The sequence below is a fragment of the Manduca sexta genome, chromosome 22 (assembly GCF_014839805.1).
Source record: "Manduca sexta isolate Smith_Timp_Sample1 chromosome 22, JHU_Msex_v1.0, whole genome shotgun sequence".
Lineage (NCBI taxonomy): Eukaryota > Metazoa > Arthropoda > Insecta > Lepidoptera > Sphingidae > Manduca > Manduca sexta.
Window position 1 is genome coordinate 8,721,390 of NC_051136.1, and position 72,089 is coordinate 8,793,478.

The window sequence follows — 72,089 nt, forward strand, 5'->3', positions numbered from 1 at the left end:
GATTTATAAATAAAAATCGATAGGTGCTTAAAAAATCTTTATATGTCAACACATATAGGTGATGTAAAACATAATACATATGTTTGATTATTACACATAATTGTACAGAAAATGCTATTATAAACAAAATAATCGCACTGATAAATTATGTCATAACTTGTTATCACGGCTCGGGTCACAAGAATGACATATTACCTGATACCGAAACCTATGTTTAGATCGTACTAAGGAATAACTTTGAAGAAATGTTTCTTGCGTTTAGTAGTCTAACTGGAATAGTGGTGCAGGGGTGGATAGGAATACAAATGGCTATGTTAAACTGATCGCAGTCACATACAAACTCATGTTACTCGTATTGTCTCAATTTGTGTAAAGTTTTAATAATGAATAGGTAATGATTTGGTAGATCTATCTGTATTATACAAATCAGTTATATCCTTATTCATCCGTAATTAAGTGTGACTAATGGAACACGTACTGTCAGTATGCGTAGTGCAACATTTAGGCGCAGCTAGATATAAATTTATCAACTTCTGGATAATCCAGATTACTGAATACTGCGAATGGCAGGGAAAAACATATGTGTACATTTCTCTTAGTGTATGAAAATTGTGGCAAATATTTTCAGATGTTATGTACATTTTCTTGCATGGTTCTAATGCTGTTCATAAGTTAGTCGAAGATACAATTAGACATGCGTATTACTCCACAAAAATATATACATATATCAAAATTTTTTGATTACTTAACGAAGCCAGAAAGAGAACATATTGTCATGATAGAACTTTTATAAAAAAATATTGTTGATATGATTACCTATGGTAATTGTAAAATTAAATGTGAAAAAATTATTAATATGTGCTAATTCAGTATTAATTATTAAGTGGTTTAATTGATACTTAGGTGGCAACGGGTTAGCTGAGCCCCTGGCATTGCAAGTTTATAGATGGCGGATGCTGCTTACCATCAGGCGAACCGCTTAGATACTCGTTTGGCTCCTAATGCAAAAAAAAATTAGGGTCGTATGAATCATTTACTTAATACGCAGTCTCTGAAGTGCGATATCCGCTGAGTTGCTGTCTAGTTAAAGTCGGTATCTCAAGATGTTCTACATTAAATAAACAGTACTACAGTTATCAACAACATATTTAATGACTCGCTTTCTATCTTCAAAAAGAAAATATTGAACTCGCTTGTTGAAACCTAAATCTAGTTTTATATTCAGTGTTATATTTAGAATATACTGCACCATAGTGCAGCCAATTGTTTACTGGTATGTAATAATATGTTCATGCTGTGACACCCTGTAATTTAAACTGCACTGCATCAATTACTTAGGTAATGTTACAAATAGTTATGTATGGTGTATGTTTTGTTGGTTGTCCAAATAAATAAATAAAATAAAATAAAAAATAAAACATCTTAAGTCACAATATGTGACGGATTTCGAAAGCTGGGTTTTGTTCATTGAACAGCGCCTATTCAGTTGACATCAGGCTCTTAAACGGCAGCTCTAATTTTGTTTATTAAAAAGTTAAATACCTTAAATGTCTACTTAGGTACGTACTCAAAGCTGAGATTGGTTTGTTAATACCGCTCTTAGTAATGTTTACAGATTTCAGAAAGACTAACGCTACTAATATTATAAATGCGAACGTTTGTGAGGATGTATGAATATATGTATGTATGTATGTTTGTTCCTCTTTCACGAAAAAACTACCGAACGGATTTCAATGAAACTTTACAATAATATTGGTTATCCACCAAAATAACGTATAGGTTACAATTTATAATTATTTTGTGTTATTTAGTCATAATATAACGATACTTATTATGAAGTACATAAGTCGGAAAAAATTGCTATCTTGGTGTATGCTGCCTTAACCGTTGGAGTTAGACAAAGATGATGTACCGTAGGATTGTTTGTCTTAAATAGTTCTAAATAGAAGTCTGGGACAGCATATATCTACCTTTTATGTGGAAGCCATTATGATCAAAATAGTGAGCCATAAATATAATTAAATCGGATACTTTTTTTACAATGCACATTTTACGAGAATACTAGTAGAATATTTATCATACTTTTATCAAATAAATATATTTATCGCTTTAAGTATCCCGGAAAATCTCTTTACGCGGGCGAAGCCGCGAGCAAAAGCAAGTATCTACATAAAATTTACAGTTACTTTAACACCTATACGTACAGGACTAAAGAAAAGCGATCGGTACATTAATGTAATCACGGCTAATCAGCTAATGGAGTCTGGCATGCCCCGCCATGTCTGCAAAGATCACAATCTACGAATATCCAGTCTCAGGAGCAATTTATTCTGTATTTCATACGTATTGGATTTATGCTCTGATGTGACTTTGAACGATAATATTAGGTCAGTATGATAAATTAAGATTGACGCCCGTTAATTGGAATCGAAGAGTTCAGTTTTTCGTGTGCAACAAGATAGCGAGTGTTTTGCTACCAATGGTCATGTTATAATCCACGTGAGTGATGCACTAGAAATGCACCGAAAGCGTCTAAAAATTTAAGCAACTTACTACTTATAACTACAAAGTGTGGAAGTTATGGACATCTCTATGGATATTTTCACTAATTTCCTAGTCTGCATTAACTACCTAATTATTATCCCATTATGCATTTTCATTTTGGATTGATCGGTTTAGATTGTCTAATAGTTATGAAAATAAATTATATGAGGTATATGATAGGATCATCCTCTATCATATCATGGGACCATATACGCATGGCGATAAGTGAGTTAAAACAGTTACGCCTCTGCCTACCCTTTCGGGGATAAAAGACGTAAGTGTGTGCGCGTGTGTTGACATGGGGTGTAGAATTTGGTTATAGATCCGTTGGAAATGTCAATAAAAATCAACATCTCTACATTAATTACTTAGACTAAATATTGTTTTTTATTAGAAATACATACGATAAGTAATCAGAGATTTTTTTATACGTATCATAGTTTGCTTTTAATATTCATGTAATGAAGAAGTAGGTATATTGTATGAGCATAAACCCTTGTAGACCACTTTGATAAGTTTCCTTCAAGACGGAACGAAATATAAACAAGTACTTACACATAAAAACGCGAACAATCAACCGAGCCAGATGTTCTTGCCTGGCGCATAAACGCCAACGGCGTAAATTGACAATTAACTTCGAGTTTCAATACCTTCAAAATATAAACAATAAAATTTTTACTACACTTTCAAACAATATAAGGAGAAAAGCTGAAGGATTTCTGATGCAAACTGTATGAGGATTAATTTAATTTTACTAAATTTAACTTCTGTTGAATAGAAGAATCGTCTAATCATGTGTCCAATTCTTTTTTTACCAGAATGAACCAAAAAGAATGTTCGGTTACGCAACGGAAAACACAATTTTCAGCCTATTACTTTATTTTACTGTTATTTATTTATGGGTTTCTACGTGTTATGTAATTTATTTTAATGAGTCACATTTATTTATATTGGCCGTCGGCGTTTTGTTGTCGCCATTCTAACGTTATTGTCGTTGATGTTGTAAAATTTTATTGTCGATTTATTTTTCTTCTACATGAGAGATTTTGTAATGTTTGTCTTTTTATGTGCTTGTGAACAGTTTGTGTAATCGCTCTTTGATAGCGGCTATTTATTTCGGGACCACGCCAGAGTGGCGATAAAGTGTAATGACGTTGCGAGCAAATGTAGTAAAGTGTTTTTGTTTGTCACGTACATTGTACAGTCGTCTGCAGCAATATGTGTACAATAAAAAAATGGAAAATTGTATCATCATAAATTTAAATTTTTCATATAACGATAACTTAATAGGCATAAAGAAGGATATTGGTAACTGCAACAAGAAGTTAATGATATTAGAAGTAATAAAAATGATATGGGTACTAATATGCGACAAAATTTAAAGTACATATACGGGCCAATAAGATTCTAAGGTCACCAATGTGGCAACTGCCTGCTGGATACGGCCCAACACACGTCGAAGCTTTGCCCAGCCTAAGACACGGAGCACACTCTCAAATCAGTCGTCGTAAGAGACCTCTCGCTGCCAGTCGTCGTCCTTTCCATAGTCGACAGCTGGAGTTCCTTGCTTGCGGTGACCCGCTTCTATAGAGTGATCATCACGTAAAAGGAGAGTATCGAGAGGAATCGGTAACCCCAGAGTCGTTCCTGCCGCCAGAGGACTCATCATTTGGAGTATTTCAGCTCAGTATTGCTTACCTGTCATAAGGTTCAGGGCGGGTGGCAAGAGGCTGGCTCGGTCTAGCGGTCGCTCGACATTTTTCATATTTTTAAGAATGAAGTCAGCCTCGATTGCGTGCCCAGTACCATCACGGCCTTCGGTCGGTCAGGGGTCAGGTCGGGCAAAGTGATATTGGGTTTGTCTCTTCAGCAGTGGCAAAGGGTAAAAATTACCGATAGGGAACCTGACACAACTTATAGGTACTAATAATATGCATAAATGCTGTCTGGAAATCGTTCCAAAGGTAATTGGATTTTACATCAGTTATGAAAGGTAAGCCAGCATGAATCAAGTTATATGGACCCTTTGCCACTGCTGCTCAGTATCAGCAGGGAGTCTTGTTTACTTGCCCATTGTACCGATAGGTTCGCCCCATGTCACGTCGTGGGACGGAACACGAATAGAGTCCTGGTTTACTCCTCTGCTAACTCTTTCGGCGATAAAAGTTTGTTTTCCTTTTCTTTCTTAAGATTGTAGTTACACATCAGTTGTTATTGTATTCGGCGTTGTAACATTATATTTTAATAATGGTGGGTAGATCTACAAAATAATATGAAACTTATTCAAGAGTGTAAATTTCAGTAGTTAACATAATTGCATGATATTAAATTATTGGTTGTTTTATTAAAATCGTAAGACACTTTCATTTTAGTCATGTTATGTGGGAATTAAATGTTTACAAAGAGATTCAAGAGCAAAGAATAATTGAATCGCCGCGCAATTAATGAACGCTATTATCCCTGGAAGGTAGCATCTACAAACCAATCTAACATGTGGCTACAACTATGCCCTCGAAACCACCGTACTTATATAGGGCTAAAAATCTCATTATTTTGGAAGCGAAGTCCTTTGTGGGTTCAAGAATTCGCAAAATAACACATATAAAATATTTTGGCGTCAGGGTAGAACTTTATATGACTGTTGGACGGGTTTTGATCGTACTAATGAGATGGATTTATAATTTAATTATTTTCGCTGTTTGCATCAGTGTTTGCTCCATGGAAAATGCGGTGACCACAATTCGAGCATTTTGTGCGACTCCATATTAATACCGGCGACTGTACGTCCCTAGGATGATATTAAAATCCGCTATCCAAACTTTTCGGAATACAATTGGTTTTCACATTTATTTCGTCCATGTCCCAGAATACATGCGTCGTTCGTCTGTACGTGTAATGTGCTAATGAAAATGATTCCACTCTGAGTATTACGAAATGAATACAAATGATTGTTGTCGTGATTTTCTAGATTATTTCCCCCGAACCGGAGTCGCATAATTGAAATAAAATGTTAGTTCTCCGTGATAAATGAAGTTAGCAAATATTAACAAAATGTAAACACTGACACACATGATTAAATGTATGTGTTAGAGCTGGCAAAAGAAATGTACTCGGTTAATCCTTGAAAGCCAGTAGTGAATTTTTTACAGCTCCTTTACGCGCAGGTGTTTATCCTGTTTTTAGAAAAAAAAAAAAAAAAACGAAACATTGTGCTAACGATACTCGGAGGAAGATACAAACACTGTAAGAAATATTTATGGAGGTTTTTCGGAATGGAATCCCCGAGGATAGCGGGACGACGCTTTGCCCTCTGAAAATAAGGAGAAACCGGTTTGAAATCCCTCGCCACGCATAACTCTTAATACAGGGATTAGAATGGATTTTTAAGTCTTAGGTGTTAAAAGAAAGATAACAAGCAATTAGGTTGCAATATTGGGTGTTGTTTGTATTTATTTTACGACAGGCGAACAAGATATACATCCTTATTTAAAATAAAGACTTTATCGTTTGTAGCCTCTAATATTTTTATTTTGGTTGCTATTTTTTCATATCTTATGTGCTGTTTGCAAAGTTTTTATTTCACTTATGTAATTTTAAAGTTGATAAGTTAATCTCTACCGTAGAACCCTTTACATCAGATTCATACATTTTGATAATATTTAAACAGAAGTGATTACGGCAGGCGACCCAAATTTCGACAACTTATACACAGAGGTGTATATAGATTTAAATGGTGTGCCTGTACTTTCGGAAATACGGAATCATGCTTTATTGAGGTAAATGGTGGGCACTGCAACTAATATTATTTATATCACACTTATTGTAGTTTTTAGAGTTATACCGATTAGGTAGGAGCGGTAACACAGACTCTGGATATACTGTTGCGTTTATGGAGACACCATTACTTGTAATAACACTGTTTCTACCAATTTTAAAACTCTTAAAATAGTGGATTAAACTTGTAAACTACGGTACTGCTTTCACTTCGCCTTCATTTAAATTTAACCTTTTATTACCGTTTGTCAAATATCTTCTGATCCAACTTAACAATTCCCAATACACACACAAAAACGTCAATAAAAAAAGACCCTGATATCAAATATTTTCTATAAATGCGAGCATTATTTAAATTAATATAATCTAAAATGAAATGAAAACAATGCAGAAGTCAAAAATCTTTATTATGATAATCATAAATCTCAAAATATTCTATAGTTGAAAGATGTGCCAGTTAAATCATGTAAGTGTCTAGACTGCTATTTCAGCACCAGGCTAAATATTTGACCGGTCTACAATGATTCGTACTGTTGGACTTACGTTATATTTTGACAGCGGTTTACTCGCAAATTACGGACGCCTTCCGTTTACTTCTTTCTTCGTTTATACGTAAACAGCTAGAAAAAATACATTACCGAAATTGCACTTATCCAAATGTACCACAAGCGTTTTTGTGTTTAAATAATGTAACACCACGTTACATATAAATTTATCATAAAACTAATATTAAAATCAACCCCCGATGAGGTGCTTACCTTCGTTTCTTTCGCTCACCTGGGCCTCGTAAATATTACCCGCAACCATAAAATGCATTAGTAAAGTCTGGCTTTGAATAATGCCAGCCCGGTTTTCTTTCCTGTGAGAGAAATAACAGTAACAATCGAGGTCATATGTTACACGCACAACCTAACTGAGAGCTAAGAATTTGTTACACCTGTGATTAATGTGCGTGTTTTGTAAACATTTGGGTATTGACTGATATGTTCCAAAACAGATTTTAGGAATATGGTAAATTATTATAATTGGTATTATTAGTGTTAAAACATTAATTGAGAAAAATACAAGGTTAATTTTAATTATTTAGCTTTCCCATTGGAAACATACATCTAAGTTGTTCAGCATGATGAGTGTCGCGCATCTTTGTACGAAAATAAGCAGCAAATTGTGGCGAGATTAGTGTCACGTTTACCTACGCCTTTGTGATGGAGTTCCTAAAATTGTGTTGCGGTATTACGTACTCCAATGAGCTGTAAATTCTGGATTTTTAGCCATTCTCGCCTTACCAATGGTTGACATTTTTCACCATTAGGATCATTACCGAGTCTAGTACTAGCTACAAGTATTATGATAATAGATGTTTAAGGATGCTTACATATTTTCCCATTCGCTATTTTTTGATTAACACGATATTTTTTTTATCTAGCATAGATTTCCATCAAGCATAGAAGTATACAATAAATCAGATGATTTAACACTTTTAATGTGAACAGGATCACTAATAATGAATTTTGACAATTTCAATTATAATGGATATTAAAAATAAATTAATGAAAACAAAATCAGCTGTGATGTGAGTTATACTGGGTTGTATCATATTTTTATTAAAATCCTTTTGTAAATAGTAACATTGAGCCTCACTTTTAATAATCTTTCAATGTAAGTTTACCTCTGAATTGTATTACATCCCACTGATATTATCTTATCGATTTCCTGTTTTGAAATCATGTCTCGTAACTAGCGCAATGCTAATTAAGTAATGGGTTTCCTGGGACGTATCGCGAAGGGTTCAGCTTAATTAATTAATGACCATTCATCTTCCCGATAATTTGAGTATGAAATCTGTTTGATTAGTTTAAAACCCGCTTTTGAATTCCTTAGTGTACGAATAATATTTGTGTTAAATTAAATAGTTTAAGAAAATTTTAATAAAGGGTATTTTCAGTGAAACTGTTCGTGTCGATTTAATAAAGTAAAAAATATGAGTCGATACTGACAAAGATATCAGAAATGAATGAAATTTCACTGCGAATCTTTCGAACGGCGTATAACAGAAGATATTGACAAAGTGACGACATTGTTATTACCGCCTCAATCCTGGCCGGATCTGAAACAATCTTTGGCATTCACACTTCAATCCAACATCGGATAGGTAGTAAAATCTTAGTTATGATTCTTGTCTCCGACTTTTATTTTCGGATATTGCTCACTTAATTCCACTTATTTTATATAATGCCATTGCAGTATGTATTTGATATACTTAATATATACGTATGTTAGAGTATGCTATGGAACCACTCAAGGCAGAGGATGATATTTTTATTTTTTTATACTCTAAAAACCTTTTATTGATGTAAATATTAAACAACGTATCTAATTGAAGATACAAGCGTAGTCAGAGAAGAAAGAATACAAAATACCATGATATTGAGTAGATCTCAACTTATAATATTTTTTTTTTATAACATGCAGGCAAAGGTGATAATTGCCCGTCTGATATTAAGTGATCTGTAACTCCTACATAACTTTATTACAGAAAAAATGGTGTAAGGAGTCCGGAATACGTATGTTTGGACCTCCAGACATTTCACTGATCATGCGAAACATAAATATGCCGTCATTTTGTGTTGGAGTTTCGACAGACAGTAGTGCTTATTATCCGGCAGAGCCGTCTGTTGCGTTAACTCTACAATTTAAAATTAAGTAGATATAACAATAAACCAAAATAATAATTGCCAGTGGGCATTTCGTACAGAAAATATTTTTTCAAGACAAAGCAATTAGCTTAAACACTGCTTGCTTAAAGTCAAGAGAAGTCGGCTTTCCACATTGAATTTTTTGTATACTTATTCCTAAAACAAAGCGTAATGACCCGCGCGGCACGCATTTGTTCGCTAACAATCCGAATGGGCAATTTTTCATCTGGAACAATTGAGGGCGGTGCTCCCACACAATTGGCAGAGTATTTTGTCAAGCGGTTGTCGTACGAGACTCGAGAGCACAACATAATAAGTGCACTCTGAACGCCCACTACATAACTAACTATTGGCAAGAACATTTCAGTTTGCGTTGGTATGCCTCTTCCACCTCTGGTACACAATTACTCCTATATTGTAAAGTTTCGACGTCTAGGTACATATTGAGGGCGAAATAGGCTGATCATTGTCAATTTTAATACCATTGATAACATTAAAAAGTGCTGTCAACAGCTCACGAATTTACAAAGGTATAAATGCCGAAAATTTTTGTGTGGTGTTTATGTTATTAATCACATGGCGAGGAGTGGTTCCCTCACCGATAGGCTATAAAATCTCGCCTCTTATGATTTTCATAGCGGCTGGAGGCAGTGTGGTGGAATTTTTCGTTTTATTTTATGATGGCGCGCACTGTCGCGGAGAAATATTGGCTCAGCGGAATAGCTCGTAAAGAAAGCCGTTTTCTTTCCACAGGGTTACGCACCGCAACTACATTGCCGACGCCTTCTGCTTACATTTTATTATTAGGCCTTACACAAATTTTATGTTACGTAACATGGGATTTAAGTTCTAATTCGTCATGTATAATAATTCTAAGTGTATGACGTGTAAAATTAATGTATGTTAAAAAAAATACCCTGGTTATATTTATCTTTTAATAGCTTTAAATAAAATAAAGTGTATGAGATTAAAAGGAAAGTTAGACATTAATTTCAGGATGGAAAGGTCCATTCGGCGGGCAGATTGTGCGGACCTCTGGTATTTTGCCAGTTCACCTCTACGATCCTTTTACCTCGCACATCATTATTCACGTTAAGTGGACAGGACTGGTCAGGATAGTGGATGAGAAACAAAAAATAAACGGGTTGGATGTTTAAAAATTCAATTATTATTTATGAAGTTTCGCTTAGGTAGATTTTACAAGGGCGTTGATTGTTTTTAATGCAATATTCTTTCCACGTTATCTAGATTTATTGATTTCATTCTAGATGTATTGCATGTTAATATTAATTGTATAAATACGATGACCATAGTAAAATTTTGATACGTATTTATAAAAAGCTAAATTTATATAATCAATATCAATCATATTTATATAATAATAATAATATCAGCCCTGTATTATATACTTGCCCACTGCTAAGCACGGGCCTCGTCTACTACTGAGAGGGATTAGAGAGGGATTTAAAATTTATATATTAACTACGAATTAAGTAATGACCACTGAATACGTCTTATTTTTTGTAAAGACATATAGCTCGTAAATAAATTTATGAATTATAATAAATTTCGTAACTTTTAAATAATGTCAAAAAGATTCGCCACTTTTCGGGATATACCTTTTTATTACAAAATATACCTTATGTTAATGATAGATAATGTCCAAAATGATGGCGATCAAGCAAATATTACTGTTACAGCAGTTGTCAGCGATAATAATCTCGCCGTACACAATTAGCTTGGTAATGTTCAGCACTTACATGAATGATGCCCGTTTATTCATTACAGAAAGCTATAATAGTTTTGCCTCAATAAATATATCTTACGTAAGCGATTATCAGTAGCTTAGCAGGAGTTTAAAGGATGATGGGGTTCCTAAATCGTATCCCACAGTATACATTTTAGTTTTCGAAACTATGAGAGTTTTGCATTGTTAGCATTTTAAGAAAATCTGCATAAATAAAAGTTTTACACAATCCGAAGGTATGTGGAGATCATCAGATTTTTAGACTGGGCATTGTGAAACTAAAAATTGTAGTTTACTAATTACGACTTCAAAAAAGTATAGGAAATGATAACTAACTTTCGTTAGTAATTTCATAACTAAGGTAATTGTTAACTTACCTTAGCAATAATGGAAACGATGATATATTTCTAAAGTTACAAGGATATTATACAATTATCGTAACCACTTGGAATGGGATTTTTGCCCAGATTTAGGACAACATCACGACCTGGATGGTTAGTTGTGAGGTAGAGAGCTATTACAATATTGATGAATGGTTTACAGTTGGCGCTGGCTTGTAAGAGAATTCTGTTGATACCAGAAACAACTGCTTAGTAGTAGCTATAGTCATGGTTTAGTGATCTAAATGGGATTTTTTTATGTTGGTTTCATAGGATAAAAGCGGCGATAGCCTAGTTGGGTGTGGAACGGACTGCCGAGATGAATGTCCGCAGGTTCAAATCCCAAGGGCACACACTTCTGACTTTTCTAAAATCATGTGTGTATTCTTAGTGAATTTATCGTTCGCTTTAACGGTGAAGGAAAACATCATGAGGAAACCTGCACATCTGAGAAGTTCTCTATAGGAATTTCGAAGGTGTGTGAAGTCTACCAATCCGCACTAGGCCAGTGTGGTGGACTAAGGCCTAATTCCTCCCTCTCAGTAGTAGAGGAGGCCCGTGCTCAGCAATGGGCAAGTATATAATACAAGGCTGATATTATTATTATTATTATTATTCATAGGATAATAAAAAAAGTCCCATGGTACACTTTTTCAACATAAAAGTAGATTATATGCCTATCCAGATATGCTATTTTGTAAGATCTCACTATTGATCTCACCTCTGAATTCGCAGTGAAATCTGCAGTGAAGTGAACTACAACGAAGTACTTATAAGATTTTACGGATTGTATATCACTTTACGGTATGGTATTTTGTATGCAAAAGTCACCTCATTTCATACAGATTTGTAGTACGGAAGTAAGATCTGTCATTTAAATTTATTTAGAAGTTAAAACGCTTCGCCACTTCTAACAAACATACATACATCTTCACATTTTTTACACTTAAAATAACATTATAGTAGGACAGGATCTGTCATTCGAGTAAGAAATATGGTATAATAAAAGAGCTCATTATCGTTTGAGAGGGACAGATCGTCTGTAGTAGTTGGCGGCAGTTATTGCTGGGCACAGAAATTATGTCAATTATCGATCCGAAGTTTTCTGTCGAAATAAGAATTGTACACGAAAGTAGCCTTGGGTGAGCTATTAGCATATTTTTTTATTGTAACATAAGAAGTATGTGAAAACGTCTTTGTTATTAAAACTGCTTTGAAAACAGATACTTTAAATTTTTCTCCTTTTCTTAGAAATTATTTGAACGTCATTGCCGCTGATCGACAAATACTACAGGGTAGAGAAAATTCTAACGTATACAACAATGTCGCCTTAAATTTATTACTGTACAGGAAAAACGTTGCAAAGCTAATAGGCAAGTAATTATAGATAGGTATAGTTTGAATTGATACCGATAAATTCAGTTTCACCGGGAAGGTTTATTCGTTTACGTAAACTTTGAGATTGGCTCTAACAAGGCTGGGAGAGGCGGAGAGCGCGCCGGTGATTTCTACTCTTAAAATCCAATTTAAATGCATTCCTCTGTGCCACAGGGGCCCCGCCGATACGCTCTAGGGGCCAATTAACTTATTCATCCTTAACATTTCATTGCTCAACTTGGATACTACTTTTACGCTTTATATCCAACATTTGAACCTTACGTGACTTGTAATAAGGATTAGTGTAATTTATTGTGAAAGACTTATATTTTTCACGGTTATCGTCTGTTCAGAATAATAAATAAAGCTAACATGCAGTAAGGTTTGTCAACGTTTAATGAACAGAAAACAAATAAGTTCTGCAAAATAACTTCACCGCCATACTCTGTGTTTGTCGTTACACAAACGGGTATTAGCAACAAATCTGTGATGGCCAATTGTATTTATTTTATTTAACTTTAAGTTTACTTTTGTATAGTAATGTCCCAAAAAGTAATTCGAAATGCAATTTGAACAGCCTAATAGAAACATTCTCACTAAGAATTGTTGCAAAGTGTAATGGGTTCAGGTGAAATTAACGCAGAAAAATAGGAAAAGTTAGAATGAGTTTCCCTAGCAAGGTTTTTTGCCTTCGCCAAGTAGCGCTGTGATTGTAAACTGCTGAATTTATAATGCTATTTTCGAACTCCACTTCATCGAGAAGTTTTAAACCGGTTCATAATTTTGCTTGCAAGTACGTAACGTTTAGCATTTGCTTGCCGGAGGTAAATTTAATAACTTACCAGTATAAAACGTTTTCAATATTGAAGTAAAAACTTTCCTCCTTGGTGCAGATACGAGTTGTATATAATTATAATACTTACGGTAAGTGGAAACTTGTGCCAACTGCTTATACGTATAATTAATCCGTTACATACATATAAGAAGACTTCTATGACTCGCAGATGGCTAAAATGGTTTTGAAAAGATAATCTGCTACTTTTCTCGACAGGTGCAGGGTTAGGACCTTGCTTGCAAATTCTGATTAGCTTGCTCAGATTCTGATTTATCAGAATCTATGATGTTGATTGGTAATAGTGTTCTAGCCGCTGGATTTTAGAGGAGTAGTATTTTTTATACCGGAATCGTGAAGAAAATATAAGAGATTTGAGCATAGAATCCTTCAATAAATTATATATTATAGATTATATATAATTATAAATAATACGTAATCACTAGCCCGTTGCAGTCCACTGCTAAATATAGGCCTCTCCCAAAGTATACATCTTTCGATGTATAGTATGATACAATAATCAGCCGTGTGTTTTAGAGTTAAAGCTGTTGTTAGTTTAAGGTGCGTGCCAAATCACAGACCTTAATGGTTCATATCTAAACACAAATGGCACACCGGAAAAACAATTTGTGCAAATGGCTACCTGAATATTTATGTTCTATAATAAATTCAACACGCATTTTTTTTTATAAGTACCAAAACATTTTGTATACCAATCATTAGTTTCGTAAGGGAAAGTGAAAACCGGCTTAGTAATCAAATCGTAGAAAATAAGCGGCGATTTTCCCAACATCTACAGGACCCTATTTATTCGAAAAGGATGCGATGACTCAAGCAGATTTGCAAGATGTCTATACTCTTTCAGTGGATTACTTCGCAAGTCTTTTATATAAAAGGAGGCCAGTATCATCACTACTTAAGGATATTAAAATCCCTTCTATCTGTGTAAGACGGTTGTTTTCTTTCTGAGTGTGATCCATTTATTATTTGTATAACCCACACAAGATACAATGAATTAAGACATTGGTAAGGTCTGTTTATTTTAATACAAGTATACTTTTATATTTCGGGTTAAACTTCTGTTTAAATATTTTAAATTTACGTGCTTGTGAGGTAATTATGTTGCCTATATTTTTTTTCGTTAATTGTAGTACAATAACATAGCATACGTGCTAACTTAGATAATTTCCAACTCTAACAAGGATACAAAAATACTAATAATCAAATACAAAAGAATACAAAGAAATATATAAACGAACTCGTAATCGCAATATGTACTGACGATCAATAAAAAAACGTAAACAATTTGATATAATTAAACAATAACAATCAAACACTAAGTATCACCAACAATCAAACATAAACACTAACAATTAAGTACATATTAAAACCCATGATTAATCAAACACTAACTACCAGAAAAACACAACCAACGACAAAAAATCCCTGAATATTAATTTACCATTTATTACAAATGTTTGTTTATATTAAACGGCTTTGACACTATTCTGTCTTTGATAGAATTTCTTATCTGCTTGACCTGATGTTAATTTACGCCACAACAATCTATAATGTCCTAATTTATATTGAGATTCAGTCGGTGTAAGTCATTGGGTCGGTGAACATCCGTGCAATAAAATATTGCGTGTACTTGTAAGTAAATAGTTTCAACTTCCAACAATATCGGATTTTCTATTTATATATATAACTTGTATGTACCTACATACCGTATTATGCAGTTTTGATTGGCGGATATGTGATTAAAATCTCAAATCCTTAGGGGTTGGACTCAGATAGGCTTTCTTTAAAAACACCAAACCTCGGTCTTATATTAATAGACCTTGTAAAATGTACGAGCACATTACCAATTGAATATTTAAGTACTTATATTTAATCATACACAAGTTTATTTACCTACTTAGATTTTTTTATTTAAAAGGTACGATTTTACAGTACAGTTCAAAATAAAGGCAATAAAAATTCAAGTTCTTTACAAAAATTTAAAGTAGTGCTATGATTTTGCCGTAGGTATTTATCTATAGCATCAAAGAGCCTTCTTAACTGACAGTACTATTGCTACGTGAGGTATTACGTCATGAAAAACAAACTCATGAAATGGTTTTAGTCCATTGAAAAGTTACATTTGGGGTTGCGTTTTTTAGAGGACGCAATTTTATTTTTTTGAAGTGTAGGGGGGGTCAGCGTAAAGCTAAAACCAAGTTTGTGGGGTCGCCACCCTTGTCCCACGGCCGCCATCTTGAAAATAGGGGTTGAAATGGTTTTTACGATGTATCTCTTAAACTATTTTTCTGACAAAAAAAAATTATAAACATTTTTTGTTGCAAATTAAATTCTCTACAATTTTGGTCCAGTAATTTTTTGTCGTAGAACTATAAATAAAAAAGTTATAAGCGAAAATGTTAAGAAATTCAATGCTAAGCAATGTCCATTGCAACGTCATTAGAACGTGTGTTTATAAGGTTCATAATACTTTTTTTTGTACTCTCATTACGTACAACACAAACCCGCGGTTGTCGGCTTGTACGCGAATTACTTGGATCCTAAATCGCTTTGGCACAGATGAAGCAATTGTTCACAAAATCAAAGTCTGGCTCTGGAGCTTCTGAAACTGACGATAAACTACTGGAGCTGCTGCTGCGACGACGAACAACATTATCGGTTCGATTGTCCACGTAATAACAATAACACGCAATATGTACAGTAACTTCCGACACAGTTCGTAAAAAATTGTTTTTGTGAATAATTGCTTCATCTGTGCCAAAGCGATTCAGGATCCAAGTAATTCGGGTACAAGCCGACAACCGCGGGTTTGTGTTGTACGTAATGAGAGTACAAAAAAAAGTATTATGAACCTTATAAACACACGTTCTGATGACGTTGCAATGGACATTGCTTAACATTGAATTTCTTAACATTTTTGCTTATAACTTTTTTATTTATAGTTCTACGACAAAAAGTTACTGGACCAAAGTTGTAGAGAATTTAATTTGCAACAAAAAATGTTTATAATTTTTTTTGTCAGATAAATAGTTTAAGAGATACATCGTAAAAACCATTTCAACCCCTATTTTCAAGATGGCGGCCGTGGGACAAGGGTGGCGACCCCACAAACTTGGTTTTAGCTTTAGGCTGACCCCCCCTACACTTAAAAACAATAAAATTGCGTCCTCTAAAAAACGCAAGGTAAGGCCTAAAAAATGTAACATTTCAATGGACTATTTGCTACTACGACGACTTAAGCATTACGATTGAGAGTGCAACAACGCGCACCGTTTTCCATAACTTAACGTCCGACAGTGCATCTGTGATCATTCTAATATTCATGGGCTATAGAGACCACATAAGATCAAGTGACTGATCTGGGAAGTGTGCTCGTGGTTCGGCTTATGATTTTAAAAGCATTCTGGACATGATTGTAATTTCTATTAAAATTTGCAGAATTAAATTTACCACTGGGACTTAAAACTAACATTAACTATATGTTTTGCAAAATTATTTTTTTTAAGTCGAAACGTGAGCTCCAAATCCTATACGTATGAGTTTAAGTCTTATTTATTGAGTGATTTTAGTCCATAATTTCATCCTAGACGTTGTCACGTAAATCGGACATGGTCACGTAAAAGTCAAGCCATATTTTTTGCACATATTACAAATTTTCATTTGTTTACAATGTTGATATGAATGTATTCTTTTAGGTACAAAACAATACAATTAAATATGAGAAGCATAATTCTAATAGTCCTTCTTGTAATAACATTCGTCGCAATGGTGGAAGCAAGGTCATGCTCAAAGTAAGTTTCTGAAAGTAAATATCAGGATTACAGGAAAGACCATAATAATATTATATATTTAGCCCTTATAATGTTATTTGCTACTGCAGTGATGCAACTTGCAGCTCACTTTCTTTTTTTTTGTCTTGCCATGTTCATAATAATAAGGTTTGTAAACTTTCTCACCATTTATAATTATGATCGTGAGTTCAATCCACGTTTATGCCTCGTGTTTATAACTAATCTACCTTTGAAAACTAAGACGGCCTTGCATATTTGCTGTACTTATAAAGCATATGTTAATTTGTATGATTGGTAATTCAACTTGAATACCTAATATATCTTAAATGGCAATGTTCTTACAGGGGCAGCGATCATCATTCAAAGTGTGATGATGACAGCGATGAGGTTGGTAATCAAACAGATTTCTAGTTAACGTTACCTTTTTTACGTACCCGGATAAAATTAAGCTCTAGCATAAAAGAATAATAATACGTATGTATGTATGTATGTGGGTATATTTATATGACGTATCTTTTATATTTTTAATTGATTTCAGTCTTGTTTGTTAATGTTCTGTCCACTACCTTCTCTCGTTGTGTACACCTACCTCTTTAGTCTCTGCACCACCTAAAGGTTGACTGGTAGAGAATGACTTCGGCATTAAGTCCGCCTTTATCATCTTTGTATATAAAGTGTAATAAATAAATAAATAAATAATGTAGCTTCTAAAAAAAATCAGATCTGTTGTTCTAAAGATTAGCACGATCCTACCAAATGAACAAAAAAATCAACTTTAAAATGGTTTATGGATATATGTAACGTAGTTATACACATTACTTTAGCAATGTTAATGTATTATTTATTGATTTAATTTTTTCTTGAGCTATAGAGTACTACCGTTGATCAAAGACCTCTATTTATATAAAGTATTTCTTTGTCTTTTTAGAAACAATTGTTTTTGATAAATTTTTAGAGCCGTTTTTTTTAATTTATATTTATATGTTTTTTGTCAGCCATATTTTTATAAAAATTATCACCATTGTCTATTTTAAATATTAATTATATTACGGACTTGAGAGGGATTGCTTTGAACAAACCAAGAATAATTTTAACCTATCATCCTATTTTGCCGCTTATACGGGTGGTATTAATTAGAATGTAGATTCCCAAGTTGACATTTATCGTTTAACTTTACTGAAATGAAGTATTTTTGATTATTTATATAAACAATTTTTTTAAGGTGTAATAAAATAGGTAGGTATACCGTATACGTATTTTTTCGCGAACGATGTGCATTATCTCTATAACGTGCAAAATGTTTATATAACATTCCTAAGTCATTTGATAAACATGTTTGTAAATATACGATACGGTATTTAGGACAGATCAAGGCAAAGCATGTATATTATTTTAGTACGTAAGTGCCTTTATAATTATTTTGCTACACGATTAAATATAATATAGTTTAGATATATGGAATCTATATATTTATATCGTTACTTAACATATAGTTAAAAGGGTCCTTTAAGGATCGCTGAATATTTTTTGTTACAGTGACTTTTTGTCAAGAAGTCAGAGTATTATACAAGACTGGCGTTCTCTGTAGTGACATGGTGACAAATAGTTTGCTGCGAAAAATCTGCATGTTCACTAATTGTCGCTGGTCATGAAATCAAAGTAACTGATGAGCATAGCGTTTTAAATTTTTACAGGGGATTGAAATTTAATCTAAATTCTGTTTTAGAGTTAATAAATATAATATTTTTAAGGGCTTTCTGGCTATGTGTTTTTAAAAATTAAGGGTTTGTCGTCCGTAGTCTCCATTTGTATGTTCATTATTTGAAGGGCTCGTTTCTTTGTATCCCAATACGTTAACTGAAGATTAATGTTATGACTGTTAAACAATTAATAATAAAGAAAAAAGAATTGGATATATTAAACTCCGGGAATAAGTCTAAAATGCTTTTGGGCCGGTTCTCGTTCTTCAGTTCCCAGAAACAACTCGGCGTCAGTTCAGCTGGTTGGAGTTGCAAAACATCCTTAAGTGTCTTAAGTTGCTTTATTCTGGGAATTGTGCCTTGAGTCATCTCGTTAGGGATTTTTTCAAAGTTTTAACTATAAATTTTATTATTTTTGTCTGGCAATGGTACACCCGAATACTTACTGTAAGATGTCATTATACCAATTGAGAATTAAAGAGGTGTAATGTCTAAGCATTCTTTATAAATTAGTTTTTTAACCTCTATAGTTTTTTTCATACAAATAATATTACAATATTGTCTCATATATTTTAATGAGTAAAAACATTTTTCCAGAAAAGGAAGAGTAATTGTGATAGTTCTTCGTCCTCTTCATCTTCATCCTCATCGTCATCATCATCATCGTCATCAGAAGAAGATGATGACTGCAAAAACGTGAGTTGTATTATTCCAAACTCCAATATTCTAGTAGACAAAATTCTTAGAAACAGTGTTATTTCGATTCAAACATACAAACAACACTAACTTGCACGCCTCCACAATTTTGGCATTTTAACCCAAAGATAGAAATTTAAATCCCTAACCTCGACGGGTACGATATTAATTATTTAACCTATAGTTTAGTTGTAACTTTTGGCATTGGAAGAAAAAGCAGTAATTCCACCTTGCGTTAAGAGTTAACTGGGAGTTACATAAATTAACTCCAGAACATGCAAGCCGCCTTTCAAGTTTGACGTCAACGTACTACAAAAGTAAGAATAATAGAGTTAGAACCATTAAATCATGCATCTACATAGTTATGAAATGCAATGAAACACTCCAATTTGTTTGGAGAATGTTCGCGTTACGGCGAGTTTCTTCAAGCGAGCCTCAATTGCGGCTCTAATGAGCAATAATGATGAAACTGTTTCCCCAACTTCAGCCATGTTTTATTATTTTATTTCCACTTTAACAGATATTATGGACTCGGAGCATTTTTACAGAAATATTAGAGTGATTTTATCAATAATGTTTGATTCAATGATGTTTATTTTTCAAAATTGTTCAATAAAGAATATTTTTGTAGCAACCTCGTGTGTGATTAATTATCGAGATTTGTACTCAAATAAAAGTTAACTTCTTTCAGGATCATGGTAAAAGCAACGATGATTCTTCATCATCATCATCATCTTCCTCTTCTTCTTCATCATCGGAAGAAGATGAAAATAATTGTATAGACGACGACGATAACAATAAACATCACGTAAGTTTACAAGTCTCTACATTTCTTTACAAAACTCATCTTTCTTCACGCAAATCCAGTAAAATTCGCCTGTGGTAACTGTAAAAAATTGCTAGTTTAATATTTATATAATTATCTATATTTAGGATTTTCATGAATATTTTGTTTGTATTTGAAAATATGTTGTCCCGTCACAATTTTTTATATTATATTCATTAAGTACGTTTACTTTAAATACAATGAATACTTAAGCAAAGTATGTTTATTTTCAATGAATCTATTTTAAAATAATTATTACGGTCAATGACTTTAGTTATGTCCTTCTCAGATATTGTTTTGCGTAGTTTTAGATTATTAACTGAATGCGTTACTGCGTGCTTTTTGCGTATACGTAGCGCGAAAAATAAGTAGTACTTAATTGATACAGATTATCTTTTTGCAGCACAAAAAAGGCAAACATCTACAAAAGAAACATTGTTAATGAAACGTATGATTGAAAATTGCTTATTGAAAAATCTACTGGAGAAGAAGATAAGGACCCATACAAATTTCCCTGTGTGTGACTGCGTAAATAAGAAAATGTAATTAAAATATAACAGTAGTATCAACATGGTATAATAATATTAATTACTGAAGGAATGTCAACAAGAAAAAAATGAATTTTTAACACGACCATAATGTAAATCGAATCGACTTTAGCAGTAAACCAGATATTTAAGAATAAACGCATAATTCCTCTACCAGTACATGTTTTATGTTTTTAAATTGTAAGTGTAACATTTAATCTATTTTGTCTTTATATGATTTAGATGGAATAATTTTATTAACCTTCTGTATGTATGTAACATATTACGATTCGGTTGGAAAAACTTTGTAGCCAATTCTATACTGGGCATTATAAGACTCAATGTTCAATGTGTCATGATGAAATGAGTTCAGGACCAGTTCCGAACTCATCTGTGCCTGGGCACAGATTTGAAATTCAAAATTATGGATGATGTTGTTACTGTTTATAGCCACCCTTAGCGATTACTTTGTCATTAGGTTTTATGAAAGTACAATGTTTTTGATCCGTGTAATATATAAGTCATTCAACCCTGGCAGCACGCATTGAATATATATTTTTTTTAAATTATAGTGAATATGTAAGTTTTATACCTTTTAGATTATGTTCAGAGATGAAGATCGATGCAAATTATAATGAGTAGGTGTACTATTTTGTTTCATCAAGTATTTGTAATAAAAAATAAAAACGTGTCATTTACTTCTTATTTATTTTGTATTTCAGTCTAATTATTAAACAGACTATAAATATTTTCGGTCGCGAACCAAAATCATATTTTTGAAGGTAGGCTGTAAAATATTTTAAATGGAATCTTTTTGATGGAATATTGTAAATAACTGTTGACACACACAGTGTAATTAAAACGTTGTCCTGAGATAGGTATTTTAATCACGAAATGCCATTCGCGCTCACGCACCATACATGAGCTCTTTTTGTTGAATCACATCAAAGAATATTTGGTGGGGCCTACGTATTTTAGATTTGGAAAACATTGAATTTATATCATAACTTAGCACAATATGACTAGAGTTATGTACTTAGCACTTGTGTATTCCTCTCTGAAGTAAATTTTTATGGTTAAGTACGAGCATATTTGTGTAAAGAAATAACCATCTGATTTAGGTGTAATTGGACAGTTTTATTGTTGTTATAAAATTAGCTATCTATCCACTGTCCAAACAAGAGCAGAGGAATGAAATCACTGAAGCGTGCTTGTATTGCGGGCTACTAACGAGAGTTTTGCGATGAACTATAAGTGCTCTTTATCGTTCATAATAGAAAAATAAATATGTTTGTATTATGTAAAGTAAAATTTAAATCTAATTTTAGTTTTACTTGTTTTATGGAATACTGCATTTGTATAAAATAATATAATAATGTCCGGCTTGTATTATATATTATACTGTTCCAATACTGGGTACGGGCCTCTTTTCTACAGAGAGGGATAAGGCTTTAGTCCACCCCGCTGGCCTAATGCGGATTGGTAGACTTCATACACTCTCAAAAGTCCTATAAAGAATTTCTCAGGTATGCAGTTTTCCTAATGATGTTTTCTTGCATCGTTAAAAAAAGCTAACTCACAAAGAAAACACACAATTTTTTTTTAAAAGTCGGGTTGTGTGCCCTTGGGTTTGAACCAATAGCATTTGTATACTTGTCTTTATTTTAGAAATATGAAAATTTGTAATATTATTTGGATGTTTGGCAAGCAGAAGTCGGAGCTTAACGTGTAGCCTACTAGGAAGTTTTCTTGGAATAGTTTATAGTGGAGATTTTATTCAGGGAGAAGGCATTAAAGCGGATGGAGCCAAAGCTAGTTTTAAATAATTATAATTGATGGATATCGGTAATGCCTCATAACATCATAATAAATTATCAAATATACTATTATATCAATATAGGGCTTATAATTAATTAGAGGTAATCCAAATTTTATCTACAATCGTAGTTGCTACTAATTTGTGTCTTAAATAATACTACAGCTAAGCTGTCTAGTAGATTACAAAATTAATTAAAGATATTACAGAAATTAAAACTCTTATCAAATTTGCATTGCCTAATGAGTTAATGGCTAGGTATACAATAAACTTATGTAATTAAAAAACGCTATGTGCCCAGCATATTTACTTACAGTGCACTAGTATAAATATATTTATCTTCTATGGTCTATGCTATGGCGCCCATTTAGATTATTAAAAATTCCTTCGTTTATCATATTGCAGAAACAACGAAGTTGTATTTAAAATTGCGACACAATTAAAAAAACTACATTAGTGACAAAATAAAAGTTAAAATTTGAATTTGAAATTCACAATACTATCTATTTTTTCGTACTAATAAGTATTATTATTGTAACGTAACTCTATCTGTAACGCTTTTATGGCAAAATCATTAAACCGATTTTGATGTAATTTTTTACTTACAAAGCATGAATAGGAACAAAAGGACATAGGATACTTTTAAACTTTTGTCACTAGCCTAATCAATAAACAAAAGCTGGTTTACATAATGATTTGTTTTAAATTTTTATTTCTTGAATTGTTGAAGAAGCAAACTATTCATATTGAATTAATAAAAAGCTATACTCGTTTTTATAGATTAGATAACGATGTATATTGCCGGGCGTAATAAAAAATCGCAGTCGTTAGGGGTGGACAATGTTAGAAGACAATATTGTAGGTCAATCAAAGGAACAGGAAAGTAGAATAAAAAGAGATAAGAACATTATTTGGGAATAATTCTTTGACCATTTTAATAATTTCCGATTTACATTTTCACTTATTTTGGATCTGTTTAATTGTGGTCATAGAACGCTTTACAGTTAATAGAAACAAGTTTATTATTTTAAGACTGTTTAATTTATAAAATCGTATTTACATTCGATTTTATAAATTTAACAATCATTTATATACTTAATTTCCTACCTCAAGTTTCAAATCTGATATATTGTTATGGTTTAATTTAATATTTTTACTTATACATTTTTGACGCACTAGTAAATATTTCTGAATTCGATAAGAGCACTTGGTTTAGAGTGCAGTCTATTTTAAGTATTTTTTTAGAACTGACATATGTATTAATATTAAATAAAAAATGGTATTTCGTGATTTCTACATTTACAAATGACTAACTCATGATATAAATCTAGATGGGTTATCTATACTGTAGATATGAACGTATCAAAGATAAATGGTCATAAAACCATTTGTGAAATGACATCATCTTGTACAGTCAATTCATACGAAGAGGTGAGCGACTCGATATATACAAGACTCACTGTTAAGAAGACGTGTAGTATTTCCTGTTTTCATATACCATTAATATAATAACTATAGTTAACTGGCATTGTCTCTTTTTATATCATATCTGCAGATTTGTGACAAGGTAACATCTATTTTTAATCGTCATATGGACAAAGTGCGGACTATCAATATAAATATTGAATCACTAATATACCCGTTATCATATTTGTGCCGCTTGAGTGGCAATTGTTCGTTAATAATCGTATAGCTAGTTGATTTTCATTTGTAGTCTTGTAAAATGACATCTGTGCTCGTGCCTATACTCGTGTTTAGTATTGTGTTCAATTTAGTTGTATACACTTCAGCTGCGCCGACCTTAATTCAAGACATTCTAGACGTATTTGGAAATCCATTTAAAGATTTTAAAAAATCGATTTTGCAAGAAACACAAGTTAACGCAACTTATGTCGAAGATAATCTTACCACGAAACCACCCGATAACAGTGCAGGTAAAATGATCGATGTGCCACTAAACCACAGTGCGTGTAGCCAAGGTACCTATCTGGATAGCAGCGGCGTCTGCAGGCAGCCTTGGCAGTAATGTGTAAGTGAATCACACTGCGGCGTAGTACACACAATTGATTACGTCAAAATGGACGCGAAATTTGTGCTATTCATAACTGTCATAATATTAGGTACATGTTTACAAGTAGAAACGGGTGTGGTTTTTAATTTTCACGATAAACTTAAAATGGCAACTTCTACAACTACCGAGAATGTTCAAGCTGGACAAATAATTAGAGTACCAGAATTGGAATGCCCGCTTGGCCAAAGACGCGACTCGTTGGGGAACTGCAGACAAAGGTTTTAATGCTAAATATTTATATAAGTGAGTGTTATTATATAAGTACCTACTTGTCAGATCAATTATTATTCTATTTAAATTTTTAAATGAATAAAAATATGTTATTAACTTGTTGTTAACATAATCACTGAAAATGATTTATAATATTGTTCCGTTTCGTATAACCGATATTGTATAACTATTCGGGTCTCTCATTTCAATCACTTATTTATTTCTAGGTAAAACAACATACAACTATATGCAGACTATAAAGATACCAGGAAAATGAACGAATAACAAACTAAGATCTTAGTGTCTGGAATTATTTTTTCTGTGCGATAAATGACGTTTTATCGTTTCTCTGAATTCGACAAGTAACTGACTACTGATAAACTTTAAAAGGTCTCGGAGTTATCATTGTGCTGAGATACCTCGTGGAAGTCAGTTAAGAGAAAATTATTTATTAGGGTAAGCGCATAGAATACGCCGTCAAAATGAAGTTATTTTTTATAGTTTCGTGCGTTGCAATATTAGCAATTAGCTGTTCTAGTCCGGTTAATGGAGATTTGAATGGATTTTTTGGTGATATTCACAAGAAGGTGCATCATGCCGGGCGTGGTGTGGGAAAGTTATTTAAATTGGAAAATTCGGATACGCGCAATGAAGCGAGGATAGTTTTTCCAGATGACGATCAAGATGTTGCGCCAAGGCGTGAGCAACCTAAAATAACCACAAAGGCACCTACGACAGAGGCACCGACCACGACAACCACTGCTGCAAACACTGCTGAGACAACGACCACAAAAGAAGGAAGAGAAAACTTTGCAGGGGGTTGTGCCACGGGCTTCTTGCGTACTGCGGATGGTAGATGCAAACCTACATTTTGACTAAATAATTAAAAACAAAACATGATTAATAAATTCAACATAACTATTTTTTATTTGATTTTTAGTAAAATATTAAAATATTATTATGTGTATTATTTAATTCATATAACACAATAAAGATAAAGTTTGATTTGTTCAAATAATAATTATATTCGCTAACTTTAATTCAAATTTTATACATTCACACGTAGAATTATAATTTAGAAAGTTATTAATATTTTTCTTGTATACAAAATACATAATATAAATATTAACACACATTTTCAATCGAGACGAGCAAATTAATCCTGTGATGGTAAGAGCTACAATTTCTTATAAACAAACAACATGATATTTTATAATTATTGTTAAACTTTTAGTGTAAAGACTTCCAATAGATATTAAATATATTGAATTTATTCAAAGATATTATCAATTACCTTATCTATTAAATATCAAAATCATTTAGCTACCTGTTCAGCTTTTAGGAGTTACTGGAACGACTTGAAAAAAATTTGGGAGTAATGAATAAACAGGTGGTTGCTGAGAGACTTCTTTAGATTTTACGCTTGTGATATTATGATTAAGGATCTTATAATTTATATCATTACTAAACCCTACGTCAATTATGCTTTGAACATCATCTTCTTCAATACCGTGATTCGCTTTTGTATTACTGTCAAATTTATTAAAATTCTGCTTACTCTGATTATCTTCATGTTTTTTTGCAATTAATCCAGGTGATTGTTCCATGCTACGAGTAATATTCAGATCAATAACTGGTCGTAATTTATTTTCTGGGTTGTTCTTTAAAGGAGGTTGAGTTTTTGACAGATCATCATTACTTTTTGAATATTGCTGAGATTGAGTATCACGACGTGGTGATGATGAAATTGATGGCGGAGTTTCAAAGTCAAAGACTCTGTCAGCATAACTTTTTGATAGAGTTTCTTCGCCTGAAAAGGGTGGCCGAGGGCCTTTGTGCCATTGTGGTAGCAAAGGTGGACTTCCATCATATATTGGACCACCTCGATCAGAGGTTGGAGGTGGCCACCTTCTTTGATAGGATGGTGGGGGTCTTCTGTAGGATGGTGGGTGAGGCATTCTATATTGTAATTTGTTGTAACCAGGTAACACCATCGTTTGCCGTTCATCATAGAATGATATTTCTCGATATTGAGGTGGTGGATGTCGGTATTGCGGCGGCGGGGGAGGTGGACGACGATAAGGGTGGCTTTCCCAACTCGGTGGTGGGTATCTGTGAATTCCATGGTTTTTATATGGCATTACATGATGTATTCGATCATTATTATGTGTTGGCGGTAATGTATAAAAATCATTTGTTCTAGTAAAACCATGATATGGTCTTCTATTTTCATATAAAGGGATTTGTCGTTTATCGCTGTCTTCAGACTTAATTGGAGTTAGTCTTTCATAATCATAAGAATATTTTTCACTTATATAATATTCTGTCTTGTTAGTAGCATTGTGTTGACCATCTTCCTTATTATATGAATATACGTTAGATGGGTCAGTTCTAGACGGGGCTCTTCTAGTAACGTCAACAATCATATCATATCCTGGTTCTTTTAAATCTGGTGATGTCATGTTTCCAATCAGCACATCTAAAGACAAAAAAAGAATCGGCTTGCAAAACATTTCGTGCGAAAAAATTACTTTATCATTCTAAGAAAAAACAACAATGTTTTGAATCATACGACTACCTTATTTTGTGTAGGTATATAACATATAAATAATTATAAACTTATTTAGGTATGACCTACGATCGTTTTTTTTATATCATAAGCTGGAAAAACATAAGAAATTACAACGATAATTATTAATTTTTCCTTTCCTGGGTTTCTTCGCTATGATTTTTTTTTCTACCTATAACTGTAAAACTAAACAAATAAAATGCACAAGTACAAATATTAAAGTGTCTATCAAAAAAATTGCGTTTATTTGGAATATTAGAGATTATGCAAAATAGATATTTTGATTTTGATTATTTCTATCACATATGTTTTCGAAAAAAAAAATTTTTTTTCTTATTTGATAACTGTAATTAAATATGCAGAGTAATAAATGTTAATAGAACTTGATGAACATTCTGGAATTGATAACTAGAATAGGTCAAATGTCTCGTAAACGAAAGATATAATTCTACGTAAATACACTCACAAACGACTTTTCTTTATCAATCATTAATGTACAAAGATGGTTTAATTAGCGTGTTTTAAAGAGATTTACATTTTAGAAGTCTTAAATAACTACTCCAAGTTGTTTTAAATTTAGTGCAGGGTTGTTATTTAGTTAGAAATAATGACTAGGTGATAATATGTTGTTGCAAATGCAAAGGGTTCTTTTGATTGGTATCAAAAAAAAATCTATATCTGCTCCCAAACGGCAGTTTTATAATCAAGCATTATGAGACTTAATATCTAATGAATTAGTACGACGTGCAGGGTAGTGCTTTGTAATCTCAATATTCTAGATGATGTTATTGTTTCTGATTGAACTACCATCAGGCGAGCAGTTTGCTTTGTCGAGTCATTCGGTTGAACAAAATAAACACAAAATATTTTAACAACACAGTTTCACTCACCTTCAATGTTTTCGTATCACAAGAAACGTAAATAAAAAAAATATAAAAAATATTTTTTTGGTACATATTTAAAAATTATAGCACTAAAGCTAATGAAGAAATTGTTTAAAGAGGCGAGAGACTTGATCTCGCCTTGCTATACCCAATGACTGACCCCTGTGAAAAGATTTGGAAATGTATATTCGGTTTGTAAACCGGTTTTTACTTTATGTACTTTGGTAATGTACTTTGTGAGTATCCAAAACACAGTAATACCTGATTAGTGGACAATATGTATTCAATTAAACATAGCATTGGTATGCCGGCCAAAATGATTGATTCTCAGAAATACCATATTGTCCTGTTTTTTTTATGATTGATAAATATTTATATTGTGTGCAATAAAATAAACTGACATACTATGAAAATCAAAATAAGGTTGGCAGAAATTTTCAGACTGGTCCCAAAATTAAAGAATTATATACATTTTTTACACTTAGCGACTGTAGGGCCTTGGAGGAAAATTGGGAGTAGAAAATAGGAAGGAAAACTTGACAGGAGAAGGGACTATCTTAGGATGGGCCGAGCGGAAAAGGAAGGGAAATTTCGCGAGTCCGTCATAGGCCTCAATGTGTACTTACAACCATGAGGTATACACATTAGATTATGTGCCTAGGTGTAGTAAAAATAATGAAATACTATACGTGAAATGAAAAATACGGATAAATTCAGAGAATGTTTTTTATCATTGAGCACTTGTTTTACACGAGTTGACATAAGACATTTATGTTTTTAATTTTTAAATTATATTAGAACAAGAGGTTCTACAACATATCCTCCCTTAATAAATTAAAAACATAAAATAACAACATAGTAAAATACAGTTTCTTATAAAACTAATATATAACTATATATTAACTCATACCCATGCCTTTCATGCATTTTACATGCTTTATTGGACCCAATGGCTTTGTCAACAAATCTGCAGGTAGCTCATCTGTAGGCATATACATTAATTCTACAACCTTGTCATTAACTTTTTCCCTAACAAAATGAAACTTTACATCAATGTGCTTAGTCCTATTGTGATGGACTGGATTCAATGCAAGTTTTGCGCACTTTGACTATCAGAGAAAATAACAACATTTGGTGATCTACCAGTTACTTCAGTGACAAAACGTTTTATAAAACAAGCTTCTTTAGTGGCTGAAGTTAAAGCCATGTATTCGGCTTCTGCCGAAGATAAAGCAATAGTAGGCTGCTTCCGTGATTCCCAAGATATTGGACCACATGCGAACTCGAAATAAAATCCAGTGTATGAACGTCGATCAACTGGACAATTTGCCCAATCTGCATCTGCATAAGCTTGTAGTTTAAAATCTTCCACTTTCCTTTAAGTTATACCAACATCTTTAGTGGCACTCAAATAGCGAAGACACCGCTTAGCAGCACGCCAGTGACTCTGATCGTTGTTTGTATTAAATTGGCTCAAATAACTTACTGTGTAAGCTATATCTGGTCTCGTGTTAACAGCCAAAAACATGAGAGATCCAATTAGAGCTTGATATGAATCATTAGACTCAGAACTTTGTATTCCAGGCTCTTGGTGCCTGTTTCAGACCATACAAAGATTTTCTTAATAAACAGACTTTATTCTCATCACCTCTACGAACAAAACCTTCAGGTTGTGTCATATATACTTCCTCTTCCAAGTCACCATTTAAGAAAGCTGTGTCGACATCCATATGCCGAACTTTGTACCCTTCCTGCACTGCTAAAGCTAGTAGGGTTCGCAGTGATGAGTTGCGTATAACCGGTGAAAAGGTTTCATGGTAATCTACACCTTCTATTTGTGTGAATCCCTTGGCAACTAATCTAGCCTTGTACTTCACTACGTTACCATCAGCATCTCGTTTTAGCTTATAAACCCATTTACATGGAATGCAGGATTTATGACTTGGTTTATTTACCAAAATCCAAGTTTCCTTTTTTAATAAGGAATTATATTCTTCTTTCATTGAAGAGATCCAATTATCTTTGTTATCTCTAGATATTGCATCATTAAACGTTTTCGGATCATCATTCAGAATATCATCGACAAGAGCACTATATGAAAAATAATCTGGAGGCTTACGTTCTCGTTGAGGATATCTTGACTCAGACCCACCATAAGGTTCATCATTAGTACCACTTGATGGCAATGAAGATGAATGATCTAAATCACCTGAGTTGTCATCAATATCATCAACAGCATCCACAAAGTCATTTTGCTCTTCCGGCAACAAAGATGGATTTGCATCAGATGATGAAATCTGCGATAACAAATTAATAACATTGGGATTAAAACTAAGGTTTAAATTATTTTCAGGCATCTCTTTCAGTCCTGTAAAATTATTTTCGAAAAATGTAACATCCCTTGACTTAATTAAACTTCGTGGCGTTTCCACGTTACGGAAATAATAACTTCTTGGATCATCTGAATATCCAACAAAGATGTGTTCCGTTGCTTTCATGTCTAACTTAGTTCTATGACATGACGGTACATGAACTAAACATCTACATCCAAAAACCTTTAAATGAGACAGGTCAGGTTTGCTCCCATACCACATTTCGAATGGTGTTTTACCTTCAATTGCGCGATGAGGAGACCGGTTTTTAAATAAACACTAGTTTCTACTGCATCCTGCCAATATGCCTTAGAAAGCGAACCATGTGACAGCAAAGCGCGAGCCTTTTCTATAATACTGCGATTACAACGTTCACTAACACCATTTTGTTGAGGGCTATATGGAACCGTTGTTTGGTGTTGGATTCCTTGAGAATCTAAGTAGGCCGCCATCTCTTTATTGACATACTCAGTACCATTATCCGATCTCAGTATTTTAATTTTCGCACCAGTCTGTCTCTCAACAAGTGATTGAAATGTAAGAAACTTTGACATGACTTCTGTCTTAGAATTCATACAATAAACAAATATAAAACGCGTATAATCATCTACAAAAATAATAAAATATTTATTGCCTTTGAATGAAGTAGTTGACATCGGTCCACAAACATCTGTGTGAACTAATTCCAGTGCTGATGTAGCTCTCTTATACTTCAGCCTCTTGAAGGGCTTCCTAGCTTGCTTACCTTCAATACAAGGTATACATGGTTCTTTGTCAACTTCTACGTACTTCACGCCGACAGCAAGACCCTTTCTGAGTAGGTCCATACCAATACGGCAGAGATGTCCAAGACGCTTATGCCAAAGCTGAAACTTTGAAAGCTCTGAATTAACAATGTACGCATTATTTTGTGGTAAACGAACAGAACAATCTAAATGAACCAGTCCACCACTATAAGAACCATGAAAAGCAGCATTATTTAAATAAGATACATCATCAGTTTTATAAAAATTACAACCATTTTTATCAAAAATTACTAAAAAACCTTTTTCAACAACCTGCTTTACTGATAGCAAATTGCAGTTTAGGCGTGGAACATGTACGACGTCAGCTATTCTGCAGACTCCACTATTCGTATCAATAGATACATCACCAACGCCTATAGCTGCCAACTTCTCTCCATTTGCCACAGTAATTGTACCTCCATCTATAGGACGATAGTTGATAAACCAATCTGCACGGGGAGTCATATGAACTGTTGCACCTGAATCCACAATCCATCTATTAAAGTCTTTACTTTCTAGTGCAGATAAAGACATTTCAGTGATAACTTGCTTCGAATTCGTTACCCGTTCTTCCTCATTATTCACAACAAGACCCGTTTCACATTTTGCTTCCTTTTGATTATAAACAAAACTTGGTTTATCCTTTTTAAGAGGACAGTTGGGAGACTTATGCCCTGGTTTTCTGCATTTATAGCATATTATACCCTTCTTATGCAATGAGCGCAGCGCTGGTACATCACGTTCAGTCTCTCTACTCATTTCGCTCAATAGTTTAGTTTTCACCATTTCGCTAGTGACTTCTATATTACTGTGCTCTAGAGCCATTATCAGGGGCTCATATCGTGATGTAAGACCACCTAGAATGATTGCAGCAAGCGAACTATCTTCAATTTTCTTACCGATATCAGCTAGATCCTGCGCGGTCGTTGTTATAGCTATTATATAGGATTCTAAACCTGTAAAATCTGATAAAGTATACCTATATAACTTCCGCTCTAGTGCTAACTTTCGGCCTAAGCTTTTATCTTCAAACGCTGTTTGCAAAGCATCCCACGCCATTTTCGCCGTTGTAGCTGTTCTGACATGCGTGACAGCACCACCGTCAACCGTTAGGCATATTTTTTAAAGAGCCTTTTGGTCATTACGGAAACGTACCTCAGGAGGCGTTTTGTCATCGTCAGCATAGCCACTTACAGTACTCCACAACTCTTCATGGATCAACAACATTCTCATTTTAAATTTCCAAATTGCATATCCTTCACGATTTTTTAACATAGTAATTCCATTCAATATTCCTACAGGTCCTGCCATCATTATCTTCTTCTAAATAAGATAACTTCGTGCTGATAACGATTTGTAGTAAAAATAATGAAATACTATACGTGAAATGAAAAATACGGATAAATTCAGAGAATGTTTTTTATCATTGAGCACTTGTTTTACACGAGTTGACATAAGACATTTATGTTTTTAATTTTTAAATTATATTAGAACAAGAGGTTCTACAACACTAGGGCTGTGACAAATGTCCCCCGATGCATGGGCGTGCTTTCGGTGTGGAGAACGAGCGCACAAGAATTGCCTCGGGGGAATTGGATACATTAGGAATTTTTATTTCTATAGTAGCTGTGAAACAATATTATATAATGATTTCTTATGTTTACGCGAATGTTAGACATTAAAATTAAACTACTTTTCGGATTTTATCGCGGTTTTTTATATTTTAGTTTTTCCCGACGTTTGAAGGCTTTGCAACCTTTATGTACCCCCGTGACTATGAAGGCTGCAAAGTCTTCGAAACGTCAGTAGAAAACAAAAATATAAAAACCGCGATAGAATCCGAAAAGTAGTTTAATTACAATATAATATTATAAATATTGTCACGGAAATAAAATTGGACGTAAATGGGATTGGATGCAATTGATTGTAGGCATTTAGCAGAATGGCAGAAACATTTAAGCCCAAGGCCAAAGTTAGCCTAAATAGTTTGTTGAACGAACTAAATAAATTGCTGAAAACAAAGTAGATAATGCAGATGTAGTCGTACACAACATGAACGACATTTTTAAGTGTTTCTTTTTCTGGGTTTAATGGTCAGGTCGAAAACTCTTCGTGTGGGTTTTTCTAAAATGACTTGCTTGGAATTAGTTGTACCCAAAGAAGGTTGACCGGGACGCGCCCCAAAAACTTGAGCTAAATGATTTCGTCAAGAAATTTGAACAAGTGTGTGGCGACGTTATATGCTGAAATTTGGATATTAGATAAGAACAGATGGTAGAAGAATAGTTTGAAAATTGGAACATTGGAATATCATTCTATTTAGTTTGCTTATGGGGGTAGATCAACAATTCTGCAGTAATATTAATATTTTTAAACTTTTCATAGTAAGATTATTTTTTTCTTATTTTGGTGTTTTCTTAACACTGGAGAGCCAAGATGAATACTTTTTTATATGAATTAAAATATTTCTAGCAGTAGAATCTATATTAGGTATTGCATTTCTACTTAACAATTTTACTCTAGTATAAATCAAAATCGAAGGATGAAATGATATTTGTATTAAGAGATATTTTGTTTACTTTTTAGGAGAGCTTATTAAATATAAAAAATTGAAAATAGAATTACCTGTTATTGTAATGGGAGTAACTTTTAAGAATTTCATACAAAAGACCTGTATTATTGTTACAAGTTCCAGTGAAAATAATTGATGCGACAAACTGAACAAATATTAGTTGCAGGCGCTAAGGGACACATTTTCTATTGTAATATGTATTACTATAGCTTCTAGCTAATCGAAATGTATACAATTGTACAGTTTTCAATTATTCAAAACTGTAAAACGACATATTTAACCACCAAGATATTTATTGCAAATAAATAAATAAAAGTATAACGGAAACAAATTTTATTATATCTAAAAAAACTTTTCATAACATAATTACAACAATTAAGTGTTAGTTTACTGTATTTTGTACTACGTAACACTTTTTCTGCTTCTTCTCGTTAAGTTCATGAGCGTTTTTTCACACTTCTGTTTTTATACCTCCGCTTTGATGTTATGTTATAGCTAAATGTATATAAATTGGCAAAACAATACCAACTTTCGCATCTATTTGTATAGACATTGCAATGTCGCCGCATTTTTGAGGTGGTATGCTCGATGCTGACACAGGTCATTCCATTTTTAAAAGATAACCTTAGATTTTTTTATTCCGCTAAAATAAATCAAAATCGGCTCGTGTAAAGTGAAATGTGAAAGCCACTTACCTAATACTGAAAGCGGCGACAATCTCATTCGGAGCGACAAATTGAGAACACCTTCCGGCGTCGGTGCGGCATCGCGGCCACACTCTCTGGTAAATAGCTATTTATTGTGGGTACAGAGCGAGACACCTGTCCCTGCGTGCGGTGTACGGGCATAGCCTGACCTATTTCTTATATTTATTGTCAGAATATTTTTCAGTGTAGTCGAAAGATTGTATTTGTAACCATACGTGTTGATTATGAATGAAGATGGAAAGAAATGAATCGACTAACAAACATTGGTGACATTAAAAAATGGCCTGTTTAGTTTAATAATGATTTACATCATCATATTTTACAATACTTTTACATGGAGGATATTCATAGGTTGTTCTCTATAATAATCCATATTTTAAATTGTTGGTAAAAAGTTAAAAAAAGAGTGAGGACTTCTGTTTGTATAAATTTAGAGTGGAGATACAAAACATACTTGCCGAAGCAAGTTAGATGTAGTAAGCAAAATATTATTACATAATTAAAAGGAAATGGGTATGCAATTAATATTGCAAACAGAAGTCCTTTTTTCTTTTAACTTTTTAGCAATAACTTATAATAGGGATTATTAATAGAACAATCTACGTATGTCCTCCTTGCAATACACGCTCTTCGATAAGTCATGTGTTTTAAAATATCTATTTAGTTGAAAGTGTATGGTCCAATAATCCCCGTCTCCTCGACTAGTCTACGAAAACCCTGTTCAAAGCCTCGCCATCGTCTACCCTTGACACCTTAAATTGTCCCTTCACATTTCATTTTAAATATAGTCGTTGCTACTTCTATCACGAGATTAATAATAATTTTAATTATAAATACAATTATAACCGGGTATTCAGTTACTATACATTTATTGCAATATATATATAAGTGGGCACATACAATACGCATTAAAACAATATTCGGTAAGTACATAGGGTATGCGCGCGAGCCGCGGTGGCAAAGCTACACGACGTGGGCGCACTCACGAAAGTTCCCGCTCGACTGGCGCGGACCGGCACGGTGTCGTAGGAGAAACGTGGCGGAGTGCGGGGGTGATGGCGCGCTCGCGACGTACTTACTAGCGGCCGCGCCGATGCGCGTGTACCTATCTACCTGCCTCGTTATATCCTCCCCCTCATATCCATACAAACGTCCCGTGTATGGATTATGCGACGACTACCTTCCTCGGCCTACCTCTCCTTTTCTTTTCTTTCACAGGGGAACCGCATCGCCTACGAAAGGGGTCAATTGGGAGACATGGTACCTACCAACAGACTCGCAGCTACCAACTTGCTCTAGCACATACGTTGTAGGACTCGAAATTTCCTTGACCCTGTAAGGTCCGTCCCTCCTAGGAATGAATTTAGGTGTCTGACCGCGCCAGGTGTCATTCGCGCCTTGTGTCTTCAAGAGAACAAGATCACCGACGGCGTAGTCGGGGCTGGTCGACGATGTTCGTCAGCGTTTCGCTTCTGGATTGCTTGGTTCTTCTCGTGGACGTCTCGAGCGTCCAGTAAGACGGACGATAACTTCTTCAGGTATGGGGTCAGCACGGTCACCACGTTATCACTCTCGATGATGGCTCTCATATCCGTGACGGCATCGGCAGGCGCGCGGATCTCGCGACCGAAAGTCAGGTACGCCGGTGAATAACCTGTACTGCTGGTGATAACGGAGTTCATGGCGAAACGGATAGCGGCTAGGTGAGTATCCCAGACTTTGTGATCGCGCCGCACTAAAATCGACAGTTGTGGCTTGAGGTCGCGATTCTTCCTCTCCACGGGATTCGCTTGTGGGTGGTATCGCGGGGTCAACGACTGAGTTATACCAAACGTATGACAAACCTGTTGTACCACCTCACTAACAAATTGTACGCCGTTGTCACTGAGAACGCGCCTCGGCACACCATATCGTAGAAAGACTTCATTGACTAATAGTTTGGCGCATTCGGGACCGGTAGCGTTTCGCAGAGCGAATAGTTCGACCCAGCGAGTGCAAGTATCCTCAACGATAAGGATCCACTTGTTCTTATCAGCTGTTTCCGGTAAGGGCCAAAGAGATCCACGGCGATTACTTCAAAGCGCCGGGTAGTGGCCGGCGTTTGGAGCAAACCAGCGGGCTTCCTATTATCCGTCTTGTAACGTTGACAATCGACGCATCGTTTAATATAATCTGCCACAGACTGTTTCATGCCCGGCCAGTAGTATCTAGCTCTCAGGCGATGTAGCGTACGATCTACGCCGAAATGACCCGCTGTGGCGGCATCGTGGTAATCAGCAAGAACCTTGCTGCGTTCATGTTCGGGCACTACGAGACATGCCGTCTCTTCATCTTCTTCTTCTGGTCCGTAACGATACAGAATTCCGTCGGACAGAATGAAACCTCTATCAGACCAGCCTCTCCCCCTAAACGGTTCCTGGGGTTCCTCCAAATCCTTTATAATCTCCAAGAGCGCAGGATCTTTGAGTTGGTTATCTCTAACGTCACGAGGGCTCCTTGCCGGTAGATCGACTTCAGCGAAGCAAAGATCACAGCTCCTCTCGTCACCGCACGGCGGTCGCGAAAGCGTATCGGCGATAGCGTTGGATCTCCCCGGCGTGTATTCGATCTTCAGGTCGAACTCCTGGAGGGTCAGGGCCCACCTAGCAAGGCGACCGCTGGGTGACTTCACGCTCATGAGCCAGCGTAACGGTTGGTGGTCAGACTTCACGACCACTGAAGACCCTTCGATATAGCCCCTGTACTTGGTCACGGCCCACACGACCGCCAAAGCTTCGCGCTCTGTCGTCGAATAGTTCCTCTCGGCGGGGAGGAGCAAACGGCTTGCATATTCGATTGGCCTCTCGTCTTGCGCCTCTCCCTGCATTAAAACGGCCCCTAAGCAATATCCACTGCTGTCCGTTCTTAATGTATACGGTTTGGTTTCGTCTGCTTGACGTAAAATGGGTGCCGAAACGAGTAGTTCCTTGATCTCCTCGAAAGCTTCCTGCTGACTCGAAGACCAAGTCCACGTGGCACTCTTCTTGAGAAGGTCCGTTAATGGTTTAGCTGTTCGGGCGTAGTTAGGAATGTATCGCCGAAACCAACTAGATGTTTGCAAAACGTCTTCAAATGTTTTGTGTTCTGCGGAGCGGCCATACCTACTATGGCTTCTACCTTGTCTGGGTCGGCTTGTATACCTCCCGGGACGATCAAATGGCCTAAGAATTTCACCGAATCGCGGGCAAAATAGCTTTTCTCGCGGTTGACACGAAGGTTATACATCTTCAGACGGTCGAGGACGGCTTCTAGGTCTTGTAGGTGCTTCTCAAACGTATCGCTCAAGATGATAATGTCATCCAGGTAGGCTAATATTGTAACGTCCGACAAAATTCTGCCAGACTTGAACCTGTCTACTAATCGTTGAAACGTCGCTCCGGAGTTTCTTAAACCCATAGGCATTCTTTTAAACCTAAACGTACCTAAAGGCGTGACGAACGCGGTCATATCTCTATGCGAGGGTGTGACTCCTACTTGAAAATAGCCGGACCTTAGGTCGCATGTAGTCATAAAATTTGACGTCTTGGCTGCGTGGAGAATATCCTCCATTCTCGGGAGTGGATATCGGTCGGGTTCGGTGACTGCGTTCAACTGGCGATAATCGACGCAAAGTCTAACTCCTCCATCCTTCTTAGCGACCAACACTACATTCGCAGCCCAAGGGGACTCACATTCCTCGATGATGTCTTCGTCGAGTAGTTTTTCAATTCTCTTTCTAATAGCGCTTTCTTACTTTGCGACAATCGGTATGGTGGGGAGGCTATGGGTTCCTGTTTCTCGCTGACCTTGATATGGTGCTCAGCGTACTCGGTCGGTGGTCCGTCCGTGGCGAAACGGTCAGCCTTCCGTACCAACAACGCGTTCAACTGACATTTCTGTTCGGTTGTCAAATTTGTTCCTTCGTCATCACGCAGCGTGAACTTCGAGGTATCGACGCCCATCAGCTCTGTTTCCTTGCCTGAAGGTAAGTCGTATGACGTCATAAACTGGTGTGTCTCGTGCGGGGCGTCGGAATAATACCAGCTGCCCTGAGGTAAGTCTAGTACAACTTTAGCCTGCATGATGAAGTCTCTGCCGAGCAACGTCCTCGTGTCGGCGCCGGGGAACACTATAAAACTCGTAAGTACCCTCCGTCTTCCTAACGTTACAACGGTATCACACGTTAGCGCCGCGCGCACTTGTTGCGATCCGTCGGCTAACCCTACAGTGCGATGGGTCTCAATGAACTCGACTCCGGCGCGCACCAGCAGCTGATGCAGCATGGGGCCTGCGATCGAGTGCGTAGAGCCGGTGTCCAAAATAGCGGCACCATTTTGTCCTACTACTTGGATCATAACTGTCGGTCGCGCGTACTCTACGTTATCTACCTGTGCACTTTGGAAATTCATTTTGCTAGTACCCTTACATGTATCGCACTTGGAGCGTACCACTCCCAACTGACCACAGCCGTAGCAACGAATGTCGGATGTTGACGGTTTAGCCGCGGGATGTTCATCGGGCTTACTTAAATTACGCGATTTATTACGACACTCGGCGGTGTCGTGACCAAATATTTTACAGTAATTACAACGGGGTCGCGGCCGCTTTGTTTTGCTAGCAGGTACATCGCGAGGGAGGGATTGGAGTAATGGAAGGGTCGCTTACCTCCGCCAAGGCTTCTTCCACTAACCTGGCCTTTTCCAGCAATACTTCAACGCTGTCCACCGCGTCCCGTAACACTCGTTTCCTTAACTTACGATTTAAAAGTCCATAGATAATATCAACACACATATTTTCGGGCACAGAATACGGAAGCTTAGCAATTAGAGCGCGCACTTTAGATACGAACACATCCGCACGTTCACTGGGTTGTTGTTCGGTGGCGAAAATGTCCCGGAATATTTTGTGCGCGGGGCGCGGCACTCCAAACATGCCGCGAAGTCGTCGCAGGGCATCCTCCACGACGTCACCGACGCTTTGACGCCCTGCCACCAAACGGCGGCCTCGCCGGTCAGCAGCATCGGGAATCCTTTCAACGCGTGGTCGTTGTTCACGTTTGTACATTCTTTGTATACTTGTACGGCGTCGATAAACGCTTCGACAGCGTCCGCGTTCTTGGTCGTTCCATCGAAGCGCGTCGTACATTTCGCGAAATTTCCGTGCGTTAATGTCGCGCATGCATCGGGTGGTGGAGTTGGGGAATCCTGGGACTGGCCTTTGGCAAAGATCTTCTCCATAAGCAGCTGATTCGCCTCGATCTGGCTGCGCGCGATGTTAGCGACTAGCGACTGCAGCGCGTCTTCGGTCATTGTTATGACTGGTGAGCTGGTCGGCCGCTCGTCGTCCGTATCGGATGTTGGAGGGTTGTCCCGGTTGCCATGTCGTTTCGGTGGCATTATTTGTTAGGTCACTTGACCGTGCTTGCGAGTCTATAAAATGGCGGAGTTCCGTGAGGCGACCGGTGTGCCGTATTTTTGACTATTCCGTCGCACTAGGTTTTTCCGCAGCGCTGGTACAAGGGAAGCGTTTTCTAGGTCCTGGATAAGCTACTTCTACAGGACAGAATCGCCGTCACAGCGTCGTAACTCGAAAAATCGCGATCGAAATAATGGACTTGCCCGAATTACGTATAATGGTATTGCCCGCTCGTTGGGCGTCACTATAACCGGGTATTCAGTTACTATACATTTATTGCAATATATATATAAGTGGGCACATACAATACGCATTAAAACAATATTCGGTAAGTACATAGGGTATGCGCGCGAGCCGCGGTGGCAAAGCTACACGACGTGGGCGCACTCACGAAAGTTCCCGCTCGACTGGCGCGGACCGGCACGGTGTCGTAGGAGAAACGTGGCGGAGTGCGGGGGTGATGGCGCGCTCGCGACGTACTTACTAGCGGCCGCGCCGATGCGCGTGTACCTATCTACCTGCCTCGTTATACAATTTATTAAATTTCAACTTTGGTGTAGTTGTGTAATTCTGGTTTAATTCATAGCTCTGATATAAAAACACAATTGGGTTGTTCGGCACTGGAATTTGTGTCTTATACGTATGGATTTAAGTTTGATGTAGTGCACAAGTCGTGTTTCTGCCTACCTCCTCAAAGATACAGGCGTGAGCTTATACTGAAGCGTTTGAAACGGAACAACTTTTTGCTGTGATGTTTGTTAATTGTTCAAACGATGAGTTTGCATTTCGACTAACCATTTGCGTTCGTTGTGAAGGTTAGATAAAATCGTAAGAAATTATTGTCCATTTATTTATCTCAGCTTGATCACTACTATTGTGAATGGTGATAGAGTATCAATATTATTTTAAACTCAGACTCTCGTGCGTCAGTCTAATTTATTAAAACTATAATATCTGTCAAATATTACTATATGCCTGTGTTTGTTACACTTTTTGAATAATATAATCACTCATATTATAATGAATTAGTCCTGTCAATTAGTTCAGACATTTATAAACTAACAACAAAAAACAAGCATCATTTCTATTAACGCCATCAGAGACATGCACGTCGCCTACTGTTTATGGCATAGTGTAAGTATCAATAAATATTACAATGTAGTTGAACAAAACAATACTATCACAAAATTAATCATCATAGAGATAATGAGTTTAATACTTGTTTTTTAGATTATCTGAGGATATGTATACAACGCCAACATTTTCTATGTTTATGAGCCGTTATCGTTTTATCTTTCTCTTTTACCCATATTTACTTAATAGCTGGAATGGGCATCGTAAGTATCTATACCTCAATAATGTGTTCTAATAAAATAATACACGTATGTGTACTAACTGATAAAGTGTAATAGGTATTACAAAAACAGCAAGCCTTATAAATGATTTCATGCTAGCTCATTTTAACTAATCCTAAGACAGTGAAACCGGTCAACCCAAATGAGAATAATTAAAGAAAATTAAAATAAAATAAGCATCTAAATGACATTTTCTATTCTATAAAAAATATTCATGAAACAATATTATTAATTAAGCTATTATCCATGCCTTCTTAGGCCGAAAAGTAGAATAACATCAGTATTTATCATAAAGAAATCCTTTAGATCTTAAAAGGAACCTAAATCAGGCCACCGGCGTGTTCACCTTCAGGTACGAGATCTCGAACAAGGTGCACAGTGCAAGGCGTTGTCTGCGTCTAGTATGCGCCTGTACACTTAAACTGTACATTATCTGTGAATTTTAGATTCGATCAAGCATGCAATAGTTCTCTTTATTCCGTAAAGGTTTTTAAGAGTACTATTGATTCGAGAATTACAATAAGATTATACAATAACGTTTTGAGAATAATGCATGCATAAGAATTAATGGTCGATATAACGTGAACACAAAATACTTGTTTCGTGTTATATTTACCACATAACTTTTATGTAAAATGAAATATTTAAAAGTGACATCTTACAAAAAAACGTCTAAAATGCGAATGTTTGTGAAGATTGTGTGCATGTAAGTTAAAAGTAAATGCATAAAGTTTTGAACGGATTTCATAGATATTTGTCACATAGATCATGTTGAATAACATGATATTAGCTAGTTTTTATTTTGGCAAGATACACCGTGAGACTTCGTTCAGATAAAAGTATTTCACGCGGACGACCGGCGAAGCTGCTAGTAAAATATATTAAGATCTCAGTTATTCATGTTATAAATTTACAGTTACATTACCCTTATAGCTCTAAGAATATGTAATAGTATGTTCTAATTAATTATAATTTCTGAAATTGGTAATGTCAAATTCATTCATTAGAATGACTTCGACATAATTATTTGAAGCTATACCAGTGGCGAAGCGTCCATACAAGCCGATTCCCACCGGCTTCCCTTTTAGGTTTTCGGTGATACTAAACAATATATTTAATAGGCAAATATAAATTTACAACATATCAGACAATGGACAATAATTATAATAGCTTAACTTATTAATTATAATTGATAACTTAATAATGACATCTATCGGCGATTAGCCCGTTGTTTGTTAATTTAATCGATATCAATTACTTATTTTAAATGACGTTAGATGGCGCACCTTGTATTTAGTTCCCAGAAATTCCGTTACCTAAGTGAAATTGTGACGCCACAGGCAAAGGTAACCCGCTGTCAAGCGGCTTAATGTCGTAGTATGTTTTTAATATAGATGGCAGCACTTTCTATGACTTTCTATGCCAGTGTTTGTCGAAATCGCGCGCAAGATATGGGCAAAGGTAACCCGAGCTAGTTCGGCTTCACGTTAACCGACTTTGTATAGTTGTCGCTTTTACGTCCTTCAAGCGTCATAATTTATTATGCTACCAAGTTGCGGTGTTTGTAAATTGTCATATTCATTTTATTTTTTGATAGTTATGTGATAGTTAGTTACCAGCGCTTTGTTTATTTAGAAACTACAAATAAAAGTGTATTATAATGAAAATAACTACCTGTGATCTGTTTAATGTCTACCTTTACGTAGAGTACCTATTTATAAGTCAGTGATTTCACATATTAGTATTTAGATGGTAAAATATTTGAAGAAGATCTGAAAGTTTTTGATTTTAGACACAAAATGTTTGTTAGAAGAAAATAAATATGATATTATACTGAATTAAAAGTAGCACCACGATACAATCAAAAGTTAACGAATAACCTTTCTTGATTATAATTTAAATTGATAATTATATAAGTTTATCATGTAGGTAGACTTAAACTGTTGGTCTGTTTGGCGATCATGATACCTATTTCTATTACATTTATAGTTTTATTTTGAAAATAAACAGATACTTTTAATGTAGTGTGGTTATAATTTTAATACTTACTTTTGTTGCTGTTATAACTAATTAATAGGTAAGTACTTATATTTTGATTAATGGATCGAGAATTATCTTCGTTTATTGTTCGATTTTATGAATGTTTCAATTATTTAAGCATAATAAGTAATTTAGTATGTATGTCAACGTTTGTTGATTTCGAATCAAGACTAATCCGTTGTCTTAGTTTTTGTTTGCCGATAAATTGCCCCGATATCTTAACTGACGCCAATTTTTTTTACACCGGGTTACCTTTTGAAAAATTTCACCCTTCGCCACTGAGCTATACCTAATATTTAACATAACTTTCTATAAGTATGTAAGGATACCAGTAACGTACTACTACTGCACAAGGGCCAGGGGGCGAAATACGTATCGAATATCGGAACCTCGACCCCTGCCACCAATATTTTCTGCATACCAAACATTGGGAATAACAATATGTGCATTCTGAAATTATTGTTAAAAATATTTAACATAGGTTAGGAATCTTTGGTATTCATGTTTCTAATTGCAACATTCTAAATAATTCCAACTAAGCGGGCAGTTCCCAAATTGACAGCTAATTTAGTGCCTTTACCATCAGAAGCGTTTGCTTTGACTCTACGTTAAATTTGCAACAATCCGAAATCAGGCGGAAAACTATCAAAGCTGTAGTCTGTACCAAATGAACAAGAAGTTTTGGACAGCAGACGCCAAGGAGCTAAAACATCTTCCTCTGTGAGTTCAAATACTTGATACTCCATCTTAAGTTAAATATTAAGAACAACATTGAAATTCAGTTTATTTGTTCTTCGGGGTATTTGTTTGACCAGTGGCTTGGTAAGTTGGTTTAAATTTAATCTCTCATATTAAAGTTCTATTAATAATTATTTTTTACCAATAAATTGCTATAGTAGGTATGATTAAAATTTTCTTTACCGCTGTAATGCATTTAATTGGCTCATTATCAGAAACTCCTAAGGTATATGTTTCAAGTTAAGAAACCATCATATTCTATGATATGAGCATTGTAGGGGCATTGAAAATATGTTGCTGCCATTGATAAAAGCTGTATTTCTATAAATGGTACGTTAATTTAACCTATGATATTTCAATAAATCAGAAACATGCTATTTTTTCATTATAATCATCAAGGAATGAGTGAATCCAAGGAGTATGCATGTTCGAAAAGTTCTGTTCCAATTAAAACGATCAGAGACATAGGAAATTAACGTCTAAGTGCTTTCTGACTCACCATAACGCAGGTGCATTAAGGAACATCGGGATAGTATTTAATTATAATTTGAATAATTTAAAAAACATTTTTTAGTAGCAACATTAAGTATTTATTGTATTAAAAACAGAACGAGATTAAAATTATTTTTTTATTTTCGACGAGCTAAAACGTGCTATCGCTACTACCACTAGGGGTGGTTGGGTATGTTGGTTTCACCGGTCTTATAGTCCAATGTCGACAATCGGAAGTATAACATCATTCGAGCGAGCATTGGACTAGGTTCCTAGCTCTATGTAAACTTGACGCTGCCATATCAACCAAAAGTCGCGATTGCCTTTTTTGGCGTATAGGAGACGGCCTTGGGGTATCTTGTAGCACTAAGAACTTACTGTATGAAATATATTTGAGTCTCTTATTTTTTAACCCAAAAGCGTCCGCGCCACATGTTTCGGTGTTTGCTGAAATGTTTGATTTATTATTGTTGCGCTATAAGTAGAAAAGAAGATACGTTATATTTTATATTAGAATTCCTCTTACCCCTATTCCACTCTAATGTTTGATCGCCGGACATACTCTTTTAGGCTTGGTGCATAAAGGTTGGGTTGAATTATCGTCCAATATTTTGTGTCAGTTAAGACGACATTTGTCCGCGTGCCAAATATTATATTAGTGAATAATACCTCTAAGAAAATATGCTTAGTTAAGATGTCTCAGATTGTCAATGTGCGGCAACCGTTGAAAGCGAATGTATATCAAAGTTAAACAACGTCGCGATATAAAGTTACGTTGCGGCGTTGTGACGGCGGAGCGGCGGCGCGGCGGCGGACTAACACAAATAGCTCAATTAAACAGGCCGATGTGTTCGGGAAACATAGCTGCGACAACAAATGGAACAGTCATCTGTCCACGTATCGGTACAGTGTCACGTTCTAAATTGGTTGCGTACCGCCGCGTAGTTTTTTGGCTCAGTTAAAAAAAAAACGCATCGGTGCAATCAATTTGGCTTATATGCCATTGAATATGGCTAACGGACGCGCAAATGGTCGTCATGGTTAGGCTAGTTTTATTTTCAAATAGATTTATATTTATTGGACACAATCAATCTGCGTAGGCTTGTAACTTTAGCTCGCGTGTAGGAATCCCGACCGAAGTGTATATTTTGTAGAGGCAATATTTTGTCTAGTTCGCAGTTAAACTAAACATAAAAATATTATTTAGAGTTATTGAATACTTTTGTTTATGTCTAACGTTTTATAAAAGTATATTCATATTTATTATAGAATAGGCTAAATACATAAAGACGATGTACTGAAGATAGAAATATCGGTGTTCTTAGAATTATTGGACGAGAAAGATGTTAATTGCATATCTGTCGGAGTGCTAATTAAACTATCGCCAAAGACAACCCACGCGTCTGTAATGGAAAATAATGCCTTAAGCATCAAAGCCGTAAAGTGTATAGCGTAATGCGAATAATGTTGTTTGTAATGACACAAGCACGCGCCTCAGTCAAAGGTGTAAATCTCAGCGTATCAAAGTGTATCCGCCGTTTTATGTTAAATAATTTAATCTCCCGCCGGCGTCTAGCACAACATGTTTTCCCGTAATTTAATCAATAATCTTTGTTTACGCAAACGAAATTTTCACAATAAACGGGTGATAAAATGTCGGAGCCTTTTGAGCGTATAAATATAATACTTGGGAGACACTCATAGAATTTTCAGTAGCAATAAAAAAACAGTTCACCTTGAAGGGCCGCCGGAACGATGGGGTACATTCGAAAAACAATATCGCCCCCGATGTCTCAGTCTATCAGGCCGGAGTCAATGGCGATTTCTGTAAAAGTGTCACGTAATATGTAAATCGTTCAGGTCGCGATGTGGCCCGACTGTCAAAAGCATCCGGCGACTCGGATAGATCTTCCAACGATTTTTTTTCAATGATGACTTTACTTTCAAACAAACGAGGGTAAAAGTTTCTGCAACTAGCCTGATGTCTTTGTGATAGTGGATATTATTAGTTAAGGGTCGAATTGTTCTCTGCTAGTTTTAAATTATATACAAGGTGTTTAATTTTAATTAAATCTGCAACTGCAACAGACACCAGTAGAATGTAAACGAAATGGGACTTGAAATTTTCTTGCCTGCAGCCGGACGCGGGGAGACGAAGCACTTTATCTGAAGTGACGCTTAATAGCGCAACAATTTTGCTCGAATCTCGAGTCGCGACGGCTTTTGTTTAAATATGCAGCATGTCACCAGTGGTGACGTACTCAAAATATTACAACGTACGCCCGTTAGCATAATAAAACGAGCATCGCTACAGGCGACGCATTAAACTGCACTAACGAGGTGTGCGCAGGAATCAAATGTCGCTCTCGTTATTCGTTCTCCGTATGTTCGGAGTCAGTGTGTGTTCATATTATTGTTTATTTAAGACTGATTTTTGTTCAGTTCGACGCGGCACCATTGTTCTGGCGTACGACGTAGATTGACGGTTTCGGAACGGGCAAAATCCGAGACTAATGTAAACACAAAGCAAACGTTGCCGCTAACATTTATATATGCTATAATGAATGCAACTCACGAACAGACGAGAGTTACTAATATTATTTGGTTTAATAGATCTAGCATATTTGCCTGTTTTAACAAATCTAACTATAATTTTCTCTGTAAAGAAAAAGACTTAGTTCTTAAGAAAATTATTGTGTATCGGCAGCATTAAATCTGTAACTCGGTCATACCGGCCAGGATCAAGTCAAAGCAATCCCATTTGGCTGCAGGGCGTCTCTCTCGTACGACGTTAAATTTCAATGAACTTTGAATTTGAAAATAAGTTCAGCGCATATTACTTACTCCACTTTCATTATTATTGCAAATGTAGTGTATCGATTTATAATTTGTGACAACTTAGAAGTTTTCCACGGCTCGCACATACGTTGAATAACTTCGAAACTATAAAGTTATTACGTAGCCGCGACATTTTCACAGCCGCTGTACAATATACGGGGCTAACTTCTAATTATTTAATACGGTATAACAAAAGCTAGCTAAACGTACCTATTGCCACCTCGTCATTGTTAATAAATGTTTTTATTATGAGTTTTGCAATTTGGTTTTCGCTTAGGGTTTATAATTTATTAAAATATATATAGTGTATACCTCTGTGGTATACACTATATATATATACTTTATATAGTGTAACAGTAACAAAACACGGTCTAGGGAGCTAGTGGTTGCGGATTTGGTGTACGCGTACAGATACTTCATTTGATTTTTAACTGTTTTACATGTATTTTATTGTTGTGTCAGTATCTCCTGGTTGTTTTTTTTTTTTTGCGCTGACAAAACATATATACTTTAATGAGTAAATGGCACAGGTGTATATTATTATGATAATAATACTATCGTTTTACTAATTACTAAATTCTATAGACCGTTGGCGCCCACTTTGTTTTGACCTCTAGACGATGAAATGACGAAAGTATGAGTAACGTTGTAATTTGCAATTATAAGAGCAGCAATTTAACCCATAGCGAACAAAGATAATGTACCTATTATTAAATAAATTTTCAGAATCAAACTAGTAGGTTCTAAGACTAACGTCTTCAAACCAAAAATGTAAACTTTTCAGTTGTAATATAACATCCTTGTAAATATAGATTTATTCTTATGATATATTACTACATATATCTTAGACCTCAAACAAGCGTCCACGTTTGATTTGTATTCCCTAATTTATTACGGACAAACTTATAGTAATCAACGAATTTGTATTCCACGACGCATGAAGAGAATAAAAGCTAGGATTGTTTGCAATAAATAGTGGTTAGGTAGGTAAACATATAAAAATTACAAGGTTTACCGATAGAATGGACGGCCGGGGATTATTGCGAGCGTCCACGCTCCGAGATTACACCTCGGGCCGCGTTTAACTGTGAGTTATGATCGTCTTACTCCTGTTCAATCTTGTTGGCGTCTATGAGAAAATAGTGTTGCCGCGACGCTCACGGCGTGCTAACATTGTGGATATTTAGCGCCATCACTTGTATTCTAACAAATCCACGTAAACTACAGTTTCATCAGGGATTAATGTCCAGTTTATTCTGTTCATTTTAAATGTAAATGTTATTAATTGGTTGATGGGTTTTAAATTGATATGAATAGGTAAAATCAAATTATGTTTGCATTTTTGAGGAAGCGCTAATTCCTAGTAACATATACCTTTAGTTTTTACTAAATGATAATTATCTACAGTTCTATAAACAATTTCTTTAAATAAATAAGGCAACTACAATTACTACAATTGACGAAGGATTAGTTAATTTATTTGATATTCTGGTTCGTCTGCTTGGTCGAGTCTTTTAACTCATATTGGTGTTAACTCACTAATGAGTGATTAATTACATTATACTAAAGAATTCTTCAAATGCAAAACCAATAATTTGTTTTTTCCATTTAAACAGCCACCATATCTTAAGCACTTGTTTATGAGAGCTAGTTCGCACTCGGTAAACTAATATAATCAGAATTAGAAAATTTAGAAATTATTAAATAAACATCATCTATATTATATTTTCTAGAACACCGATTTTATATTTTTTTCTTGCATATCTCATTTTTCGCAACGCGCTCCAGCTTCCCTACCGTAATTAGTTTGCATACTTCGAAGTTAAGGTGAATATTTCGAAAATATTTAGGTAAATTAGCAGATTAATAGTGTTTAGTATTAGGCAAGATTTAGTATTAGTAAGTCATATCTTATACTAATCGAAATAGAGATTACTTTAGGCTATAAATAGAACTCATAGCCATTTTTATCTATTAACAATTGCTCGCGGCTTCGCCCGTGTGAGAGAGTTCCCGAGACAGAAAGAAACGTATGTCCTTTCCAGGGTTATAATCTCCATAGCAAATTTAATCGAAATCTTTCGGGTAGTTTTTGAGTTTATCGCGTTCACATAAGCAGACAGATACGGCCAGTGATTCTGTTTTATAATACATTTTTTAGATTTTTTTAAGAGGAACAATTACGTCACACCTTATTGTTGCATAACTTTAACCGCTTTAAGCGCACGCAATGAAAACTCTCAAAAATAATATTTTTCCCGTTTTTACATTGATTCTCCGTTCCTATTACTCATAGAGTGATGTTATATAGCCTTCCTTGATAAATGGGTTATCCAACACTAAAATAGTTTTTCAATTCGAACTCCTGAAAATAGCTCGTTCAAACAAATAAACTCTTCGGATTTATATAATAGTATTGATAGATAGACAATAATATAGAGTATATACTATATAGCGGCGATAGCCTAATTTGGTGTGGAAGGGACTGCCGAGACGAATGTATTCTGTATGTATGTATTCTTTGTGAACCATCCCTGGATTGAACGGTGAAGGACAACATCGTGAGGAAACTGCAAACCTGAGTAGTTTGAGGATGTATTAAGTCTACCAATCTGCAACTAGTCCAGCGTGGTGCACTAAGGCTTAATGCATCTCAGTAGTAGAAGAGGCGCGTGCCCAGCAGTAGGACAGTATATACTTCAAGGTTGATATTATATTATATTAGACTATAGATATTATGGGTAGAGAATATAAATTTCACTATCCTTATCTTCCATGCATAATGGGTTTGCACACGTAAGGAAGAAAATACCATTTTTCATAAATGCAAATATGAGTTAAATAAAATATATTTACAATACAACCTTTAGTCAATAACAAGTCTTCTGATTTTCCTTGTTGTTAATTATTTTTCCTTAGCTTTAATATCGCTCGTTCAAAACGTCTTTTTATTACATTTCGTTATTAATGACAAGGCACTGTCCGCAAACATCTGCGCTACATCAAATAGGTCAAATACAATGATATTCTTAAATATCTAATGACATAAGATATAGATAAGATAAGAATATAAGATAAGAAGAAAATGCTCTAAGACGATTTATAAGGCACTTGACCTAATGAGGGCACGACTAGTTCCTATGATTAAGAGAAAGGTATACACAAAGCGATTTTTGTCAGTACTTCTGACATACCCAAACAGTTTCCAGAAAAGGGTTGCTGGCATTAGTTACTAGAATTAGAGGTAAGTAGCATACTTTTTGTTTCAGTAACTTTTTTGCACGAGGCACGCTGTATTGCGAGTCATTTAATAGTGTAAATTCAACCAAATAGTTCAGAATAAAAGGCGTTATTATTATTTATTATTTAACATTTACTTTCTTGCAAAATTAATTGTATAGGTGTAACTATGAAGTTGCGGTTTTGTATTAGAAATTCAATGTTTTTTTTTAATCGTGTTTATATTATTAAAGGACTCGTCCTAATTGCTTGTATTTTTATACGCTTTTAAATGCATGAGTTGATTTATGTAAGAGTCCACATATAGAGAAGCTCTGCAGTCAATCGCCTGTGTCAAGAACCTGCTAAAAAGTTTCGCTCAGACACAGGAAAAGGAAATTTACATGTTATTGAATTTTTATCCCTTCGTTAAGCCTATTTGAATATAAGTAAAACAGATTATATTGATTTTGAGGAAAGTTTACTTTAATTTATATAGATATTAGGTACTTAATCAATTGATCCAAATATGTTGCAATAGATTAAATACTATTTGAAGAAATTATTTTCCGAAAATATGTTTTTTCTAATTTTCCTGCGTAGTTCTGAGTTCTATGTTCTGTGTTCTGGTAAAAATATGTTTAAATCTAGGCATAAAATGGTTATTACAGACGTAGAACCTTAGGTACAAACGTCCAACTATGTTGAGAGAATAATATTCTGTCTAGGTCTGCCTGCGCCTGAGGAAAAACCTTAGGTGTGAAAAAATAATTTCATTTACGTCACTAACATAGTCCGATGCAAAACCACCAACACACCAACATATTCTCAAAACGTACATAATGAATTAATTAGAGTATTTTTATTCACACGCAGAACGTTAAAGGTAATGCACAAAAACGCTGACGGCGGGCTAACAGTGGTCATGCGGCGTGTATGTCGGGCTTTAATCCACGCAACTAACTGCACATTCAATTTAGATTCGTGCATAATGCATGTCGGGTGGGCGGGCACCAGACCCTGAGAGCATTTGCTGTATCTAATTACGTATTATGCTTTGCCATGTAGACAGGCACGTCTGTCGACGATGAATATTAGATCACGGTCCAGCCTACAATGCTCGCCTCGATATTGCAACCGATGCGCCGCCGTTCGTAATTGCTTTGCGCCGACGATAGACTTAAGGATCGTTATGCTAAATTATTTAATGTTAAAACTTTATTTCGTAGACGCTGTTGTTTGTAATTAATACGTTAAGAGTGTAGGGAAGTTTTGTTAAGCGCGGGGGACGCACGGCGCATAATGAGCGGGGTAGTTACCGTAGAAAACTCATATCTACCGGTACGGGAACTAAGGTAACCAAAAGGCATTAGGTAAAATGGAAAGTTTATAGACCTCCGTTACCTAGCTTAACTTTAGGCAATCATAGACTCGACCCTCTACAGTGTCGGAGCTGAAACTGTCGTATTTCCTCATAAGGGTGGAGAAAATGCCGTCATAACTCACGGTTAGTCGTCTCCCTGGTGTGTTGTAAAGATGCCCTTTACACTAGTCTTCATTTTCTATTGGGAGTAATGCATTTATCTGTATTTCAGATTTGACGGTCACTATGACATTGTGGTACAGAATACAGATGAATATTTATAAATATAATTTTAGTGAACGTTTTCTATAAATGGAGTGCAGTATACCATGTCTTAATTAAATTTAAAGAACCTACTTAATATTTCATACCATATTCCCACATAATCTTCAGAAAGTGTATGGTTTTTTCGTGTAACCATAAAACAAAAGGTGAAACAGTCATCGAATCTGAAAGAAAACAACAAGTTTAATTTTTTATCGATGTAGCTATGAGCTAATAATATAATAAGGTTATTTACTTAGTTATATTGAATTATCCACTTACACAGTTTATTATGATTCGCCGTCTATAATAAAGTGTTTTTGTTTTTCTCGTATATTTAATTCTTCTTCCTAAGTTACTATTCGACTAAGTCCGCTTTTAATTACCTTTTTAGTTGAATTCTACGATCTAATGGAGCATCCGAAATGGTGCGGGCCGTTACATTCGCTCACGTGGTGTGAGCACCTAATAGCCCTCTCTATTCCTCACTATTTAGCAGGTGCTTCCCTTCCCACGTTCCCCTGCTAAAGGTTATTGGGCCTGCTTTCACGCTTTTTATTGCCTGACGCAGTTTGAACTCAATTATTTTTATGGTTGAGCAAATTGCTATTTTGTTGCTTTATCACGATTATCAAGACAAAATTAGTTCCGCAATTGATAGCTTTCTTTATGTAGCAGTTTAGGTTGTAAGTAAATAAGCTGTTTTGTGACAGTACATTTTATATCCAATAAAGTAATTTGTACCGAGATATCACACGCCTCAACATCAAAGAAAACCAGACGTGTTCTTGTATTTACTCCTTACAACATTAAATCATGCTGTAACTAAAAAGGTATTGAAAGAATGTTGGTGAAATAAAAATGGATAGAAACTCTTAGGGAATTTGGTATGGGAATTAAACTTAAAGATACGTAGTCTGGGATGGTCTTAAATACTTTTGATAAGTTAAATAAAGTACAAAAGTAATGCGCAGTTAATACTATCTGATAAAATGCGCGCATAGGTCGCGCAGCGGGCGATGGAGCGAGCTATGCTAGGTGTCTCTCTCGCGGATAAAATTAGAAACGAGGTTATCCGTGAGAGAACCAAAGTAACGGACATAGCTCGGAAAATAAGCAAGCTGAAGTGGGCTGGCCATATCTGTCGTAGGACCGATGGCCGCTGGAGCAGACGAGTCCTAGAGTGGAGACCGCGTCTCGGTAAGCGTAGCGTAGGACGACCTCCGACCCGCTGGTCCGACGATATTCGTAGGATCGCCGGTGGACGCTGGATGAGGAGAGCGGAGGACCGAACAGCGTGGCGCGCTTTAGGGGAGGCCTATGTTCAGCAGTGGACAGCTGTAGGCTGATGATGATGATGATGATGATGATGATAAAATGCAGATACTTAGAATCTAGAAAGAAGCCTTAGCTAGAATGAATTACTTATCTAATCATCAGTAAGGAATCCGTAGATCTTGGTAATGACACTAAAAGTCTTTTACGTCTTTTGTTTTCGTTTACGTCCCAACTCTCTCCGATTAATCAATAAATAAATATAGACCCAAATTGGACCAAACGTAGTAAGTATAGAATAAATTTAAACGAGTTTTAATATAAGGATGAAGGTAAATATAAAATCACTAGGCGTTGTTCGTGGCTTCGTCTACGTCAAAAGCCTTTTCCGTTACAAAAGTCGCTAGAACACTATAGCCGTTCATAGCGCAACCTGGACGATGCCAGCGCCAACTATTTTAAAAATATAACTAACAAAAATGACATTATTCCTGTGGAAGAAAATTATAGGGATAAAGAGTAGCTTATATGTTAATTCAGGATACGGTCTATCTGCGTGTAAAATTGTATTCAAATCACCATTTTAATTCTAACAAACATTCAAACATTTTCACCAACTTTCGTATTTATAATATTAGTGAGAGTAAGATAGTAAGAAGTACATTTAAAAAGGCAGTCAAAGAACGTCATGCAGTTAGTAAATATGAATAGCTGCTTTTCTCGTTCATGTTAAAAGGAGTAAAGAGCCGGTATTTTTAAAAATTGTTTGTAACGCAACGCTTTGATATCAAGCTCTTTCGGTGTCACGGGCCCGACACAACGCAATCACATGCACGCTGCAAAATTCTTTGTGTACTACCTACGTTAATTTTTGTGATCCCAAGGTAGTTTTAAAATTTGTAGTAAAATGTTCCTTAAATTCATTTACAAACATTCGATCCTAAAAATCAATCATATTTCCCACAGAGGTTTTTATTGGCAAATTGGCAATTTGCAATAATTATAGAAATAAAATGAATTAAGAGCCAAATTATTTTCAGATTATTATAAGTATAGATAAAGCAATTCAAAATTAGAAAAAAATATTTCATTCGTAAAGCGACAAAAGTATATGCAGTTTTAGCGTAGGTTAGATAGAATAATGCTAAAAGTGTAAAATCCTGCTAATAGTGCAGGCTATCGGATAACTGTACACCGTATGATACCAATAATAGCATTTCGATTTTATACAATTTGCTCAAAGTCGAAAATAACATTCAAACTATAGCGTGATAATACGCCGACATTTGTAAAAGGCACTTTCCATGCCATTTTCAACAGTGATTGGATTTTGTTAAGTTGATTTTTTGTTACTTGTAGAAAATTCTCAAGCTTTTTATTATTGCACTTTTCCACCTAGTCTCGGAGGACCGCTGAGAGGTAAATACTCTTTAATTAAGCTTCAAGTATGGCATAGATTGTAAACAACACCTTAGGCAGGTGACCATAGCTGTAATTATTTTGGCAAAGATTCAATTTTATATTGATGTATCTATTGATAGTTTAGTTTAAATAAATGTTTGTTTTTCGTCGTATTTATTTCCACGCGGATGCTTAACTTAATGTATTCATTGCTGTGTATTATTTTGCACATTTTTTGCGGAACAAAATAATATTTACAGCCGTCTCTTCGTTCGGCATAAGTAAATCCCGTTACCGAGAGTTTGCAAATGAATCCTTAATAATCCCAAACCATCTTTCTTGGATTACAACGGATCAACAGATTTTTTTCACCAAATTGTGAATAACGGGAAGTCGGCTTTAATTTTTTGCAGAAAAAAGTAAACATATGTTTTTTTAGGCTGTATTTTGCACATAATCCGCAGCGTCTTTTATAGCAGAAGACAAACGAGCGAGTGGGTCGCTGTTTAGTATATGGTCACAACTGAGATACCTATAGACGCAGGAGTCAGGAAATGTTTTGGGTTTAGTTTAAGGCGTTTGAAAAATCTTATAGCGCAGGAACAAAGCGCTCACTTTACCGCGGTTTTCTGTTAAAAAATATTAATTATATTCAAATATTATAATACCTTGATAGAGATTTCTTCAGCAAAGCTGTTGAAAAAATTACCTACGGCGTTAATTTATCATTAAAAATTTAAAGAAAATAGAATCCAATATCACTTATATTTAATGTCTTTAAAAAAATAGAATTGACAGCTTTAAATTGCTTACGATATTCAATAAAAAATTTCATACACGAAAGAAAATAATAAAATTAGTTTTGGAGCAGACGTCGGTCGTATGAAATTCTTGCATTTGTTTGATCGAATATACATTTTTGTTCAAACTTATATTTATTTTAGTTTAGACGGCTAAATGTATCACATCCTCTAAATCAAACTAGTTAGATACACAGATTTAATTTATTATATATAAAGTCACTTATATTATAATTACCGTTAAAAATTTAGTATAATAACAGGTATTTATATCTACAGTGACAAAACTACTCTGATTAGCTAATGGTTTCATATCTCTCAATACGCTATATCAATGCTACATTATAAACACATTTACGTGCAGAATTCCACATTCTGAATTCAATGTTTTGTATTTATTCACTGCTGCGTCAATCACTTTTGAGAATATTTAAATTTAATTACATGTTATTGCATAGATTACATTCAAACCTGAATCAAAACATAGAACTTGAAACTCGAGACTCTAGATCGTCAGCTGTTTGATTCGCGTTTTAACATTGAATACTCAAGTTTAACCTTGCATTATCATAAACTTTAAACCTATCTGCGGTATTGTTAATAGATATTACTAAGTTCATGTTATAATTAAGAAAATGTGTTTTATCGAAGTGGAAACCATCAGGTTTTAAAAATCTCGCACAATGAGCAAAGTAAACGTTACTAAACGTGTTTCCAGGAGCAGAGAAAATTGAATTTCCAGATACAGAAGGAAAAAAACGAAACAGTTTTATTTAAACGACTGATTTGAGAGCAAACACCTACCGTAGACCGTGGGAAGCAGCCCGCATCTCAATACGGATGGAGCATGTAAGAAAGAATGTCTTTAAACGCTGTTGTATCTTTAATTTGAGTATTTATTTGTACTCGTGTATTTCAGGTAAAATTGTGGGGTTAAATTTATTTAATGTTTTTTTAGCTTATTATTATTATGTAAGGATTACATTTAATGCTCATTGGTTATCGTTAATACCTACTGACAAAATGTTAAATTGGAACATTTTTTTTTTATTTTATTGTTACTAATAAAATCCGACACATTCTTATTTTTTTGTTGTAAATATACTAGGATAATAAAATAAATTATAATTGCCAAAATGCAATTAAAGCAAATATAGTTAAAAGCCGTCAAACAAAATAAGTAGTTTCTAATGTACCCGTCGTTCGTTACCTAACCTAAATCGTCTTTAATTTAGAATCAAAGTGGAAATCGGTCCGTGCCAGCGAATGAGTTCACACGAAAGAGCAACTTCTGCCGAATATATTTTACAATGATTAAGTGAAATATAAAAGGTAATTCGCAAATCTTTTAATCATGGAAGTTAAATTGTGTAGTAAAAAAAGCTACAAAAACGCTTGGGAGTCATGAGATATATTTCAGGGGCGCAAAACTTAATTAGCGTGTTTTCTTTGATTACCGCCATCAGTGCACCGGGTGGCCGGAACGGCGACACTCAGGTGACTTGGGCCTTATGCTTAACTAAATTACTACATTGGCTTTCGACCGAGAATATGGCCGGGCTTGCGTTCATAAACTACGTTTTTAATTTCATTTTTATTTTCTTACGTTAGTGTACTTGTAGTAGAATTACTAAATTCGGATTTTTTATATCGACGGTATTAAGTTTATTTCCCTGTAGTGGCGCTGCGTTCTACGAAATCTATCTATGAGTTTTATCTTATGAAAATGCATATAGTGTAATAAGGATAAAAATTGGCCAATTTTACTTCTTAAAGAATATGGATATTTTCTCAATATTTGTTCATTACCGAGTACAAGAAGTATTAACTTTGTGATTGAATACAAATTTCAATCAATGTTTATTGGATATCAGTCACATTGGGCATAGTTTTCAAAGTCGCAGCCCTCTGAGATCGCGTGCTAGTCAAAGAGCTAAAGTGTGGAAGCATAAGTGGTGAGTCTGATAGACTAAATCCACATTACCTCGCCTATAATAATAAAATGCTTTTAAATATATATTTTTTATTTACATATAAATAAATGACGAGATGGGCAAGCCGATAACGTGTAAATGACATAAGTACGTATAAACTGCAGCAATTGTAGTTAGCAAATATATTAACAAATTTTCGCTCCTAAATCTAATGAGACTAAAGTTGTCAGCCTGAGCTCTTTGTTATGAAATACAGCCTCGTTTCCTGCTACTATTGTTGATGCCGATGTCACTTAATAAACGTTAAGTTAAATAATGTTTTTCATCTCCTCATTCCTATAAAACAAATTGCTTCATTTTTGGCACGGGAATATTAACAACGAAATTTATCACCTGTGTATGGAGTTTCTGTTGTCATTTCAAATTCCTTTTCCTCGAGTTAAAGGATTAAAGAAGATGGATACGCTTTCATACAATTATGGACGTAAATAGATGTAATCGTCAACAAGTCATTATTTTGTTAAACCGATGGTGAAAATTCTGCTGATTTTGGCAATCTGAGAGGCGAGATATAAGGTTTTTAGTTAAGATTAGGTAACAATCCATACCCTCGTGTCTTTAATGTCAGATTTTTCAAAATGTAATCGATATTTTCTATACAAGTATGTGTGGATAATTATAGTTACATATAATATATTTTTCAAATAACTCAAAAAGATTTCAATAAAAAAACAATAGTTTCCTTAATTTAGGAGTTACGATGCTACAGATAGATATATAGACACACAGATGCGCATATACACGAACCTTAAGCTTATAACACCCGTCTTTTCCGTCGGGGATTTAAATTTTAAAATTGTAGTTTTATTCATATTCATAAAAAATATAATTTAATTATCTTTTACTAATATTAAGGATTAGTTGGTTTGTAGATTTGTAGGGGTTAATCTTTGGAACTACTGAACTGATTTAAGAAAATATTTGATAGGATTCTACATTACTCTCGAGTACTATAGACTACCCTTATCCCGGGAAAATATTTATCACGGAAAAACATTTTTTTAAAACATAAAAATTTGTATTGACGATAGAAACTGATAACTGAAATAAATATTTAACGCCTTTTTAGTTATAACACCTAGTGCTTATAAATTAAGAAAAAAATATCTGCTATATGTTTTAACAAACAGAAAATTGTACAGTTTTTTCCGTGTTTACCGATTCTGTGATTTATCCCTATTCCCTTAATAGTAAGAGCACCGTATGCGGAATCCAATACCTGTATCCTCAGAGGGTTCGCCTCCGCCACGTGACAGATGGCAGGAACCGGACTCAGATAATTAACACGTTTCTTTTCCAACGGGCGGCTTCACAACAAAACTTTATTAATACCGGTGGGGACTTACACTTTGAGGGTAACAAACTTTTCTAATGAAGTCGCTTCGCGGAATATTACTACTGCGTAGGTGCTTTTAATTTGTTGTTCATTTATAGGAGAATAACATTTGTTTATATTTGGGGTAGTAACATAATACTTGTATTATTATTTTATAAAGTTCTTGGAAAATAAATTTATTATATGGTAAATAATCTCAATTATTTTATAAATAATGTAAGTTAGATAAATTATTTCATTTACTTGTTAATAATATATTTAAATGTTATATAATGTGTTCTATAATGTACCCAATTTTTTTTTCTGTATTACACTTGTAACCCCTCATTACGGACTGAAACAAGAAATTGTTTTAATGATTATAAAATTTCGTAAAAGTTAGCTCAAATTGAATAAGTCGTAATTTAAGACGAAATATTATTATCTCTTAACATTCATTACCGTTTGCTACGAATCATTCTTGTTGAACGTGTACCCTCTTTAATATCTCATATGTAATAATATCGCCTATAATTTTATAAGACATTTTAAACTGTAATGCCTGGATAAAGTAAGTCTAATTCTCTTTTTTTCTAAGTAATAACGTGAACATCACGCATACATAGTCTAAAATTCTGAAACGTTTAACATGAATGATTTAATAAGAACAAGACAGTCGCTACGTACGTGTCAAGATATGATGGTAGTCATAAGGAATTCCGAGCAATATTCATGACTAAGATTTCAAATGTCAAGTATAGAGGGTGCCAAAATGGTTGGAAATGTGTTTATGCAAATTATCATCTCCATTAACATTGCCTTCCCTTGAGAGTATAGTCGTTACATGTAGTGATGCGCATGTAGATAATACATTTTATTATCTTATTAATTATATTTAATCACTTAAAAATTCTTTATCTATTACGAATACTAAATCTCACGAATTATCGGGAGTTTATTCAATTATTCTTTAAGGATATCGTATGATAAAACCAATTTATCTAGCTCAGTGACAGCGTTATAACTGGATGTTATATTGGCGCAGTTGGTGTATGAAAGTACTAAATCCTAATACTTAATAATTAGTTATTACATATTAAAATTCTAATTCTAAGTTATAATATAGCAGATGCTCTTTTTTATAGAATACATTTGCTGTAACATATTTGTTCATTGCAATATATGTTTTTTTGCTCCATATTGAAATTTAAAAAACACCTACGCATTTTATCCTTGAAGGGGAGGCAGATGCGCAACTACTTTTTGCCGTGTGTATTCCGTCCCATGATCTTATAGACGCCTGTTGCCACAACGAAAACCCCAATATCGTCGAAGTCCTATTACGAACCTTATTTAAGTACGTCACCGAGGCACTCAATGTAACTTATAAAAATTATTGTAAAAAAATTATAGTAAAAAATCATTATTAAAAACAAGCTTTTATATAAATGTTATAAAAAAGTCAATTTTTGTTTTATACTTTGAAGAGATAAACGCTTGTCGCGAGATTTACTTTAGTCAAGATCAACTTACATAATTATTGTATTATCTTATCTACATACGTAAATCCCGCGACAAGCTTCTATCTCTACAACGTATAAAACAAAGTTTGATTCAATTTCAAGTTATTTTTGTTCTTTTTAGAGCATTTAAATAAAAGCTTGTTTTTAAATTGTTTCTTTACTGAAAAATATTAATATATTTTTTTATTTTTAATTTATTAAAATTCAGTTGCAAGGGTCGATCCGAACAAATCGACTCCAAAATTATAATCCGCGATTAAAAACTCCAGAATAACAAAATTTCCAATCGATTGGATCAACTAAATTTTTGTTGTACACTATCTTGATTTTTTTAGCGGCAAAAATTAAGTCTTGTAGGTCCCTATAATACTTATTCGTTCGAGGACCAGCAACCAATTACTAATCAATACCGAGTCATGACTATAAAACCGGTATGGCGGCCATCTTATTTTTATATAAAATAATGAAATGTATTATGATAAGTAAAATACCGTTCACGCAAATTACCCAGTCTTTTACAACATGAAATAAATGGTTTAAAAGTGTTATAGTAAATATGCCAACATGGAACATAATATTAAAATGGCTTTGACTGTATTTTTCAATTATTCTATCCAAAACTGTTAAATGTCATACAAATTGTGCCAAAATATAACACTAAGTTGTTGTGGCTTGGCACAAATTCCAAAAATCTGGCGCTGTATTTATTTATTCATCGAACAAATGATCTTAATACTTGCATTATTTTAACCTTTTTGTATATCAGAGACATTCATAAGGATAAGATAATTGTACATAATACAACTTTACAAGTAAGTTTAGTAAGTTATAAAGATTAAACTGAATATCATATCATTATATTAACTTTTTCGCCAAAGAGTATGTATATTAATATATGTAAATTTAAAACCATAAGCGCCACGAAACTGATTAAAAATATTTTAAACATAGATTGCTAAGGGAGGTATGCGGCACGTTACGAGTAGGACATGATACAGACAATGCCAAGTGCGTCTGGGTTTACTCCCGGGCGCCACAAATATGCGTGCAATGTAAATTTGATACCCGGAGTGACGCGTTGTGGTCGGACACTGGCTTTCATCTATTCGAGTTATGCCACCAATCTCAGAGGGGATGTTTTGACAAATTACTCGGGTCATACGGTTGCATATTGGATATTACTTGTTTTTGATTATGTTGCTATATTAATTTACTAGCTATTTATTTAATTACATGAATGAAATGAATTTCAACAAGTTTGTAACTTGATTTTAAGAAATACACTCACAATGTTAATTGCAAAAACAAACGAATAAAATGTTTGCTTTTGAAAATAATAAATAATTCTTTCTCTAAAATAATCTTCAATCCTTCATTAATATGACATACCAATTTCAAGAGTATTAATTTATCAAATGAAAAATAAGTAGCTCTGTTCTCCCTCGAGAGAAAATTTTGTGAGAAGCTTGAGGGCTTAAAGTACTTTTGGTTAAAGATTGCATTATGTTGAAGGTCACTTCTTCATCGCTTCGCAATCCCTCGAGGCTCGGTAGGTGAGAAGGCGTGTGACCGAATGCCCGTTTTTGAGATACGTGATGCTTTTGTTAAGCGCTCCCTGGTTTCGGCTCGGTGTCTGCAGGCTACATCGATAGTGCAATTACGTTCCATCGATATTTTCATTCGGTATTATATTCGAAACTTCTACCGGAGTTTCTAGTTCGTTTGTTTACTTCAATATAACTATATATTTATAGAGAAATTATGCTATTATTATTGTAAATTCGGGTGTGATTCCAAGTTTGGAAACTACTTTGACTTCTAGTTAGAAGATTTCTATAATTTTTTGAGTGTACATAATACGACCAATATTTATTACGCTGTACTCCAACCCAATCAATTGTAAAGCAGATTCCTACCATTATGTTTTTAGTAGTCTAAACAAAAATTACAAATGAAAATTCTGTCACTAGAAACTAATCCCCTTTTGTCCAATATTGTGAATTATTAACCGAGCTTCCCGGTACCAAAAGAGGCTTGTTTCCGCCAAAGAGCATTCATTCAGGCTTACAATGGACATCAATTCGTAGGGTTCTGTCATTTTTGTTAGTATTTTGCTCGTCCTGACCATTTTAATTGGTAAAGTTTTATCTGAAGCATTATTTTATGAGGATAAAAACTTATGGTATCTTATTTTCTTACTAATATAATAAATATCAAAGTTTTTGTAAATTTTTGTATGTTTGTTAGAAGTAAACGCAGAAATAACCAAACAGATGAGATATAGTTTGGTACACAGGATAATTTTATCTCATGTGAAGTAATGGAATTGTTAATCTGTAATTTGTTAAATATATGACTCTGGCATTGTACAGTGTTTTAGGAACTTTTGTAGCGGGAAAGCCTTCTCACGAAGGCGAAGTAGCGAGCGAAACCTAGTCCAATATAACATCTATGTAGTAATCTAAGATCTTTAAACAAATATTCAATGGAAACCGAAACATTGTGTAAAATGTGTTGGCACAGTGCGAGCCAAAAAGCTGCTTCCAGTGAGGATTTACCATATTAAGAAGTAAGTTCAATGGTGAGTAGAGCCGCATGTATTTATTCTTTTTCATTTGTTTATTATATACCTTAATGCCTAATATTTTTCGACTACCTTACGATCCACAATTAATTTCACTAAATTAATACCTTTATGACCCTGCAATCAGAATTTACTTTGATAAAATAATGATTTTGCTCTTTCACTGCAATTTAGTTTCATTTATCTATAAGAAAAAAAAACTTTTTTATAAGCATACTCTAATCTAAGAAGAAAATAATTTTAGGTTTGATATTATGTCCACGTTTTGAATTTTCTTGTTATACAGATAAGATTAAATTTGTATCATAGTCAACTCACAGAGAGACTTCACTTGATAGTCTGTCCCAAACCCTAGAGTATTTTTATAAAATCGGAAGCGAGGAAAGAGATCTCGGTCCGCTGTAACAAAGAGCAGGCACTGCAAGCCGACGCTGCGGAAGCGAGCAAGGATGCCTGCGTTTTGTTACGCAAGGGCGCAGCCGCTGCACTGTTGCCGTCCTATCATAAAGTCTATCGAAAGACTTAAGGGTATAACAAATGACTTTAAAAATGGAAATTAAAGTCATTTTTTTTAGATCACGTTACCATGTCACGTTATCACAACATGAAAAAAATTAACGTCGTTGGATTTGAGACTATATCAGATAGATAGGCAAGAACGTTATTATTGGAACATTAATAAATACATAACTTTTTAAAAGAAAAATTTAGTTCCTGAATAACTTTCTATTCGTTTTTGTAGATTAATTGACCTTGAATATCTTATTTTATCTTGAATCTGTTATTTTTAAAGGTATTTGGAGACGTTTTTCCTACAAAATATATGGAGAAGTAATTTTTGCAATTTCTAACCTCAAAAGAATTCGAATGTCTTACTGCTTAATCTTTAAATCGACCAAAGGATCGATTGCCATTAAAAAAAGTTTTTGTTTATGTTTCTTTATTATGTAGTATATAAGGTTATATTCCCGTGACACACGTAAATGTCAATGTAGCTGTCATGTTTGCCGGCAAACATTCAGATGCTTCAAGGGTTAAAAAAACCTATTTTACAAAGATTATCAAAAATACAACATCTGCATAGATCTTAATATCCATAAAAATTATGAACATTCCCTTAAGAAAGTATGCTTAAAAAATGTGCCCTGTATTTTAAGAAATTGAATTACGTAAAGCATTAAATTTGCTGTTCCAAAATATTGTCAAAACACTTATTTATAGAGTATTTAGTGGTAAACATTATAAATTATTATCTATTATTTATTAGTTACTGCTGGTTGCGCTGCGGCTTGCGGCTTTTATTTCATAAATCAGCTTCTTTGGGTCGTTCAGAGGTGACGTTGTAACCTGTGAAATAACTAGTTTTAGCAAAGACTATTTTTCATATATCGGTACAGTCTATTTTAAATACCCATAAAGACAGAATTGAGATGATTATATCCTCATGTATCAGAATTAAATTTTGATTTCTCAATATTGTAGAGGTAAGTATATTATGTATAAGTACTCGAAATTGAAAAATTACTACTTAATTGAGCTGTATCACAATAATGTAGCAAATAATGTATCTACAAAATATTATAATTATATTTTGATGATTTTTTGCTAACGGTCATCGACATGTGAAAGTTATAGGGAAAAAAAATAAAAATATGTAATAATAAAATAACAGATTGACAGTATAGTCAATATTCAAAAGAGCAAGCGAATTCTCATTCCCCATCTCTTTGTACATAATGTTATGTTAAATATTTTTACTCGACAGAATTCCTAACCATTTCGTATTTAGGTTTAGTAGAAGATGGCTCGTAGGTCGATCCCGGATTTTTACGATACGCTGAATTTACAATCGCCTACGAAAGCACACTGTCTCGAACAATCCCTTTGTTTGTTCTATTCAAATCCAATGCTAATGCGTTCACAGAATCAAAGCGGACGGATGTTCTTTGCATGGTGGAAAACGAAAATTTGAATGGATGAGATGAGAACTCGGAAACATTTTAAAAGAACTATCTTTTTATTAATTTAACACTCGCGTGTATTTATGAATGACTCTCATGTAATATATTTAGGTCATCCCATTGCTTTGTTTATGTGAATTTTGTGTAATATTGGACAAGTTGTTTGCCTCACAACAGTCGGTGTAGAAATTTATTGTTTAATTTAACTAATGTGAAATTAAAATATACGTTATGACTACTATACGCCGGATTTTATTTTATACTACACTAGGCGTTGCTTGCCGCTTTGCCTGCATGAAAGGTTTTTTTCACTACGGAATTTTTAAATCACTGTACAACGCCAGCGCCATCTATTCAAAAATTCTGATGAAAAAACTCCATGGAAGCAAATTGCCGGGATAAAAAGTAGCCTATATGTCAATCCAAGACATCTATCACTGTCTATTTGTATGCTAAATATTCAAATCCGATCATCATTTCTGTGTTTAGGTACTTCTAAAAAACATTCAAACATTTTCATAAACTTCCACATTTATAACATTATTCAATACCCACAATCTCTAAAACATCTAACCTAAATTATACCTTTTCTTAATATAATAAATAAAAAACACAATGTAATAATTCTTTCTTGTTTCATTCAAAGTGTGCAATTAAAACTAAAAACACGCACGACACAAGTTTGCCCAATAATGACATTGTTAGGTGAAGCGGAGTTGGGCAATTGTAGCAACCGCATTAGTACCGCGGTAATGGCAGTAGCTGTTCCGAAAAGTTGGTAACTTGCGGAATCTATCGGCGGACACACCACTTCTTTATGGGCCACCATTATCATCGCTTCTGCGTTCTCCGATAAAACGTGTTCGTCCCACTTTTAACGGCCATTTTCAGAAAGTTTAAAGAGCCTATAAAATTGTTATATTAAATTTTTTCTCCGCCCTGACGAAAACTGTTTGTTGCGCTATTGTGACAGATTAACCTACCTGCCAAAACTTTATGATTTAGATATGAAGTTAATGTTATAGTGACCACTGTTCGCGCTAAACTGTTCATAAATAAAACTGAAACCGCTAACTTTCCACTTAAGTTCTTCAAAGTGTTGGCTTCCTGTTTTTAAAACTGTGTTGCTTTTTTACTTGGACTAAGCGCTTAGAGTTGTAAGTTCAAAACAGCTTTTAACACTCTTAGACGAAGTTTCGAGCCTCTTTTTGTATCGTTTTTGCACCAGCATCTTGAATATTCGTACAATAATTACTATGTTAGGCATGATTAAACATATTGAATACGATCAATGACAACATTAATCAAAAATAATGAGAATAATAGCGTGAAGATTTTGTGACTAACTCTGTTTTTTCTTTTTACTTGTTCGTTATTATAACTGAATATACATACAAAAGTGTCATGGTGCAACACATAATATTATAATGTATAGGTCACTATAGTGAGGTTTGAGTTTCGCATCATATGTAGATAGGGGTATCATACCACCAATTCAACAGTTCTTTGTTCAACTATCCCGCGATTGTCTCTTATATTCCGCTTAAGAAAAACAAGAGAATGATTAATAATAACACAGCCTCTCCAAAACGCGTAGAATAGATAGACGTTACCGATATTCCATAATCATTCTGTTATTCATAAAACATTATACTGCAAAGACATTGTGCTATTGATATACTTAAACAATATTTTTATAACTCATTTTATTTCAAATAAAAAACCACTGAGCATACGCTAAGTTAATCCAAGTCAAAGTAAGTTAATTCCACAACATTCAGTGACTTTAAGACAGCAGAAAAACAGACGTCTCAAAAATAAAACAATAAAGGGGAGAGTACAAGATATGCATCGCTTGAGGTCGTTGGGCGGAACGGTAAGATGTCTAAAGAGACGCAGCCCCTTTCCAAATGACAGGCTAGGTGAGCTCGACTCACAGGTTTATTACCTCCAATCTGTTCCTTTGCATTTAGGTTTGTCTGTAGAGTTAATAGAATTAGCTTAATTATTGTTCTAATTTATTTTCCTTAAAATTCGTAATACATACGAGCACGCTTTTTTTCTTTTCATAGGTAGGCAGAGGTGTAATACATCTACATTAATATGTGAAGTCCCGTGTAATAGCGGGCGAGTCTACGGTCAAATACCGGACACAATTATGAACTGCGGGTTGATGCAGTACAGAATAACTCACTTTTCTCAATCTGGGATTTGAACCCGAAGTAGTCGTAACACGTGCGCAATGTAACTACGGTACCGACTTACTATTGTAGTAGTCTAAAGCCGAAGTTACACAAGAAGAGTTTCCCGAACGCGAGCGGCGAAAAATCGTAAACGATTATCCTATGCGAGAACTTTCCTTGCGAACCTCTCCTGGGGTTAGAAGACGTTCTTTTAAAATGCTGTAAATAACTTCAAATTCACTAAATAAAATGCATAATATTGGTCAGTAATCTCATTATCAGTTTAAGATAATATTATAGAATTGTTAATTAAATACGCATATTAAAGACTTCTTGCATTACGTGACAACATACAACAATAATAAGAATTATCACTTTTTTATATTAATTATACAATAATGTTGTTTCAGTTTTATCAAATAAAAATATAGATATTGAAAGGCCATTTCTTAATAAAGTTTAAAAGAACATCGAAGGCGCGATTTCCGCCGCGACGCCGACCAATTGAGCTCGAACACGTTTATGCATTTCGTTCCTTTTTTATTTTTATTCATCGTCGAGGAAATGGAGATTCTTTAGTTTTTCTAATTGAAGTAAAAAAATCAATTCAATACGGAAGCTTTTTGAACAGTTAACAGCTGCAATTCAAACAGTTTTTAAAAATAAAAGTTTTTATTATGACTTTTCGTAATAAACTGCAGGTCTATGCTCAAAAACGTGATCTGGAAGTCTAGGAAAGTAAAATAATTTTAATGTTACAGACAATGTTTTTGACACATCGTATTTACCATGAGTTTGAGTCCCGAGTTGAGAAACCAAGAGTCAATTCGGTATAAACACGTATCTTGCTCGTGATGTGAATGTGTGCCCAATATAGCAATGGTTTGCTTCTCTTTTACCTTTGAAATGGAAAAGAACTTGAAATTGTAATTTAATGAAAGTCATAACCATATAAGGTTTTAAAATTTGCTCACAAAAATTAATAGCGTAGTGTTCCTGATAGTCAGACGTCTGTTAATAAACATGAATTAACGATTTCTGCTCGCGTTACGTTTTTCATTCAAACATGCTTTCTTCATTCACAGTAGTTATTAAAAAAAACTTGCTCGGGGTAAGGATTTTTTCATCTATGAATGAACTCTGGATGAATACCCAATTAACACAGTCAAGTCACATTTAATAGTAAATGTTTCTTTAGAAACCTACGTGGTTGAAAATTAATTTAGTACCTTTAGAAAACACAGTTGTTTGTGTATCATCATGAAATATCATGGTGAATGCGGTCATACTAAGCGTTTAACCCCATTAATGAAACACTATATCTTCACCCCCATGTCCTCAAATGGCTGAGAGAGATGTATTGATCTATGTACATTTAAATCATTAGGAAATAGCACCCTAACTTATGGCCATTTGGACTTCATGTACCAATGAAAAAAAATTATACGGCCACATCAAAATAACCCCATCGCACCTGATAGTAAGCTGAGTTTTTAACCGACTTCAAAAAAGGAGGAGGTTTAATATTTATTAGGCATCGACTCTAAAATTGGTTAACTGTATTTAGGAAATGTTAAATTATTTTTTGGTTTTTAGTTGTTTTTGGAAACCATATAATTTTTTATTAAATAGTTTTTTTCATAATAAAATGTCAGTCAATACTGTAAGATATTTTGCTCTATAGTTTGTCCCTAAGTGAGCAAATCTCAATAGATATACTTTCATTACGGTATATGTCAATTATGCACTTACATGGCAGACAATGAGCAAAGCCTATCACATGAATCTGTTGGGCCCACCTGACGCTCGGATGTGACATGCGGATTCCCTTTGTGTATCCGGCTTCGGTCGCTCTACCTCCAAAGAGCATTATACTCAACAGACAATCAGATGACGTTTACTAGCTCCACCACGGTATTGATTAATTGAAATAACACGCATATTAAACTGACCTTTGTGCTGGTGATTTACGTGGCTGAGCAGATTTTTATTTATCTAAATAATGCTTTTGAAATAATAGACAATAAATTGTTATCGCGATTGATTTATATTTCAAGAAAATTGGTGGAGGAATTTTTATCTGATTTTTCTATTGTTGAGTAATTTGGTTACACTATGTAACCAAATTGCTTTTCAAAGATTTTAAATAATATGCTGCCGGAGTGAACAGATAATATATTAACCTGCAGTTGAAAAAACCAACTCATTCTCCAAGACGTTTTTGAAACAATTGTAAATAATCCTATTAATTCGTGAAAAAATAATTGTACCTCTTTTTAAGTTGTGCGCACGAAGGAGTATATTTGGCACAAAAGCAGAGGAGTACTGAAAAATAAAATTTATGTATTTCAAATATATTAAATTCGTATGTCGAATGTCGACTACTAGACAGACAATCACTAGTACCAATTTTTGTATTAAGTTACTAGCTTATGAAAGTACTTTCTCGGAATAAAGATACCTCTACGGAAAAGGGTATTTATTTCTATTGGATTTTGTACATTGTTCTATATAAAAAAAAAATAATACACAGAAGTGTTCTGTGAAAACTGAGTAAATATTGGAATACTACAGTAATACATGTTTAAAATTTTGCAGTATACAGGAGATGCCGCAGAATAATTGTTTCAACTCTTTTTTTCGCATGCTTCGTAATTCTTGACGACGTCACATGCGCGTATTGCACTTTTTTCTTGTTTTTTGACACACTACCTCAACCGAAATTCAAATTCTTAAAATTGTTGATTTTTTACTGGATTTTAATCACTATTTCTGTGTTAGAACATTTGATAAAAGTAAAGGACAAAAATCAATCAAATTCCCAATGCAGCTTATATTTAGATTCAGAGCTTGGTCTATCTTGGTCCTTATTTCAAATTCATTGATCAGTTTACGCAATAACTTCGAAGTTATCAAAGTATAAAATTTACGGATTTTTACTTTGATGTTTATATTATTAGGATTTAGAATACCGAATCAAAGTTTTAGATTTATTACTACACTTTTTATCACAATACTTAGTTTTGATGGAAGCAATTTAGAAATACATAAGTGGACTAGAAATGTATTCTTATAAAAATACTTATATAAAACTATACTTTAAAATAATTATAATAGGTACTATAAACTTAGAAGCTATAAACGAACTTGTAAGGAATCGCTGTCAGTGGCGCGAATATGTTTACACTTAGTTAATTAAAAGATTACACACGAATGGGTAATTAACAGCGGATTTGTTCTCTCATCTGTTACATAGCCTCATCGGGTTTAAGCCCTTGTAGCGAAGGTAATTTTACATGTAAGAGTTACCTACGTCACGTACTTCCACTTGGTAAATCTTCTTTATTCGATTACACAGCGCTTATTAACTTTTCGCCTACGATAACAAGGAATTTTTTAGCTGACATTGTGTTACTTATCTTCTTATATATTTTAAATTATTATATCATTAAAGGATACCAACAAATAACTGATGAACTCTTATTTAGCTTTAGGTAATAAAGTTTTACCGCTGTAAATTCCTTTATAATAGATACGTTCATCATGGATTTATCCTCAACACTGCTGGAAATTAGAATACATCAAAGGATATGAAATCGATAGCGCAAAGAGCCGGAAACATTCAATTGATCAGTGGTTAAAAAGGGCTTTAGGGGTTTTGTGGCATTTTAATTCAAAGTTGATTTGTTTTCCGTGATTTGTAATTAATTAATAATAAATGTTTTGTAATAACATATGATAAATGCCCGGCCTTCTATTTGTACGTGTCTGGGCGCTATGTAAATATTATTAGGGATATTCAGTAGTAAGGGATTCACCGATACCCGAGCACCTCCGACGCCACCCCGCGCCCCCGGCCACGGGGGGTCCGCGGGCTGCTCCAGGGCCGGGGCACTATACTATTCGCGAATTAATTTGATATCAACCGCGAATTAAATTGATATCAACCGCGAATTAAATTGATATCAACCGCGAATTAAAATTATACCGACCGCGAATTAAAATGATATCTACCGCGAATTAAAATAATAGCGACCGCGAATTAAAATGATAGCACCCGCGAATTAAAATTATACCGCCCGCGAATTTCATTGTTATCGGCCGCGACTTTCAATGATACCGTCGGCGGATTACTCTTGTACCGTCCGCATGTAACGTCGAAGTTAACCGTGGATTTCATTACCAACGTCCGCGGATTGCATTTATATCACCAGCGAATGGAGTGATGCATTAACTTTACTCATGCTCTACGGCTCATTTTCAAGCTTGGACCTGTTCCCTTTGTTTCGTTATGCTTTTGTCTTTCTACTTTCTATCAGTGATCCTTTCTTTTATTGAAAACGCTAAGGTCTTTGTATCGTATTTCTACTTAATAACCGTTTACAATTACTCAATACTGGCCCTTTACACATTA

At 34.6% G+C, this 72,089-nt stretch overlaps 3 protein-coding genes across 4 annotated transcripts; 2 read left to right on the plus strand and 1 right to left on the minus strand.

The window, feature by feature from the left end:
- Nucleotides 1–14,873: 14,873 nt before the first annotated feature.
- LOC115453452 (uncharacterized G-patch domain protein DDB_G0278987) lies at nt 14,874–21,627 on the plus strand. The gene is made up of 6 exons (XM_037441285.1): nt 14,874–15,003; nt 17,067–17,162; nt 17,507–17,549; nt 19,460–19,558; nt 20,250–20,366; nt 20,788–21,627. Exons 2-6 carry the CDS (start codon nt 17,089–17,091, stop codon nt 20,824–20,826), a joined length of 372 nt encoding a protein of 123 aa, XP_037297182.1. The 5' UTR covers nt 14,874–15,003; nt 17,067–17,088; the 3' UTR covers nt 20,827–21,627.
- A 2,785-nt stretch (nt 21,628–24,412) lies between these two features.
- LOC115453453 (growth-blocking peptide, long form) lies at nt 24,413–25,966 on the plus strand. Its single transcript, XM_030182147.2, has 2 exons — nt 24,413–25,041; nt 25,236–25,966. The coding sequence occupies exon 2, from the start codon at nt 25,491–25,493 to the stop codon at nt 25,881–25,883; it is 393 nt and encodes a 130-aa protein (XP_030038007.1). The 5' UTR covers nt 24,413–25,041; nt 25,236–25,490; the 3' UTR covers nt 25,884–25,966.
- A 76-nt stretch (nt 25,967–26,042) lies between these two features.
- LOC115453451 (extensin-2-like) lies at nt 26,043–36,112 on the minus strand. 2 transcript variants are annotated; one of them, XM_030182144.2, is made up of 2 exons: nt 34,886–36,112; nt 26,043–27,487 (listed from the first exon to the last, which is right to left on the minus strand). In XM_030182144.2, exons 1-2 carry the CDS (start codon nt 34,911–34,913, stop codon nt 26,340–26,342), a joined length of 1,176 nt encoding a protein of 391 aa, XP_030038004.1. In that variant the 5' UTR covers nt 34,914–36,112; the 3' UTR covers nt 26,043–26,339. The 2 variants fall into 2 exon arrangements, with proteins under 2 accessions (XP_030038004.1, XP_030038005.1); XM_030182145.2 differs by lacking the exon at nt 34,886–36,112 and adding an exon at nt 28,468–28,614.
- Between the last annotated feature and the right edge of the window lie 35,977 nt (nt 36,113–72,089).

Bases quoted from the DNA above. Each gene is read 5' to 3' on its own strand.
- LOC115453453 (XM_030182147.2), top strand. From the start codon at position 25,491: ATGAAGTTATTTTTTATAGTTTCGTGCGTTGCAATATTAGCAATTAGC.
- LOC115453452 (XM_037441285.1), top strand. From the start codon at position 17,089: ATGAGAAGCATAATTCTAATAGTCCTTCTTGTAATAACATTCGTCGCA. The intron at 17,550-19,459 runs GTTGGTAATCAA...ACATTTTTCCAG, and splicing joins GTGATGATGACAGCGATGAG to AAAAGGAAGAGTAATTGTGA. The intron at 20,367-20,787 runs GTAAGTTTACAA...ATCTTTTTGCAG, and splicing joins ACGATAACAATAAACATCAC to CACAAAAAAGGCAAACATCT.
- LOC115453451 (XM_030182144.2), bottom strand. From the start codon at position 34,913: ATGAGATTGTCGCCGCTTTCAGTATTAG. The intron at 27,488-34,885 runs GTAAGTGGCTTT...TTTTGTCTTTAG, and splicing joins GTCGCCGCTTTCAGTATTAG to ATGTGCTGATTGGAAACATG.